The sequence below is a fragment of the Acanthochromis polyacanthus genome, chromosome 10 (assembly GCF_021347895.1).
Source record: "Acanthochromis polyacanthus isolate Apoly-LR-REF ecotype Palm Island chromosome 10, KAUST_Apoly_ChrSc, whole genome shotgun sequence".
Lineage (NCBI taxonomy): Eukaryota > Metazoa > Chordata > Actinopteri > Pomacentridae > Acanthochromis > Acanthochromis polyacanthus.
The window spans coordinates 19,196,474-19,268,562 of NC_067122.1; the positions used below are offsets into that span (position 1 = coordinate 19,196,474).

The following is a 72,089-nucleotide window of genomic DNA, read 5'->3' on the forward strand; positions in this document are numbered from 1 at the left end:
CTATTCCTTTACAGTGTGCTCCTAGGCTCATATTTACTCATCTAATTGCCTACAAATTTGACCTGGCTCCTGTGTTTCAGGTCCACATTCACAGTGTTTAACACCGGCACTGTCAAAGAGAATGCCATGAGAATTTTCATGAGACTGCGATTCACCATGTCAACCAAGAAAAGGTCTACAGTTGTGTGTGTATAAAATATTTTGTAAGACTGTAACTGAACTGTCTTGTCTTGTGAAATGAAACATCCAGCATACGATTTCCAACCTTTTGTTCATTGTAAAAATGATTAAATGACAGATTGTAGACCTATATCGCTGCATAAAGGCATTCAAATGTACTTTGAAGTGGCAGTCTTTTCATCTGTGCACCTGTAAATGAATAATGATGCTGAAACTGATGCTGCAGCTGCTGATGTAAAGGGCCAATTGTTTATCATTTCATACATCCGTAGAGGCATTTTTACGAGTGCCATAGGGCTGCAATGTCTTATCGTGCATCCTCACTTTTAATTAACCTCTCACCTCCAATTTATAACACCAATATCCACAGAATGAAAACTTGAGGCTGAAGTATGACGTGTCATGCGCGATAAACCAAACTGTTGTCTGTTTCAGTGCCACTGGTGATGCACAAATCCTTTCCAATCTTGTTGTTGGAAAATATCTCTCACATACCAAGACAGATAGAATGAGCCTATCTCTATAATCCTGTGCCTGTGTGTGCGTGTGGTTGTGTCCGTGTGTGTGATGTGTGTGCTCTCAGGTTGGTGCCTGTCTGCGACCAAGAGAAACATTGCATTTGAAGTATTGGACATTATATCTCAAAATTACCCAAGTCAGGGGAACTGGAGTCAAAAATCAAATTGACCATTCATTCAGTATATCCTAAACGCTTTATCTGAAATGTAAAATTCCACTGAGACAAGTTAAACATGCTGATGATTTTTGTCTGTGGTACATAATCAAAATAAATTCTGGATTTCAAAAGCCCTGAAGTAAGACATTAGGCTACAAGAGACAGAGGGCCACATTTGCTGAGTGCTGGGTTCATAATTGATGACCAAATAAATGTTATTTGGAAGACATTCTGCTTAGAATTGGGCAATTATTTAGCACATTCATTAGAATGGGCAATGTACCTTCTTGATTTAATGATTTAGCCACTGCAATTGCTTTGTATATTTCAGCTGAATACATGCATAGGGATCAAGATAAAGAACTATATGAGGTATCACAATGGCTCCTACTAGTACATTAAGTTTCCTTCTGTTTTAGTTCTGGTGACATTGCACCACCTGCCATATATATTTTAACCACATGGTGGAGCCCAAAGCCTGTTTATTTGTATGCACAGTATAGATTTAGTGAAAATGGCAAAGGGCCCAAGCCATACTTGTAAAAAATGTGAGATTTTAACAATACCAAAAGCACCTGCACTAAACCGAGAGTGAAATCAAGTCGCAAGATTGGTCTGGTTTCTTCAGAAAGGAAGGTTAAAAATGACCCACATTTCATTAGGAAGCTTATCACTGAAGGATCTCTCAGCTGCATAAAATATGTGCGATAAAATGAATTGCCTGTGCGTTATCATGGAGTGTACAACTTAACACTGAGTAGAGATTTTGTGGTCAATCATGCACCTAAATTTTGAGAGAATAATAATCATGGAGATAAAAAAAAATCTGATTCTCCAAGAGAAGACTCTATAAAGTGAAAGGAGAAACAGAGGCAAGGCTAGCAGAGGAGATGAGACTACACAAGTCTTTAATAAGCCCACAGGCAATACACTCTCTCTCATGGAGATTTTATGATATGCTACATGAAAATCATGAAACAATAATGGCAAAAAAATCTTCAGATTGCCTCTAGAAACATTTTTTATTTATTAAAATTATTTGTTACTGAACTGTAAAGCTATTAGGCTATTTCCAGTGACTGGCTACTGGTTGATTAATAGTGCCAGTGGTTATTGTTAAGCTCAATCATGTGTGCTGGGAGTTGTTCACTTTATATCTCCATAGTACATTTAGTACCTACCAGCACTGGTGCTGTCATTCCTTCCAGCTGAGACATTCAAATCAACAGGCCTGTGCTGCCTGCTGGTGGTGGGTTAATCCACTACACTGCTCTGTTGACATCTGAATTGACCTTCTGTGTGGATTTTAGACTCCTTTCTTATTCTTTTCTTTGTGGATTTTAGATTAACACAGTTATGGCACCACGCATTGTGGTATAATCCCTTGTGTTTCTTTTTCTAGGTAAACACAAGTCTTGGCTGGTGCTGCCATGCAAACACAGCAATCTTTCTTAGTCAAAACTTACAGTGCAAACCCAGTCACTGTCTGGGGACGCTGGTGGTGCTGGTGGTGCACCCTGAGGTGAGGCATGTTGGTGCAGTTAAATTGGAGCTGTCACTTAAATCCTCTCAGGTGCAGCAGCAGCAGCAGTGGGGCACAGGCTCCTCCCCGACCAGCTTTGACCAGACTGTCAGGAGAACAGGAAGACTCCGCCAGCGCTAGAGACGTATTCGCTTCCTCCGCTGTCACCCAGGGGTTAAAAAGTTAACGAAACTTCCAGCAAACATGGAAACAAACTTGGGACACAAAGTTATCCCGAGTTACTCGTAACACCAGCTCGTCGCCCGTGTTTTGGTCGCCGAGACAACTCGTGGAAGAGGAAATATATTTTTTTCCGCGTAGACTTTACCTAAGCTAACCTAGCTGAAGCTAACGTTAGCTCAGTTAGTGCCGCATAATTTCGGGAGTTAAAATTCACATTGCTAAAAGCAAAACATTGTGTTGTGCTACACGTGGGAAGTTAAAGAGTAGCGTTTTTATTTAATCGAAGCAACAGGCTGTTTTCGTACTTTTCGCCCAGAGGACGCTAGGCTGCGCTTTGAATTTCCCTCCCTCAGTGGTACAGACAAGTGGCTTAGCGAGAGGGTCGCTTGGTGTACCTGGCTTCCTACCAACTCAGTAGCAGCACGGTGCTAATTGTGGCTAGTTAGCCGGGCCACTAGTATAGGCCCCAGGGAATTAGCATTTAGCTTTTTGGCAAGTTAAAGAAACATTAACTTTGTACTGGAAGCGGGGAGATTATCGCTACACGTGTTTTATTTTGACACTCAATTCAAGGAGACGGATTAACTTTCAAATATGGATCAACACACGGGGAATTCTGCCTCAGCAGCTGCTCCGAAGAAGGACAAGAAATCAAAGAAGAACTACGAGGATGGAGATACGAAAAAGAAATTTGTGAGTATCCCACGACTTCAACTGGCTGCGCCTTTATCAGCCAACAGTCTCTGGAGTTAGGCCCAAAAGTATTGCACCAAACTTCACTGATGGTTACATTTTTCTTCCTCTCAAGTTTCAGTTGAAGCGACAGGGCAGCAAACTGTCACCATACCTGTAATTACGTTCACCCCTAAAGCTGTTCACCAGCTGTCAATAGCGCAGGAATTGTTGCCCCGTAGGACTCACAATGCATGTCAAAGTAGCAGTAAGTCAGTCCAGGTCGAAGACATAAACTCTGCAATAAATTCCAGCAGCTGAACTCACAACCCATACATTTATACAAGCACATATTCCAGTTTAGACTAAAGGTATTTTGATCACTACATAAGACAAAAACGTTTAATCAGAACTGTGTTAAATGAATGAACCAACTTTCTACAGTGAGGTGTGGCAGGAATGTTCTCAAGGTGACCTAATCAAAAGTGGCTTAATCACTGGGGTTCTACCTCTCTCTGTGTCAACATGTGTGATTCAGTGTGTGCTGTCTAGATAGCAGAAGAGTCACCAGTAGTGATGTCTGTCATCAGCCAGAGCAAACTGTTGTGTAACTTAATTCCTTAGTCATGTCTGGTAACAGGTGGAAACTGATATTGTGCGCAGTGACAAATGGTAACCATAGAGGATGCACACACAAATAAACAATTCTGACACACACACATGTACTCTCACCATTATTTTCACAGTTTTCAGAACCTGTATTGATCATAATTTAGAAATTCCCCTAGTTAAAGGTGTTTTATATCCTGCTGACAGGAATGAGCATAAACAGATTGTTATGACACTCGGTTAAATACAGAACAGTTTGTTCAAGCCTTTTGTTGTAAGCTTTCTGCTTTCACATAAATAGTGCTATTTGGGCATGTATGCCAAGCAGCTGGGTATGTAGTTGGACTTTGTTAAAGGCGTAGTTTTGATCACAAAGACTGCCACAGTACTACAGTTTAAGCAGCTGTGCAAATTTGCTTGCACAGCTTTGATAAGCTGTCCGTACTGTACTGAACATACAGTTTGTGCTTTTGCAGCCTTTTTAGCCGGATTTAAAGACAAGACTGACAGACTGATGAATATAAAGAAACTTTTGTGGTAATCAGTGACATGGTATTAGAGTAGGGTTCATTTGTACTTAAAAATAGGTAGGGTTATAAGGAAACATGAGTCAGTGAAAGAAACCAGTTTTGCAATGTTTAAGAGATAACAGTGCATACATGACTGCTGTTGCATGCATGACGTCTGAAAGTCAGTGCACACCTGTGTCTTTGCAGCAAGATGGCCTGCTTTAAAAAGAGGAATGTCCTTAACTTCAGGACACCACTAACTCTGAAATATGAACCCATTGTGGCAGGACATTTATTATACCGTGGTCAGCATTCATGTAGAGGTAAAGAGTTGTAGAGTTATGCTTGTTGTACTTTACCTCCAGTGTGGTATAAGCTCTCAGCTATCTTGTCTGTGGCAGTGACTTATCCATGACTTCATCGTGCTTTTCTTTCACCTCCTCTGAGGCATTCCAGTGATAATGACATAATGGGGCACAAAAGACACTGTGTGCCTCTGGGTTTTCTCATCACAAATCATCTTTTTGTGCAAATGTGTCTTGTTTCGTTTGGGACTTGGTGAAATAGTTTTAGTTGTCATTTCTGTTAGTAGGCACGGTCATATTTTTAGAGAAAACAGATCGGATGGATGATTTTTTTCATTCAATATTTTGTTTGAATGACTTCAGCTACTTTACCTGTAAAATGATATGACCAGCATTTGTAGAATGTAGAATTAATGACTGGCTCTTAATTTTTCTACTTTCTTCTGTTTTTATTTTTGTATTCTGCCCTATGACAGTTGAGTGCATCAGATGTTTCCTGCCCTCAAAATCAACTCTGTAATGATTACAGTAGCTCTACCCCACAAAAAAATACTGTAGTAGTGTAATGCTCCCCTGCTGTGTGTGGGACTGTGTGTGAGTCAGTCTCAGTTCACTCACTGGCTGGCTTTTGGCAGATGTAACCTGCAATTATGTTTAGCAGGAATGATTAACATTATTAACTGTGCTCACATCAGTAGCAGAACAAACCGTGAGGATTTAGTTTGAAACCAAAGGCGGGTTATTTTAGCTGTGTTCCCCAAGAGCTATCTCTGTTCTTCAGACTCAGAAAGATTGAAAGGATCAGCATCCAAGAATGCTGTTGACATAAACGTGCCAGCTCAAACCAGCAGGCAGGCAGGCTGGTGTGGATTAGCCAGGGATCACTGCCTTGGATAGCTGTTTGGGATACAAGGTGAATTTGAGATCACATTCTGGCTCTGGGTCACCTTGTCGAATTTAGCAGGTTGCCTGCTTTTTTAAGTATAATATTTGCTGAATTCTCCCAAATAGAAACAGATTTTTTGGAACCTGATAAGGAATGTTAGGTGTCACAGAGACTAATAGCTGCTATTTGGAGTGAGTCAGACAACTTCCGTGTTGTTCTGAGGCTTCTGAGAGATTGTTGCATTTTCTTAGATTTTTTTGGTTACTTCATGTTGTCATTTCTGTCAGTTTGCTACAATGAATTGAACTCTCACCTGTAATTTTAGAACTGTAAGCGGTTTGAAGCTGTCAGAGACATACATAAATACACCTGAATCATAAAGAATATTACCTACTCTAATAATTCTGGAAATCATCATACAATATTGTAATTTATTTTCTTTCCTCTGTGTCCTCACACACGGAAATGCATATTACAGTTTGTCTGGAACGGGAAGAAAACCAACCTGCTGTAGCTGTTGCCAAATGAAGCGGAGCATATTTTTCTCTCTTGTTGAATATTCACAGAGTTGGAAAGTATGCTGACTTACTCATGCATGCAGTCTTAGCCCTCCAGTTGTATGACTTCTGCCATGTTAATAAAAGATAATGGAAGTGATTTATTTGACTGTTTTATATCAACAATCATGTTATTATGAATGTAGACTTAGGATAAGAAGATACATGCGATAAAAAATGTATGCTTTAAGAATCATTTGGAATTGCATTGTGCAACCAGAAACAAATCAAGTTGTGATTTATACATGTGTACCCACATATAGTGCATTATATGATCTGTGGCTATGTTTATTATTTGCTCCCTCCTTAACTAAGTTCATTAACTTGTGTTGCACGTTCTGAGGACAACCACAATACAGTCAAGCACTTTAAGTCACAACAAGAGCAACTAAAAATGCAAATTAAAATAATGGGATAATTGTTGTTCTCTGTGTCTGTCTGACTTGAATGTGGTTTTGTAACTGAGTACCCAGATTATCACCGCTGGGCATGAGTTTAAGGGCTAAACTCAGGTTGATATGTTGGTTTTTGTCATTACAGGTTTGATTATTGGTAAAGATAAGTGCATCTTCCTTCAAGCATAAAGTCTTGTGCATGCATGTGCCTTTGTGCAGTAGTGCACCTACATTACATCCTGGGGGAACTACCTCAGCAAATGCTTCATTTATGAGAACTCCACAAATTAAAGCGGTTAGGTCATGACTCTTTAGTCACACTTGTGTCTGACTCAAGTGGTCTAAATCTAGTAGAGCAGTTAAAAATTTGCTTTGGTGCAAAATTTCTCTCTTTTGGCTCTTTCTTTTTACACACATCTGGTTTATTCCCCCAACACACACACCTAGTCACACACAGACACATGGTTTCCTGTTCTGTACATCTCAGGGAAAGAATAGCATACTGTGAGCTAAAGAATAGGATGACTGAGTGCCAGCGTGAAACTGGAGTGGTTAATGGACTGCTAGTGGCAGGGGCCTCTTGGCTCAGAGTGAACGACAGTGTTTTAGAGAGCAAGGCTGAGCAAAGAAAGCAAGTGAGCCATCAGTAAGCAGGAACTGGGGGAGGCAAAGAGGGAGAGAAAAAGAGAGACAAATTGAGAGGGAGTGAGAAGAGTGTGACAAAAAAGCAAAAGAAAGAGTGGGAAAGAAGCTAGAAAAGAGAGTTGCCAATAAGAAGATTACTGAAGACAGAAAATGTGCATTAATGGGAGTCAAGTCAGTGATAATAACAAGTTACAGGTGGTGTGAAGCTAAAATTACTGACTTGATTCTAAAACGTTGTGGTTACAGGGTAAATGCGTGCTGAATCATGCAGCAGAGAATTTCTGCAACATTTCTCTCTATATTTGAAACATTCAGGCATGTTGTACCTGTAGTCACACTCTGAGTCTGGGATTTAATTGCAAGTCGTGTACATTAGCAGTCAATAATAGAACTCTTGGTATGACATAACTGATCTGATGTGGGCATGAATGAATGCTGTAACATAGAGATCAATACTGCTATGCAAATTCAAAGGGAATGTACTCATAAAATTAATTGAATGAAAAGTATGATTACCATTCAGAGACTTCTTGAGAGGGCTGTATATTTGCACTGATCTCCCAGTTGAGTTTTGATGGACAAAATCAGTTTGATTAAATTCTTGATGTGTTAGTTCAATAAAAAAAATACAGATGCTGAATAAAGTTCTTCTCATCATTGCTGGCAGAAACGCCAATTTCTTTCACGTTCAACAAATGAGCAGCACTGTTATGAAGCTGTAGGTAGCACACAATGTGGTGTATACAAAAAACACATTTCTGGGTGTTTTGGGCAAATGTAAACCCTACATCAACTACATAACGACTAAAAGAACTGTCCCATTTGCTACAGCATCATTATTAGACATGTAAAAAGGAGAATTACTGTCACAGGACAGGAGAATTGCAGAGCATCTATTCACGCATGCTCTGATAGTACCAGATAATTCCAATAAGTACAGACATGTACTTTTATTATCACTTTGACCACAGACATGCAGAAACTGTAAGTCTGCCCACTGATCTTTCTGCAGTCGATTTTTACCGCCCGGCAGAACTCCGTTTTCCGGAAGGTATTGTTTTCAGCTGCATGGTCTTGCTTGCTTGTCTGTAACAATTTGGTTTCCGCGCGATAACTCGATAAAATATTGACGTAGCCTCACCATATTTGGTACACAGGTGTACCATAATAAGACACAGGTCAAGTTCGCATTTGGTGACCTTGACCTCATTTTCAAGGTCACAAACGAGACAGCTCTGATATCGATATATAGCTGGCAAGCTGGTGTAGCTGTTTGGCAGTGGTACTCAGGAAGAATTACAAAAGTAGAAAAGTAGAATCCCATAAAATTTCTTGCTTACAACTAGGGCTGGACCCGAATATCCGAATGTTTGTTCGCTACGGCACTATCCGGATATTAATTTTGGTATCCGAATATTCGGAGGCCAGAAACCACTAATCGGCTTAGAACAAATGTTCACTGCTTACACATAATATTTAGCACAGATGTAACACGTTCACTGATAAGAGGTGCAGATGCAACAGCCAATTTCAAGAGGATTAGTGCTGGATCATTGAAATGACAGTTGGGGTTAAATATTGTTTTTAACCAGCACTACTTCTTGGATGCTTAAGAATTGATTTCTGTCAATACTTTTACATTCATCCCCAAGTCAGACAAAAAAGCAAGTCCAGACTCCAGTAATCTTATGCGATTAAGACGCTTGTTGGAATAATCTTTCATGGGTGGGCATGATGATTACTGTGTTCTTACTGTACTCCACGTATCAGAAAGGAGCAGCTGTTTTCTGTGAAGCTTGTTCTGACTGGATGGAAGAGCTGAGTTGTGTAATAAAGGTGCTGGTGACCAATTTGTTGAGGCAGGCACGCGGTGGAATGCGGAGCCGCTACGCCACTGAATACCACACTTAGAATGGAATCTCACCTTCACCTGGGTGGTTGTTAGAATCTGGTGTTTTTGTTTTTTTTTTTGTCTGTTTTGTTTTTTGTTTGTTTTCTTTCAGACTTCAGCAGTAATCTGAACAAGCCTGTGTCTTCTGACTACTGTACATCAAAAGACACTTTGTGGGTACAGCGTGAAACAGGAAGTTCAGTTCTGCACAAGACTTCTGCTTGATATGCTCCACACAATTACTGTCAGAGTAGTATATTAATTTCTACTTGCTCCTGGAGCAGAAACTTGAGAGAGTAAATTCTACCTGGAATGTTTGGCAAGGCTCCAGTTATATAATGCTAGTAGGGTTCTCCTATAAAACTAAGTAGACAGTGTGTGATGTTTATTAATCTGGTGTGATGTATTAACTCAAGCTATGCATTTTGAACATTCAGGGCATCCAAAACCTTTGACTCTTCTGTTCTGTGCCATTATGTGGAGTTAGCATAATGTTCCTGGGCGGTTTTCTTGAGTGACATTTCCTCCAAATTTTTATTAAACTGGAATTGCACTGATTGCTTCAATCGTTCATTTAAATTAATTATGAAATGATTGTAATTGATATTTTATACTGCAGAGTAGACTCCAGAGTAGTCTTTAGGTTTAACTTTTACAATGGAACATTATTTATTTTTCTTCTTGACACTATGTGACAATTTGAATGTCTTAACTGTCCAGTAAGAATATTCGCCAATGCCACTGGTATTTCAACGCCAAGGAACACGGCAGAGTTATGTGATGATTGGCGTACATTTTTCTGTCTGTTAACAACATTACTCAAAAATGGGCAAACAGGTTTGGATGAAATTTTCAGGAAAGGTCAGAAATGACACAAGGACCAACTGATTAGATTAGTTTTGGCAGTGATGCGGCTCGTAGTCTGGATTCACGGATTTGTTAGTCTTCTGTATCATTGTGAGATGGCGGCATAGCTTCACTGTAACTACAACTACAAGTGATCACTACGTCAGCTGCCTGTAGTACGATCACAGGATTGTGATCACATGATTGTGATCCTACTACAAATCAACCGCTGCAGACTTATTGGGACATATCCGTAAGAAATGACACAGAACAATTGATTAAATTGTGGGGTGTTTCCGAGTCCCATCAGTTACATATTTAGGTGATTGGATTCTGTATCTGTAAATAACGTATACATGCCTGTGCTCAGCACAAGGTCATTTTGTTTTTGTACATCTATATTAAATGGTTACATTCTATGGTTCTATGCTAGGGTGCCACAGTTTTTTTCAAGATCTTTGGAAAGGATACGACTGAGCAGCGTTGGTGGAGTACTGCGCTCTCTGAGTGCTTTTCTTGTTTTGCAAGAAAGTTCTAGTGGGCATTTATACGCTAGTTTAAAAAAAAAATTATAGACAGTAAAAAAAAAATCACAAACAAATGAATAGATAATGACTAATTGTGAGTTGAAGGTCAGCCCTAGTAGAAACTGCACATACTGTAATAGAAGACTTGTTCTATATTGCCCACACTTTGTAAGTGCTGTGTCTCCCTTAAGCATTCCCTAGTGAGAAACTGTAAAAAATGTTGGTAGTCTGTTTTGTGCTCCCATGAACATGCATAGAGGATGATAGGTTTGGTATTTGCTGTCTAATAGTCCAAAATCCTATGACGGCATTCTACATGCTTGAAATATTTTTTCTTTTTCTTACTTATTTTTCCCTCTGACATGCTGTCATACTTTTACCTAACAAGACAACAGATTCAATACATTATTTTTAGGGTGTGCAAATGGAGATGCCAATGTCTACAGTGGCAAAAATGATGATTGACTGTTTAAGAGATGGTGAAAGCAGAGTTGGGCCTCTCACCAGCTAACTTATATTCTCACAAAAACCAACCTGTCATTGTCATAACACTCCCTTGTTATATGGTGCAACTGACAATTTTACCTGGTGTGCTGTATGTGCACAAAATCATGTCTTCCGGTCTGTTTGCTTAGAATGGGGCTTAGCTGTTTGCATCTGTTTTGTAGTGTGATGCAAAGAGCCTGATGGGGAAACGCAGCATTTAGTTTCTCTCCGTGTCATTCTTTGTCATACTTATTTCCCCTTATGTGCAGATGCTGCTTGAGGGCGTTTGAATACGTACCACAGCCAGTTTCCTCTGTCACCACCCAAAGGCACTTACAACTTGCAAAGTCTGTTCACTTAAAATTTACAAAAAGGCTTGTCTGCTAAAGCTCTCAAAATATAAAGCAGCTTATAAATGTTGCATCCAAAGTACTCTGACTGAGTGTTCATTTACTCTTCACACACTAATTTTGTGAACTGTTAAATCTTACTTCTCTTATTTTCTGTAACTGTGAAAACATGCAGGCATGCTTACTCGTACACACGGATACATGAGTGCTTCCACCCTGTAGTATTATTTCTCAAACTCTGAGGGCTGTGACAGGAAGTTGTGCAAAAATAACGAACAGGATGCTTCCTTATTCGTCCCTATTATTGGTTGCTCTTATCGCTGTCAATCCCCCCTTTCCATCAATTGTGCTAGAATGTACCGGTGGGCTCGTAATTATGTTGACACTCTCCCTCAGGAATCTGAAGGCCAAGATCCTTTAAGGACCTTGATGATGTTAAAACATAGAGCAGGGTTTTTGTCAGTGGGGCCAGTTGGACAGGTCTGAAACATCATAGAGCCAGATTGACAGTGCAGTGGAACTGCGTTTTAATAAATCGAGACATTGTGCCTGACATTCAGTTTTGAATTTAATTATTTTTTAATGACTGCCACAGATATGATTTTTCCTGGCTAAGAATGGACCTTTAAGAGTGACTATGCATTACAATAAGTGTGATCAGTTCATATGCAATAAAAGCCAAAATCAATTCCATCTACCTCCACTGCAATGGAGCATAGGCAAAAGCTCATATTCTCAAAATCTCAGCAGATAAAATGGAAACCATGGTGGTCTCTGTTGGACCTGTGTGATTCCTCTGTCCCTGCAGTGACCTCAACCTTAAGCCTACAATAGGGATTCCCAGTTCATTGTTTTTTTTTGTTTTTTTTTTCAACGAAATAAATCTATACAGACCACTAGCTGTGCAACATTTTTGAATTCTCAGTTCCTAGACGTGAAGCATGCAGTAGGATTTGCATCGTGCTTTCTAACTGCAGCGTCTCCAATTAGCTCTGTTCTCTTGAGGTTGTGACAAAACTGTCAGAGCAGCATAAGAAGGAGTTTTGAACTATGACTTTTAATATTATCAATTCATCATGTCTTTCTAAGCTTTGTAAAATGTCATGTATTTTCTCCCATTGTGCTACTGATGTTTTGCTGATATTTTTCTTAAATAAGCTTTATAAAATGTGTTATTTTCACATTGTCAACTACCTTTAATTTTCTCACGTTTCTGTCTATAGTTTTGTCATTAGTGAGTCAGTCAGTAATTTGTGTGTGTGTGTTTGCGTGTGAAATTTCGTATTTGTGATGTATAATAAGACTGATCTGCCTAAGACATGTTGCTTCTTAAGTTGCTACTATTCTTCTGTAGAAGCTGGTGACAGTTTGGAAATCTGGAGATTGCAACAATCAGATATTGTTCCATTTAGTTTGAAGTTGCGTTGTGTAGTGAAGTTGTAAATGACTCTGTGCTTTCATTTTAGCTGGAATGTAGATGATCGTGATTGGCTCTCATCTGGCTGTTGCTCACATTATGTCACAGGATATTTGCTTAAAGTCTTTTGAACTCGGTGACGGGCACAGCGTTGCAAATCCAGGACTTGTACACAATGAATAGCAGCCCTTGGTGTCCTAGCTGTTTAAATTTATACATGTGAATACTCTGAAAAGTGGTTAGGAGACAACCAGTGTGTTTGGTTTCATCTTTACTACAATGTGTATTTTGGTCTTTTAGTTATAAAGATAAGTTTGTGCAGGGTGGTACGGTTTTCCTTTAAATCTTTCTCAATAAACTTCTTATCTGTAAAAGAAGGCAGTGTGAAGGGAGCCTCCTTGTGTATAATATGCCCTTTTCTGTCTATCTTTTCAACAGCCAGCAGTGAGTTGGATAGACAGGCCAGTAGAATGATCCTCAGTGATATGAATACTGTCTCACCTATGTTGTGTATGAGGGGCTTAGTCAGGATTACAGTGTCATTCCTCCTCTGTGACACTTCCCAGTCTTTCCTTTAGAGATTACAGCTAATCTCAGACTGCTCTGTGTATCACCATGATTGTAAACAGCATAGGCCTACGTGCTGTTGTCACAAATGTGTGTGAGGGACACCACTTTTATGCCTGTTAGTAGGAATTAAGTAAAACTTTGGCATTTATGTATGACTGTAGAAACTTTCACTGCTGGACACACCTGCACACCCTGAGATGTTGTGTTGAGGAGTGTGGGAAACTAGATTAATGCTATGGTCTTGTTACTTCACATTGTAATCTCTATATTTGATGGAGTTGCAGGATTAGGGAAATATCATACTTGACAAGTATCGATGAGGGAATATGCGTCACTTGCACTGACTATATGTCATATCGAAGTTCAGATGTTTTCCCAAACAAATGTTATGCTAAGTTGAGTGCATATTTGCTGATCATACACCAAAATTTAAAGAAATAAACTTCTAATGACTAAGCAGAATGTTCAGGGTTCCCATGCGTCCTGGAATTCCTGAAAACCCTGGAAAATGACTGACCAATTTTCCAGTCATGGAAAACGTATGGAAAATGAGGGAAAAAAAGGTCAAATGTCCTGGAAACTGTTAACTTGTCCTGGAAAAAGTATTTATCCTCTCCCTGTCAATGCAAACGGGTTACAAGTTATGCGCATGCATGTCTGTTGTCACCGTATTTTCTGGGCAACACTGAGGCATATAATATATATAAAATAGCGCTTCTCTGCTTCGAGCCGGCACAGCGCCCCATGTGATGCTACCAGCCAATCAAATTTGCATTCACCTGAGTTGGCTGTAACTTGCGAGATGAAACAACTCTGATATCGGCATAGCGGAGGCTTAACAGGTATGGACCACGTTTCACTCAGTAGTTCACAGTTGTTTTATTGTCTGATAAAAATAAGGGAATGAAAGCAACATTAGGAATTCTGTTGTGTGGATGGTGAGGGTGGTGTGGGTGTTGCGACACCCGCACTTTTACTGAAACATCATTTCATCCCCCCTCACTGCCGAGGTGTGTGGTGGCGTCCGCATAAACTTACATCTTCCCACAACAGTTGAGGGTGCACCTGAGCGTTTCATGTCTGAAATCAAACTTTCAGTCGATGACAGCGGTCAACACTGTAGAATACAGTCTATGGTCAACACAGATAAAGTCTCTGTCGTGAAAAGTCCGCCTGCGTATGATGGCGACGTCACAATGACATCGCTCACTTCACCTCCTACATCTTCCTACCTGATAACGTGTGTCTGTACCGACTGGAAAAGTCCTGGAAAATCATTTCGGGGAAAGAGTGGGAACCGTTTTATTAGTGTTTTCCATTATGAGTCTTCTCATGTTCTGTTTGAACAGATGCCTTGACATATCCAAGAGAACAGCCAGTGTCCTCGTGAAGATAGAAATTGTATTTGAAAGAAAAACTCAGAGAGGGCAATAATGCTATGAAAACTGCATATTGCATTGTCATGTAAGCCATTATAATTTAGTGGAGGTACAAGTACTTTATCACCTCCCTTCCTTAGGCAGTGATGTATTTCTGTGTGTGGGTGACAAGTGCCGGTTCCTGTGATAAGATGAAGGTGAAATTCTGAGATTTTTTGAACAGTATGTGAATTTAATTTTGTTTATGATAAATGTTACTGTGATATGTGTTTTGATGGATGCTCCACTCTGCTGGTAAGCATATGAAATGTGTAGGCGGAAGTTTTTAAATGCACTTTGTGGCAGTCTCATCAATTCTAAGACTCAGATCCTTAAGGTGCATCCATTATTCAAATAACTCTGAAAGCATAACACCCTGCCAACAGAAGTTATTTTTTGTCTGAATTGAAATGACCATAAGAAACACAGCACAAATTAAAATGAAACTGAAAGAGTAGCCTCAACCCACTCACTAGTCTTAAAATTCTTGATATTCATTTTGTATTTTCTGTGAACTTTGCAAGTGGATGTGTGAAGCTGTTTTGTTCAACTTTATTGCTTCAACTATACCTAAACATTCATAGCAAAGTAATTTTTACCATCATAGTTTATTTTGAAATTTAAAAATAACCAACATAATGTGGTTTGTGAAGTGTCAAATGTGAAGTTATTCATTACATGATTTCTAATTGGCACTGACTTGAAGCTACTGTTTGGTCACTTCTGAATAGTGAGGATAAAGCAGCCTCTTTGATGCCTCTTTGTTGTTAGTGATGGTGGTGTACTCGCTGTTGATGCCGCAAACAGGATCAAGATGAAGGTGGTTGTTGGGGGGCTGACCACTGTATTTTACTCTTTGTTTTGTTCCTGTTTTCTTATAAACATAGACTACTACTCCGACATATTTGAATTGTTTACTATTGGTGTTTGTCACTCAGATCTTCCTCCTTCTCCTATTTTTTTAAACATACTACCTTGTATAGTTGTGTTGCAAACTGTTAAGTAACAAATAAATAAGACAACTAGAAAGAGAAGTACAATGACTTGCTCTTCTCTCACCTCTGCACTGCTAGCTGATCTTGGGGTCAGGGGATGTAAATGTCAGATGGTTGGTTTTGTAAAGTTACAAATAAAGGCTGAAACAGACAGTCCCTATCTGATATTTTGCATGTGTTGGTTTTTCTGGTCAAAGAAGTCAAGGGTATGAGATTGTGTTTAAAAAAAAAAAAAAAAAAGTTAAATGGAGATGTCAAGAATGACAAGGAGCACTGCAGCAACATTTTAATGATTTGCATGCATTACTACTAGTAGTTTGAAGCAAGAGATTGTACTCTTTAGAACTCTGTAAATACTTGCAGCAGTTTAAATTCAACTTACTTTTCAGCTTCCTTTTGTAGGATTGTGTTCTCCATTTTAGTAGAATATTTTCTTCTGACAGCTCTAGGTGGTATCTCTCAAAGCAATGGCCACTAAAGCACTGGATAGCTGGGTATTTTCCAAATGTACGTCTGGTTAATTCTCCCACTGCCCTTAAAGATCCGCTAACAGCTGATTTCCTAAACTTTTCAATGGTACAGGCTGGAGTGCCACTCACGCAGCGGGTGGGATTTTCTTAAACAGTGCTAAAGGTTGTTCATGGTTTTGAATAATGCTCACATTCATATAACATACAAACCAGTTAGTGGATTGGGGGGTGGGATTTGTGTCTCCATTCACCACAGTAGGCCAGGGACAAGGAGCAGTCATGCAGCAAACATGCCCCACTTCAACTGATGATCATGATGTCTCCCACACATAGGCAATCGGTGCACTCAAATGCACCTCGCATGTGTGGGTCAGTGAGCCATACAGCAGCAGTAAAAAGTGCTGTTTAGGGAAGATTATTAAGGTATTGAATAATGTGCAGCTCAGCAGGGAGCACTGGACACTTTGAGTTCACAGTAGGGCTGCCACGATTAGTCGACTAGTCACGATTATGTCGACTATTAAAATCGTCGACAACTAATTTAATAGTCGACGCTTCGTCTTTTTTTAAATCACTGTTTTTCTCTCAAAACTGCTGCGGCATCTTCCACTGCCGCGTCTGCCTTTCTGTCCTTGACACACATGCGCACTAGGGGTAATCGGGATCAGCCGCGATGTCACCGGAAATTTATACCTGACTGGCTATGGTATCATGGCAACCCGGCGGCAACGGAACTCTAAAGTGTGGGAGCATTTTAAGCAAACACAAGACAAAAGTGTGCAATGCAATATCTGCAAGACAGAGCTTTCCTTTCACGGCAGCACAAGTGCGATGCACGAGCACCTGAAAAGGAAGCACGTTTTGGCTTGTGACAACGATGAAGAGGGACCGTCGTCTCGGTAAGTTAACTGGCTAGTTAGCTGCTAATATTAGCGTAAACACAGAGCTAGCTTACTACTTACTGATAAAGCTGTAAACGTTAACAGTAGCGATGACGATTTGTTTCATTAGCCGCCCTTAGCACACATATTTCATGTGCTTTCTCTAACGTTATGACAGTGATGTGTTTGAATAGGAAATGTAGTAACGCTAATGTTTTCTAACGTTATGTTTCAGTGCTAAAAAAGTACGTTCTTCTTCAATGGACGGATTTGTTACAAAGCTAGCTACATGCACACCTCAGCAAGCAAATGTTCTGACTGAGTCCATACTGAACATGTTGGTGACGGACATGAGACCCCTGTCGATGGTGGAGGATGAAGGGTTTAAGGAGATGATTAAACAATTCAACCCGGATTATCACAACAACTACCTACCAGGCAGATCCCACTTCACCGCATTGATGGAGAAGAAATATCATGCAACCTTTGAGAAGGTCAGTCTCTCTTTCTCTCTCAGTTTCAATTTGATTGATTGGCATGAATGTATTAAAACAATATTGCAATAATAGCACAGTAAAATAAAGAAATGATTTAATAAACAAGCACCATTCAAATACATAAGAATTAAAAGCTCTTAGATCACTCACTCACTCACAATAGCAATTTAAGAATTCATAATGGTTAAAGCATGCAATGTAATTTTTTGTTTTTGTTTTCTTTGACTTATATGTTTAATATTTATTATTTAACCTACTTAACTGTATATGATAACTGAATTATTGAACTGGCAAATAAATTTAAAGCTTAATGCATAAGCTGACAAATATTGTTAATAATGAAAACAAATACTGTGTATAATTTTCTTCATAATGCTTACTATTCTTTCAAATCATGTCTTTAAGGTAAAGGAGACCCTCAGGGGCGTCAACAGTTTCCTCACGCTGACTGCTGATGTGTGGACCAGTCGTGCAACAGAGGCTTACCTTGGAGTGTCTTGCCATTTCCTGAGTGAAGACTGGAAAATGAAGATGTTCAACCTTTCCACCATGCCTCTTGAGGAGAGGCATACTGGTGCAAATATATTGACATGAATGGAACAGGTTTTAGCAAAGTTTGACATCTTGCCCACCAAAATAAAAGCAGTAGTTCATGATAGTGGTTCCAATATGGTGGCAGCAATGCGACTGCTTGAAGAAAAACATGGATGGGCCTCCATCCGCTGTGCTGGACACACACTCCAGCTCGTAGTCAACACTGCTCTCAAAGAAACCACCATTAGCAGAGCACTCGGTGCTGCCAGGCAGCTTGTGGAGCACTTTAAGAGAAGCGAGCTGGCTAGTACAAAGTTAAAGATGAAGCAGGAGCAAATGAATGTTAAGCAAAATGCACTGATCCAGGATGTCAGTACAAGATGGAACAGTACATTCCACATGATTGAAAGACTCCTTGAACAGCGCTGGCCTCTCACTGCCACTCTGTCAGATCCCGAAGTAACTCCAAGGGGGAAACACTACTTCGACCTGAAGCCAGAGCAGTGGGAGCTGCTTGAAGAATTGAAGCAGGGGTTGGCACCTTTTGAGACTGCTACTGTTTACCTTAGTGCACAGCAGTACACAACCATTTCAGGTCTTCCACAGGTGGTCAAAGGGCTGACACGGGCTGTACACCAAAGCCAATTTGAGACAAACTCAGGAAAATCCTTCATTTCCAGTGCAGAAAAGGGGATAACACAGAGGTGGGGGAGTATTTGCACTATCTCAGGAGACAAAGAAAATCCAGTTCTTCTTGCAGCTGCCCTGGACCCGAGATACAGAAAGCTGAAGTTTTTGACTCCTGAAGATGGCATCAGACTGCAGGGGAGTATTGAAGTGCTTGCTGTCAAAGAAGCAAAAACGACTGGGACACAGGATGCAAAAGGGCCAATGCAGAGGGCCCATGGTTCAGGTAGAAAGAGTGCTCTGGAAACCCTTCTTCAGTCTGACACAGACAGTTTGAGTGAAAATGAGGATGGAGAATCTGAGGAGGACAGAAAGATCCAAGTTGTGATAAATGAAGTTCGGCTGTACTTCGGAGAGGCTTCACTTCCTAAAAACGAGGATCCACTGGAATGGTGGAGTGCAAATGAGGGGCGTTTCCCCACAATGTCAAAGCTTGCCAAATCATTTCTGTGCATCCCTGCAACCTCCACCCCATCGGAGCGGATTTTCTCTGCAGCAGGGAACATCTGCTCTCAAAAGAGAGCAAGCCTTTCTTCAGGACATGTAGAAATGCTAACTTTCCTGGCTATGAACAAGACCCTTGTGCAGTTTGGCATTATATAGAGTAACAGTATAGTAAAGTTGAATACTGTTGTGAGCACTGAGCACAAAACGCACTTTTGTTACATTTGAGTCAGTGAGACCAAAACTTTAATAATTCCTTAGTTACAAGTGCCTACCTCATTGTTGCTATGTTTGATGCCAAAGACAAATTAAGGAAAGAAAAGGCCTAAAAAATAAATATAAAGTTTTTTTTTTGTGTTGTTTAGGCAAGTGCCTTTTCCTTATTTTACTCAGGTGTTTGCACTTTATGCTACACAGTTAAACAACTGTTTGTTGCTACAAGCATATTTTATTAAAGGTTTATTGAACTGTTATCTTAATTGTCTTTATTTTTAGTTGGTATGTATCTTAAACACTTCAAGCTGAAAGCTAATTATGGTTATATAAGAGCAGCTTCATGCTGGTGCGATAAGTTGTATGTTTTACTTTGAATTTACGTATCATCCGATTAGTCGACTAATCGATAAGATAATCGGTGACTAGTCGACTATCAAAATAATCGTTTGTGGCAGCCCTAGTTCACAGGCATGGTAAATAATACTGCTGTCTTCCACTCTTTTTGTTTCTTTGTGTTTCTTCCTGTTAAAGGTTGTTTGGAACTTGTAAATGACCTGTGATGTATCAATAAGCAGGTGTCAATGCTCAAATAAACAACTGTGACCAAAAAAATGGTCACCTTATTTCTTCAGGATATTTCAGTTTGAACACACTAAAAGCTATCAAAACGTTTGAGCTTAAGAACAAGTGAACTCTATAATGTCATAAGGAAGGTTTTTTTATTTTAAAACAGCTTTGTAAATGTGTAATATGTCAGGGTTGTTGGTAATTTCCTGCTTTGGCTGGATATGTAGAGAACTTTCATTGTTTCTGGGTGTGCCTGCCAAAGTACTGCTCTCCCCTGTACACCCAGTATGTAGCCATGGCAACACTGTAAGCAACATTACACAATATTAGCTCAGCATGGTTAGCAAGATGACGCACTGAACATACAGCACAGTACCGCCACAATCTTTTTCTTCACATTTATGTTTATTGGTTAGAGGTTGTTAAATATGAAATCCAGGTATTGCACTTACTTTTCTTCAGACTTACACATTTGGAATGATGTGCATTCTCAAGTACTTTCATTAGTTGTGATGGGTATTATTAAGACTTTATTGTTACCAGGTTTGATATTTGTAAGACTTATCGGTATTGATACTGTACAGTCCACTTGTTGATATTTTCCTTTAATTTTATGGGATTAAAATCTATAACTAAGTTCCAGAGTGTTTAGTGTGCTCTTAGTTATTTTGTTGTTGTTGTTGTTCGTCCATCGAAACGATGAGGACCATGACTTCCCACTATGATGTCGATTGGTTCCGGTGTGTCCGGAGATGGCTGGTGAGTCCAATCCGGGCCCGGAAGTCGCGACCACAATGATGGCACTTGAAGTCACTCTCTGTTGTGGTTAAGGTACTTGCTAACCTTGCTTTCCTGACGGCTCGCTTCTCCTGAGCAGCTAATGTTCTTGCTTGTTCTGAGTTTTTGGCACCGAGATTGATCATGTAGCGCCAGTTTGATCGATCACTGGCTTGAGATTCCCAACTTTCCCAATTGATGTTCATAGCCTTAAGAGAGGATTTGAGGACATCCTTGTATCTCTTTTTCTGACCTCCCACAGTTCTCAATGGATAATGGGATGTCATGACATGCGCGAGACTTGGATTATAGTGTAGAGAACTTGCGCAGCATCGTCCACACTCTCTTGTCCAGGATCACCAAATTCCAGTGGCAAGACATAGTCAAGACGGCTGGGGATGAGCCTGGATGCAGGAATCTGCCGGCAACTTGACAGAGTTTGTACAAGACTCCGCCTACGGGTATCCGCTCCGAATTTTCTGTCAGGGTTAATTTCCCTTAGCCTTAGCCGAACCAACGGCAAAACCACAAGGCAGTGGAGGAAGGTTGTAACCCCAACCAGGGAGGCAAAGGGTGTGCTAACACTTGCCTAAGGTGTACACCCAGGCTAGTGGAGGGAAGGAGGTGCCTTACTTCTCCATTCTAGACCGGCTCCAAGCAAAGTCTAGCCACTGCCCATTTTTGTAAAAAACTGCCAAATGACGCAACTCCCTGTTAAAGGTCACTGGTAGGAAGTGAGAATCAAAAATTAACTTATGGCTATTGAAGTATTCTGTGCGTGAGAGCTACTGGATTCCATGCAATGGTAGAGGCTCATGCAGGCGCTTGTGGTAAAAGTAGCAACTTAAAATACTACATGACCTCATGCAGCTTTAATGTTACAAAACAGGAAACAGAGCCAATATAAGAAAGCATTTCATAGCAGACAGTTTCTGAGTGCTGACAGCAGGAAGACAGTGGGACCACCACAGCCAGCTGTGCTAAAGTTGGTGCTTTAAATTTAGATGGTAGTGTTACTTTCTAAAGTTAATGACTGTGAAGAGTGTTATATTTACCTGAATTGACGGGTTAAATTGATAAGCAAAGTGAACTTGCTTGCCGATGAGAGGCCTGGCCAGCAACTCCATTTAGCCAAAAAATGCACAGTGCTTCAAATATGTGGCATGTTATCCCTTTAGTTTGCCGGATTTTCCACCATGGAACACAGCTGCTCTTGCACTTTTTATAGTTCTGTTGCAGTAAGCCCCCGTAGTCGGGAATGACGATACTAATGAGTGCATCATTGTTAGTAGAAGATGAGATGCAGGGGAAAAGTGAATTTAACAGTGGGCAAATGAAAGTACTGAACGTTAAATAAAGAAACAAATGACTAAGATGCCAGTAGCTGTACTGAATGCTCCTGAGCGTGTCAGTGCTATGGTTCTAATCAGTTTGGTATCACTAATCACCAATTACAGACTGGTCCTCTGTAGTCATCCATATTCATTTCCATCTCCACTCATTTCCTCCCACAGCCACAGTCCATATACTCGGTACCTCACCTGTCCTCTTCACACATTCATGTATCCACCATGTCTCTTGGGTTCTCCACATGACTTAGTCTCCAAGGCAAGAAAATTATCAACAGGCTGCCCTTAATGCCCTAGAGTGGCCTGACCAGTACTACACCTTCATCAATGAAAACTTATCCGAATAAAAAACAACCAGTCACTGTCAATTATAATGTATTTGCTATCTTTGTCCATGTTTACATGCACACACCTACACACAGATGTAGAATTGATACCTCACAGTTATGACCGTTGCATGTCTGAGAAAAAGGCAACAGCAGAAAATCACATATCTAATCTGGGAACTTTTCAGATGAAGCAGCCTACTCCATAGTGCTTGTTGTCACAACTCCTTTGGCTATAATGTTTCAGTTTTGTTAGCACATTTATGAGGAAAAGGACTGCAGTGTTTTAAGCTATTTCATATTTGTTTTTGTGAAGTAATACGATAATTAGAATTATTAGAATTATATTATATTATTAGAATTATAATTATTATTTTTATTTTAACAAATGTTTACTGTGTGTCTGAACCTCTGAATATGACATAGAAAAGTATTTTTCCCCCAGAAATGCACAGTGTGACACATTTAAAATTTCTGCAGAATATCCATGTTGCTTTAAAAAACGCATTTGCTGATTATTTTCTATACACCTGCAGAAATGAATTAATCATTAATAAGTCAAGTCTTCGTACCCATTTACAACCATTCCTCATTACAAATAATGAAGAGGGTATCTTTTTCCTCTCCATTTCTGTAAACACCTGTAAGATGATTGGACTAAACCAGGGGTCGGCAACCTTTAACACTCAAAGAGCCATTTCGACCCGTTTCCCTCAGAAAAGAAAACACCGGGAGCCGCAAAATCCTTTTGGCATTTAAAATGAAGACAACACTGCATATATCGCTTTTTTTTTTTTAACCTCTATGCCCTTGTTAATCAGTCGTGATTAATTAATTACAAAGCCTCTAATTAGATTCATGTTTTTTAATTGTGTCCTACCACTAATATTTATCTTACTTGGTTAATGTCATTTTTGCTCCTGGACCTCATTTGTTACGTAATGTTAGCTGGAAATCCATATTTTGCGAATGCCTATTTAACTTGTAAAATCTATTTATCTATTTATCTTAAGCTAATAACTTTTCTCCGGTAAGTCGCTGCCCTATTTTCTAAGACGACACTCCTCTGACTCTCTGACCTGCTGCCTGGATGTGACATCGAGCCGTGTTCTTGCGAGCAACGTGTATTACCCTATCATGAGTACTTTTGACTCAAAGACAAGACGTGTCTTTCTTGGAGTGGAGCTTTAATATACAGGCTTGCCATTCTTGAGTACAAAATGATGTGAAACTACAGACGGTGCTTCTCCAGGAGTAAAACAAAAAAAAGGCATGAAACGTGTGGGAATCGGAAGCTCCATGTTGTCTCTCTGCAGGGGGAAAACCCCAGCAGCACATCTGGTGGAGTGACACGTCAAAATCAGAGCGGTAATTTCACAATAAAACTCTCTATATTAAAATGCTTTGAAACGCGCCTGAAAGGCAGAACAATTTATTTTCCAAAGTTACAGGGAGCCAAAACAGAGGGCTGAAAGAGCTGCATGCGGCTCTGGAGCCGCGGGTTGCCGACCCCTGGACTAAACTTTTATTATAAACTAAAGACAAAAGGTCTAAAGTTTGTTAGGGCCACTGCATGAATGTAATTTAAACCTGTATATATTGGTGGGGACATCTTTATTGTTGTTCCTTTTTTAACTCTGTCACATTGCAATTGAGTATTTTTTAAAAAAAAAAACAGACATTTCATGACTACAACATATAACAGGTCCCTGACCAGTCCTTAGATCTATGATGTTCTTTTTTTTTGTTTTGTTTTTTGTGTTGGACAGGTGTGACACTACATAATTAGACAAAGCACATTATGCAAGACTGAGACGGAATCAAATCCATCAAAATATGGTACACTAAGAGACTTTCACCAATTCTTGGCAGGTGACCACTGATCAGTAAATGATGCTGACAGAACATAAACATATGTTAATCCAACTCAAGTTTGACTTCAAGATCTGAGCAGATTTGAGCACAGGTAATTGCTAAGTGCATCTCCTAGTGCTTCATTCCAGGATTGTTTACAGTCCAGTGACTGTAATCCTAAAAGAAAAACCAGAAAATGTATATCTATATTTATTATTAAATCTCTATGCTCTGTAGAAAACTGCTGCCTGCTGGATACTTGTTGAACAAAAACTAAATTGCCTTCTTGGTAACATGTAAATAGTAAATGGTGTGCAATTATATAGCGCCTTTCTACCTTAGTGGTACTTAAAGCAATTTACAAGGTTCCTCATTCACACATTCACCCACCAGTGACCACCTGAACCACAGCCGTACTCAACAATAATCTAACAATGACACTTTTGGGCTTTTGTTATGGAGTGTATGTTGGTGGAAAAAATTGCCATTGCATCCATTTAAAATCCAATAATCAACACATTAAATGTTTAAAGAGTGATTTTTTTTATTTTTTATTTTTGCTAATTTCCTGGCATTTCAGCTGTTTGTATGCTTGGTGCCCTAGAAATAGGGCTGGGCGATATGACCAAAATTTTATATCCCGATATAGCTTATTTTATATCCCGATACGATATACATCACGATATAGCATATTTTTTGGTAAATTCAATGAATGAATGGGACCGGGCAGCGGTATACCTTACAAAGTACGGCAGTCTGATCCTTGTCGGTCTTTTTAAATCCAAACCACCGCCATATGACGGAAGTTCCCCCTCTTTTAGGTACAAGCTCGTCGGTTTGAGCTGGTTGTTCGTCATCTTGTTGTTTAGATTGTTCTTCTGAGTCGAGTCCAGCGTCTTCCTCCATAACTGTTTATGTTTTAGCAGCGTGCCAGTGTTGCCAACTCCTCAGTAAGGAAAGTCGCTATTGGCTGTCCTAAAAGTCACTAGAAGTCGCTAAATGATGTCATCTCCTAATTTGCATATTTCCCAGTTTGCATGTAATTGTAATCAACGTTGTAGGAGAGAGGAATAACGTTGTGGAAGAGAACAAAAAGTGAGTATAAAACACCCAAAATATGTTTTTGAACTAGAGGCTAAATGCTGCGGTTTATTTTAGTATGACAGTGAAGAAAACATTTTCATTTATATTTCACTCCGTAAGTCTGGATGGGATCTGTAGTGACTTTGTGCATGTGCGATTCATCTGTCGTCTGGCCACGGAGTGATGTGGGTCTCCCCTAATCAGACACTGGGACTGCTGCGGAGTTACTGGACTGACAGCCTGTGCTTTGGGAGGGGGAGGAGCTCGCAGCAGCATCTGCTGCTTGTTGAGGACAGTAACTGCAGAATGATCTGAGTTTTCCTATCAGAGTCTCCAAAACTGCACAAAACGTCGCTAGATTTGTCGCTAGTCGCTTTTGACAAAAAAAAGTCGGTAAGACGCTTTGGAAAGTCGCTAGATTTAGCGAGAAAGTCGCTAAGTTGGAAACACTGCCGCGTACTTGGGCTTGCCGTAAGGCATGTCGGTGACGTAAAATACTGCCGTAAAGCGTGTTTTGCGAGACTGCCATATAAACGATAGGATCTTCACATAAAACGATAGACATTTTCTATCATCCAGACGATCTCTATCGTCATAAAAGCCAGCCCTACCTAGAAATAGTTGAAAGTGCTGAACTATGAGAAATAATCTATAAATTTATGAACTGGACAGTCCTCTATGATTTAAACAAAATAGCTGTATACTCTCACACCTTTCTGTGTTTGTTGTCGGTTCATTGGCAAAATGCTGGAGTCAGGGTTTTGGCACATGGTGAACTAAGAAATATAATTACCCTCATTGTTTTTATTGAATCAATGGAATTGTGAGATTGCCAGACTCCCGACCCAACCCAATAATCGACCTTTTTTTATAGCAGATATTTTTGCACAGGCCTAATTTATGACCTTAATGATGGCTGAGTTCCACTAAGTGTAGATAATTCATGTCAGTCAGTTTTCCTGCTATGGTAAATTTTTGACTGTGAAAACTGTTCTATAAGATTATTTGCCTAATTGCTAAATATAGCCATTAGAAATAATACAAGATATGTTGCATCCTTTTCACATTTGTAACAACAGTTATGCATTTTTTTCATGTTATACAGCCCAACTATTATAGTAGCGTGTCCCAGTTTGGAGTGATCATCTAACAGAACTGTAGGTTCTGCACTCATTTGCCTATAAGGTGGCCACTCTGCTTTCTCTTATTCTGCATTTGCTTAGCTTTCATTCTTGCTCCGATTAACATAATCTTTCTTACCACTCAAGACCTGCTATTTAATATATGTATGCAGGGATAGGTGCAAGTGTGTATGGTTCTAGAAACATCAGGAGCAATGGGTGACTACTGATTGTATTGCTGTTATAAGCTAAATGCTGATTTGTTTCTCTCCAGTTGCCTGCTCTCACAGATGGAGCCCTTTCTCTGTTCTTATTTTTTCTGCTGCCCTAGGCATGTATAATATGCTCTCTGTTGGACCATTATATTTACTGTGTGTGTGTCAGTGCATGTGTGGGTGTCTTGTAAGGGTTTTTCTTTGGGGCACTGCAGGGGGTTTAAAAAAGAAAGAAAGAAAAGCAGCAATCAGTGCAACACTCTTGACTTCTTGCTTTTGTAAATAAACCCCACACTTGCAGCTGTTCCAGTTTTTGATTGCACCTGTAATCAGAAATGTAGTGACTCGTATACATTCAATTTCTAGAATCCCCTTTTTCATTTTGCCCCTTATATTTTTCTGTTGTTTGTGATCATACATATCGTTACTCGACCACATTTCAGGAGACATTGTTCTGTGTTGTGATCCTTTAACTGGCTTCAATGCAGTCACATGGGGTAATTGTCTGGCAATTTCCAATTAACCAGAAGGAAAGTATTATTTGACAGAATATTATAGTGCAAATGAAGACACTGATTATGATGTGTATACTAAAAAGTGATTAAAAACGAAACACCTCACAGTGGTAGTGGGTGAAACTCCTCCAGTAGTAGGAAATCCAGGTACTTAAGCATTACTTTGGCAGAACTAGCGACATTGCAAGCTTGCTGCTAACCCCAGCTCTTCATTTTTTAATATGTTATCCTGATAGATGTTTTGTTAAATGCGTCTTTTAATTGGTCTCAGAAACTGTGTGCATAAATCCAGGTACATGTATGTGACTGAGCACTCCACAGATCTTAAAACATGGTTGCAATTATGGTCTCGTAAGCATGGTATTTTGACGTGTGCTAACCTGACCCTCCCTACATGCTGTTCAGCAATTGCTTGCTTCTCAGCTTGACTTTTGAGACTTTGGAGGCATGGACAGGGGCAGATGTCTCTGCTCATTAAATTGGTTATAGGACTAGTGTTGATTGGTTATTGCAGCTGCTGATTGATACCATTCAATTGTCATAGCTTTTCTTTTTTTTTTTCTTTTTCTTGCTTATCTGGTGGACCACTTTAGGCCCCCACAGCTTGTTAGAGTAGTGCTGTGTACATGCTTCAAGGTGTGGAGAAAAATTATAGCTTGTACAGTTTGTAGTTTTCCAGTTCTTTTAAATCACAGAGAGGTATCAGTGTCTAAGTAGAGTGTAATACACTGTACGATTTCATTTGTACAGTTTCATTTAGCAGATACTTTTACAACACAAGCAAGGATCTAGTCAGGAGAAAACAGCCGCAGCAATAATGCCATAAAACAATACATGCCGTTGCTTAAACCCTGAACATCATCATCATCGTCATTCATAAGCCAAAACATGCTGGATGATTTATGTAGGTCAAAGGGTCAAAGACAGGCAGGAGACTGTGGTTGTTGAAAATGACGAATGAAAGGAGCAGACATCAGCCACTGTCCCACCTTCAAAGTCTCAAATTGCAACTTGATGAGAGGGCAAGTGCTGTGGAGTTACGACTGTAGGGAACGTCAGGCTTGTTGCACCCCTGTGCTTGTGGAACCACAATTGTGCACAGGGAAAGTAAATGTTCCCTTGTGAGTGTGCTTTTCCGCTCACGGCTACTATTTTGTGCACTTGCAGAGTACAAATGCTCCCTTGAGAAAGTGGTTTTCCACTTGTTGACAGAGTTTTTTTTTTTTGTGCTCACATCATATATATGTGGCGGTTTTGAGACTAATTAAAACATCATAAATTGCTTGCTCATCACAAGAAAACGCAGAGCAAACGTATTGCTGGCAAAGCATGCAAAGGTTTTTGCACTGTTCACTGAACATTACTCACTGGATAGATTGTACAGATGCAGTCTTGAATACAGTCTTGATTGCCATTATGTGTCTTGAGTAAAGTAACCACATTATAACATGGCCACTATATAAAAGCTGCTTGTGAGGTGATGGTGCCTTAATGTTTACCCAAACTGCAGGAAGTGGGAGTCTGACACATGTACCACTTCATCTGATGAGCTCATTGTGGCTGATTAGATGAATCAGCTCATTTAACTGGCAGCCTATGCTTCAGGAACCCTCTGAATTATAATGAAGCAGTTTTGTTAGTTTGGTGTTTGATCTAAATTAAAGGAAAATCCATCAGAGCCCTTGTAAGCTCGACTTTCATCATGGATTTCTATATTATCTATGATCTAATTTTATCCATATATCAATGAATAAATCAATAATATTAACCACTATGAAACCCACAAGTATTACATTTACCAAAACAATAAATCAGTGATTCTGCAACTACCACAAAGTTTACTTTTTTTGATAAACAGTTTGAGCCATCAGAATAGTTAATTATATGTTGATTTTGGCTTTGTTAGTAGTTTTTATTTTAAAAACATGAATTTGCTGAAGCAGAATTCTTAGTAGCTTAGTATCTTTATTTACAGTATTTTGAATCAGTTGAGGTGACAGTAGGGCAGTGAAGATACCAGAATAAATTGATTAATAAACATTGCGACTTTCTTACTACCCCAATTTTACTCATTTGATATCATTAGTTACTTCATGCAGACAGTAGGTCTCCTCTTCACGTTGTAGACTGGACTTAACTTTCTTATAACTTCACAAAGTCCAGGCTTACTCTACCTGTCTAACAACTAGTCACTGAGTTGGTGTGTAATCAGTCTTTGTCTTATGCACACTCACACACACACCCATACACACTAGTAATTGTTCATTGTTATTGATGTACATTTAACAGTTAATTCTAATATTGATTTTAAGTGATATCACTTATAGCTCGCAAACATTATTGCAGATATTGGTATTATACTACTAACAGTAACACAGAAGTGCTCTCATGGGAATAAATCTGTATTATTGTGTATGGACTTTAAGTGGATTATTCTGTGATCACATCATGTCTTTATAAAACTTTTGTTGAGTTTAGTGTAGGGCTAAACACTGGGGTTTGGCTCCAACAACAATAACTGCTTTCAAAAGTCAGATTCTAAAGGAATCTTTCATTTCAATTTTGCTTATTGATTCCAAAACAAATTTCAATCCAAAAGAAACCATTTTTGTTGTGCTTACAATTACTTTACACTTATTTGTGGTATGGTCAGAAGTGTTTCACACAGCTCTGCTGCACAATAGGATATGAAAGTAACATGGCATAAACAAGGGTTTCTTTTTCTTTTCTGTGACGATGAACATAACATACAGACTCATTAACTGTTTCTCTTGGCACATTACGTCTAAGTAACATTACTGGCCTTTATAGCAACACTTTTAAGTGACTGTGGCTGACTCACTCTCAAGGAGAGACTCACAACAAATCCACTAGTCTACAACACCACTTTCCAGGCTGTGACTGTGCTGAGCAGTTAAAAAGCTTATTTACCTTATTTCATAAAGTTTGTTTACTTTTATAGACGGAGATGAGCAGTATTGGAAGAAGTGTTCAGATCCTTTATTTAAACAAACTAATTCCACTCTGTGAAAGACCTGCGTTTAAATTGTTGCTTAGCTATATAGCAGACCACTCATTGTGCTGAACAGATTTGACACGATGCACAATTTATCTACGAGGTATTCTTACCATTGTGACCCTTAGTTGTGTAATATTCATTTAGATAACTGATTAGCACTTGGATCATACAATTTATTCAGTCCTTGATGCTAAAAGTGGTTCTGAAAGTGTTTCTGAACTCGTTCGTTGTGGCTCCATTTTACTCCTCAATGACGTTCCTGGCTCAAACACTGTAGTGGAGATTGTCTGCGAGTGCATATGTTTTTAACTGTACTTGTGGTTTGTAAAGCGGAACAGTTTGTTAAATTCAAGAGTGTTTTCTCTCTTCCTCCCTCTTCTATCTCTGCAGCATTCTTCCTGACTAGTAGTCAGTGTCCCATGCAATTACCCAGAATCCACCGTGCCTGGTGTCAGCTGTATATTTCCGTTATGTGGGCTGAATGGCACCACCACATTTGTCTGTGCTTTTTGACTGCTCTTCCCATGAGCAGAGTGCAGCAATGCAGGAACAAGTCTTTATCTCCATTCCTTTTTTTTTTTTTTAACTTGCTTTGAAATAAAAAATATATATAAAAAGATAGGTAGCAGAAAGCATCTGATACAACTTTTGTTCAGTGCAACATTTGGTTTGGATGCATGCTTTCCCCACATTCGGGCTTTACCTCAATCATAAGGCTGCTCAAAGGTCTAGTGTGTCTTATGTCTAAAAGTTAAGTTAGATAAAGGGAGGCTTGGCTGTTCTGTACCTACATATGCGCTAGTAACAGGTTAAGGTAAACATCTGTCAGTAGCACTGTATTTACTGGGTGCATTTCATAAATGAGAAGATGTAAAGATGATCCTGGTCTGTGTTTCATCCTGGGGCTCTTGACCCTCAGACCTCTGCAGCTCTTACCAAAACCCAAGGTTCACTAGTATTTGATGCCAGAACAAGGGGACAGATATTTTGTCCAGACTGATCCTTTTTAAGTCTTATATGTATTTACATAACACTCTGAGGTTTATTGTGAGTTTTGCAGAACATCTTGCCTTTAAATTTTAATAGTGGGCAACATTAAGAACTAAGTGTACTATTGTCCTACTTTAATTTTGATCAGAAACAGTCATTTTTAATTTCCCTACTTGTTGATGGGCTCATTTTCTTCTATGAGTCTAATGTTTTTGTGATTGTTCTGTTTGATGCCTTGTGTTTTCCAAGTTTTGCCCAGAGGTACACTTGATTGATTTGAGTGTCTCACAGAAACATTTTTGGATGTAGCCTGACATCTAGTGGTCAAAACATGATAGTACTTGGTTTCCTTTATCATGTATTGGTGATCTTTTGACTTTACTTTCTTCTGTGCACAATTTCACTGATATTTCTCTTCCCCACTTTTGTTAATTGGTGACTGTTGGCTGCTAATTGCCTTCAATTACTCCTACTTACTTAAACTTGGAATGCCTTTAATTTAAATCTGTTAGTTCTCTGGAGATGGATGTTAAGAACTAGACTGAATTATCATGGTCATTTATTTGGTCCTTCTCTCTGCCCTGTTGGGAATCACTCATGAACTCTGAAGATAATTTCCTGGATCCATTTCCTGTCATGAATGATTTCTGTCTAATGGATTCTTTATTTTTCTCTCCCTCCTCCTCCTTGTCATTTCTTTTCCCTGCCATCTGGTCGATTTTTCCTGCCCTTTCTTGATATTTTCCTTAATTTCATCCGTTCATCTTTTACAGAAACTCAAACGGCTGTTTCCTGATGAGGTAGGTTTGTTACGGCTTGCCACCATCCACTGTGTACTTGACTCGCCCTTCTGTCATTGTGGTTTGAGATGAAGCAACTCACCGTCTTGCATTTAATGTCGTGTCACCATCTGTCACAATCGTAATCTACCATAACACATGTATTGTTCTGTATCTGTGTTTTGTCCTGTTCTGTATTGAAGCTGGATGTGCATGTTTTTGAAATACACACTGACAGCATGAACTGCTTGGTACATAGCATAGTGATGCCCCCAGTTGCCTACAACAGGAAAATGCTTGATTATTATTTTTGAATCATTGTGGTATAGAGGATCATTATGTGCCAAGATTACGTGTACCCTGAAGTTGATGCTCTTCAGTGCTTGTTATGTGATAATTATATAAACACTCACAATACTACTGGCAGTTTACCACACAAAGTCATTAAAACCAGAGGAGAAGGAAATCCCCTGTTGTTTGTTAAAATTGAGTCTTGATTTCTGCTTCTGGCAGTGTTTCCTGCTTGTTGACTTAGTGTTGCAATATTTGTCGCCAAACACCTTTTGACATCTCACATTATTGAAAGATCTAGCTCTTTTCAGACATGGGATATTGAACATTGCTGGTTTCATCAAGCTATCAAAGTGACGGTTTTGTAACATTTATATGCATGTGACAGTTGATGTTCCTTGAGGTTTAATCTGGACACCACAGCACAATTACAGCCAGAGCTGTGTGCTGATGTAGCATTTGGCAGCTTGTAAGGACTGGAGCACAGTGTCAGAGAAGGAGAGAGCTCAGTTAAAAAAAGTTAGATACAAGGAAAGCCACTGTTTTCTGTTCACTCACAAGTTTCATCACTGATAGATTTTAAAACTTATTTTGCTGTTGTAGTTTCAGGAATACTAGTCATCATTTGTAACAGTCTCCTAATACATTTTGAATTTCAGCATTTATTTGTTATTTGATAACGAAATCAGCTGCTTGTTTAATAATATCTGAAAAAATGTCAGCTTCGAATAACAGGACTGTAAATTGGAACATTCCTGTTTGCTCAAATGCAACACTTTTTGTAAAGCATTTGCATGGAAATAACATGAAAATGCAAAAAAAAAAAGCAAAAGAAAAGTAAATGCGAGTTTCTTTAGACTGAAAAGAAAAACTGAAAAGAAAATTATGAATGCTTTAAATTGTCTCTTTCGTGATATTTCATAGTTTATCAAACTGGTTTTAAGAATAATAGTTGAAATTAAGCATTCATTACACTGATGTTACCAGTCTGTACACGACATTTACTTTCTCATCTCTGTTTCTGCAGATTTCAATTTGTGATGCTGCAGTCAGTTAATCCAACCTAGTAGGACTGCCATTGAGGCTTCTATTTTACAATAACCAGGACTGAAACCAAGGCACTAAATTGCCATCAGATTTTCTGCTAAGAGGTGCATGTCTGAAAAGAGCTAATGTAATAACCAGAAAATAAAACGAGATACCTCTTTGGGTATTTCACATTAAACATGACTCTTAACTTTAAAGTTGGTATTAAAAGATCGTGGAGGTTACACTTTGTAGTTTCTCAATGTTACTGCTTTCCTCTAACCTTTGTCATGTTGTTTGCTTGTCCAGTTGGAACGTTTCACCAGCATTAGGATGAAAAAGGACAAGGAAAAGCCTGGCCAAATGCCAGGTCAGCGACATTCTTCGGCTGCCAGCTATGAGTTCAATTCTCAGAGTGCCATGCTGCACGATCATTCTGACGAATATGTGTTGGACCTCTTCGAACAGATGCTGGTGAGAAAGATCATAAAAGTGTGTGTATGCGTTATGTGGAGATTCAGCTTTTGGGGATTCACATAATATTATCTTGGCTGAACAGCCTGGGAAACCTGTATTTGGTGTATTCCTGTCAGAAGTACTGAATCGCTCACCGATTAAAGACCCTTCATGTGGAATTATTTTAATACCTTCAATTTAATTTTGAAAGCATGTCACAATTTCTGTAGAAAAAACATAATTATGATAGTTTAAGCTATGTGTTTGCTCTAGAGACACCAAAAACAGAAGACTCTTACAGCACAAAGGACAAATCTATTGAGATGAGCAAATTACAGTGTTTGAAATTCTAAATTGAATGTGTTTCTTAGTCATGTGTTAGTAAATTGTTTTGTTCAGTATCTTAGCATAGCACAACCACTGCTGCTACGACTTTCAAATAGAGCATCTTTGAGCATTGTTTAGTATCTCACAAGAAGTTTTGTTTATCTTGCTTTAAATTACTAGCTGACACACATCAATGTAATTCTTTACATTTATTAACTTTTTAGGTGTGTTTTCTGCTTGAGTGCACAGATTATTTGTCATGCTGTCTCCTAGTTTCAAAATGTTTTAAGTCCTTCTGTCTCATCTTTCCGTTTCTTCTTTCCTTCCTCCTGTCTTTGTCCAGGTGGATATGAACCTGAATGAGGAAAAGCAGCAACCTCTGAGAGAGAAAGACATAATGATCAAACGAGAAATGGTCTCCCAGTACCTCCACACGTCCAAAGCTGTCAGTACCTAACAAGGAAACAAGTGTTTTTAATGCACAATAAAAAAATGATCAGATCATACAGTAATACTATTAACTTACAGTCAAGTCTTTTCTGTTTATAAGGACAACCTTTGCTTATTTCAGTCTAGATTGGACGGCCATGTTTACACACAAATAATGTAGACTTACATAGTAAATGTCACATAAATGTATTCTCTGTTCAAATGACGAATCAGAAGACATTTTTCACCCTCTTTGGTAGTGTTTGCTGTTCCTTTTAGTTGAATAATATTTCAAAAGCAGCAGGTGAGATTTTAATATGCTGAGAATCAAGCAGCTCTAACAGCCTACATAATCAAACTAGTCAAACAGATGGTTGCTGATAGAGTTCATTTAACTTTAAACTAACCTCATTAAACGAAGAATTCTACAGACAGTACCCATGTAAGTAACTTCAATTTATTCTTAACAGTTGCCCATTTGCCTGCTTCGTCTGTTTGTTTTTGTTTGTTAGGGCCAAGACCAAAAGGAGAGCTCCAAGTCAGCCATGATGTACATCCAGGAGTTGAAGGCAGACTACCGAGACGCACCGCTGCTGAGCTGTCTTGAATCTCTACGAGTCTCGCTTAATAACAATCCTGTCAGGTAACTCTCAGACTGCCAGTACTTGGACAGTTTCACGTTTTTGTTCGTAGGGCTGTGTGCTTAAGTACATTATATTTGAAATAAAATCATGAACACTACTAGTGCCAAGTCTCAGTGTTAAATTGTCTAGGTTTACATCAATCTTGGGAGAACTGTGTGGAAGATGCAGACCTTTTAATCTTTCCTGACCAAAAAGGGGTTCAAACTTATAAAATCAAACAAATTCATTGTCTTGAAGCGTTTTCTGAATTCTTTGGAATAAACAATTCCCTGAAGTCATTGATACACCCAGTCACATTGACGTCAGGTGATTGTCTTGTCCAGTCGAGGGTATTCATCCGGAAAACTTTTTGGTTCCGTTGGTGGTAGATGATGTGCATTTTACAGTGGTGCAGTTTTTACAAACAAACATCCTTTACATCTGAAAAATGCCATTTTTAGGCCAGGAGGCCACAATACCTCATTTGAAAATGGTATGTTTTGACACCTGTTACATTTATCAAAAATTCCAGCTCCTTATTTGATTCATCACTCAACCTTATTTGGTGTTATAGTTGTCCAACTGAATGGGTTAACAGAGCGCTCTTGTGTGTGAACCTTCAACGCAAGAATTATTTAGTACTCAAGTGCCCAACTACTGTTCAGTCTCTGGATACTCTGTATTAAAGGGCCATATCTCACACATACATTTTTCAGTGTTGACATGATGCAGGTAGATGCAGTAATTTCAAACAATAATTAAATTCTATGGAAATTGTCAATATTTTTGACCAAGCAAGCGCTTGGTCCTATTTAATCTAGATAATATAATTAAACAAACAAACATTGTGGTGTACTGATTTTTTTTTATATAAATGTGTGTATATAATGTGTATAATATAGTTTTGCAATTTTAATTCTTTAAAAAATGAAGAAAGAATTAATGTGACCTGAACAGCAAAATTGAAGATGGAGTTGTATAGCCTCAGGAGCATTTGACAGGTTTTGTGCCGACTGAAGACAGCTTTTCAGGAGAGGAATCTCATACAAATTATGAAGCATGGTGGTGGAAATTTTATGGTTTGGGGTTGCTTTAGTGCTCCAGGGACTAGGCAGCTTGAAGCCTTTACACAGCTATGAACTCTACATCATAACAAAGAGTGCTTGAAGATAATATGGAAAATCTGTCCGAAGGTTGACGCGGAAGGGGACCTTTTAGCATGATAATGCTCCTGAGCACGCTAGCAAATCCATTGAGGAGTGGCTCAAAAGAAGAAATAAAGGGTTATAGAATTGTTTAGTAAAAAAAAAAAAAAAAAAACACAGCCCAGGTTTGAATCCAGTTGAAGTATAGGGATTTTAAAATGGGCAGTACATGTGAGAAAATCTTCAGATATCTTGCAAATGGAGGAACTGTGTATGGAAGAGTGGACAACGGTTTCAGAAAGTCGATGTCAGAGACTGACAAACAATTATGCAAAATGCCTTTGGCAATATTAGCTCCTGGGGCCAAGGGTATATTTACTTTTCACACAGAAAATATTACATCTGTTGATTTTTTTTTTTTTTTTGAATAAACTATGGAAAAGATAATTTCCCTTTGGTACTGTTCAAGTATGCCATTTTATCTGAAGGGACAGTATGACAGAGTAAAATCTTTGCTTGTCTAAATTTGTTACATAAGCTTGTCATTTCAGTATTTTCTTATTATTTAACATGATTAAGTTCAACACTACACAATATATACTCTTAAAGCATGGATTCTATGCTACAAGTAACTAATTTTAGAGCAGAAATTATCATGTTGTATTGTGAATGATAGATATCTGCTAGGAATTGGAAATGCCAAAATGACACAGTTTGCCACAAAGTTTGAGAATATTAAAAACTCGGTGTACTAATTCTGGGACCTTGTCACTTACAGTTGGGTGCAGAATTTTGGAAATGAGGGCCTGGCTCTGCTTCTGAATCTGCTTCGAAGACTTCAAGAGGAGAAAGATGAATACCCGTAAGTTAAGAAGAGCAGCAGTTGTGCATTCTGGTGAAATGTTTGTTATATCTTTCTCTGTGTTTGTCTTCTCTGTCATCCACAAACTAGAATGATGGGAGTGAAATGTCAACACGAGATCATTCGCTGTCTTAAAGCCTTCATGAACAACAAGGTGAGGCACTTAGGTTGTAGTTTTTTGCCTGAAGTTGTGAGTAATAGAACCATCGAATCACTATTTGCTTTTTTCTGACATTATTGTAGTGTCGCAGTTCTTCCACTAGAGGGCATTATGAATTAAATGTTACAAACTTCATTCAATGCAGTGAATGCTGTTACTGGTACCCTTTGAAAATGCTTTGAATATTCAGTGTGCCGTGTGTCTGTTCTTAGGTAGTCATTTTAATAATTGAATATCAGTAATTGAATATCAGTGACATAGTACCTACCAGAGACAAATCCTATAATACCTTTAAATCCTGTATCTTCAAGTAATACATGTATCTGATAAACTAAAATAGTGTCTTGAAAGTAAATGATGGAATGATATAAAGAAAGCAAATTTTTGAAATGGAACAAGAAAACTAAATCAGGTATATAAATGTAGCACAAATATTTAAAATTCAGTTTCAAGTTGATAAAAATGTCGGTCTTTATTGAAAAATAAACAAAAATACAAGTGATTCTTCATTCCAACTTAAGCAGGGCCTCAGACTGCGACCAAAATGTACATGTATGCGACCATTTTTTGCGAATGTACAAGTTAAAATTTGAAGTGGTCGCATTTGTACGCATGAATGGTTGCCTTAATAAGCACAGGTCGCTGCAGCATTAGCCATATCTGTAGAATGTATAACTTTTATTTCTTCTGTGGCTTTATCAGTCTTTTCCTGCCTGATGCGTAAAACAAACTGTTGTGCATTCCTCAAACAAAAATAAGGCATGAAGAGGCAAAGAGGGGAGCCAGAGAGGGAGAAATCTGAGTCAGACACACCTGATGATCAGAGTGCAGATGCAGGCAGAAAGATACTGAACCAGTGAGCTAGTCAATTACAATGGCTGCAAAATTAAACTAGACGAGCCCTCAGTAGATGGCAGAACCACACCCATACATGATACTCTATCAATTTTGATCATCCTACGTATATCCCTTCCTATACAAATGATGCAAAATGCAAGAAATGTGCTAAGTGACCCCTGTGACCTTGACCTTGATCTGCTGACCTCTAACTCCACAGCTGAGCAGGGGACCTTAGACCGATCTTCAGTGCCAAGTTTGATTATCCTGACTTCAGCACTTGCAGAGATATCTGAACGGACATACACACATACATACTTACCCAGCCAGCCAGATACCAAAGCGAATGCAGTAACCCTGCTGACGTGTACGTCAGGCGTGGTTAATAATCATTAATCACAATTGTGATTTAAGCTCCTAACCACTATCCAAAAACATCGACTGTGGTCATTACATTTACAAATGTGCTCCGCTCATAGAAAACTGCCCATGAAATCACTCGGTGTAATCTTGAACAAATCTGATATTAAAACACTTTCTCACATTTTTCAAACAATTTTTTTCCCCACACAACTGTCAGAGCACACTGCACCAACCTTCCCAGCATCTACCATAGCCTGCAGGGTGAAACATCTGGGGAGCATCAGTAAATATAGTGTCTGTTGATAAGCAGATGTTCAGCTACTAAGTTGTTTAGCTGTTTCCTGGAATTCTATGGGAATTTTCCTGGGTTTTTATGGAAATTTCCTTGGAATTTTCCAGAAATTTCGGATGGAAATTAAGCAAGGTTTTTAAAGTACTAGCTTTTATCATATTGATAAAATCCCACTTTATCAAAACATATTATATATCATGTCAAACATTGCTGCGGTCTGATTAGATTTTGTCTGAATCAAGAAAGATTCATTCTTTTCATATAAACACTGCAGTGATGAAAAATAAAGGCACTGCTGTACTTTTAACTGCTGAAAAGGAACCCAAAACAACTTTAACTCATTATGCTTTTTCTCTTCCTCCTCCTTTGTTTTCACTTTAGTATGGTCTAAAATCTATGCTGGAGTCAGTTGAAGGAATTCCTCTGCTGGTCAGAGCCATCAACCCCAGGGTGCCTCATATGATGGCTGATGCTGTCAGACTGCTCTCTGCCATCTCCATTTTGGACCATCCTGAAAATCTGTAAGCTTGAGTGAAATGCTGACACTGTTATTATGTTGAACACACAGGAAATGTGGATTAGAACCACCAACTCCTGACCACAGTACAAATTTGGAGTACAAGTCTTATATTCAGTGTTATACTGACAGATGTGAACTACTCTATTGGCAATGAGTAAGAACTTAATATTGACATCAGTACTTGAAAAATTCCATATTGTCTTTTATCTGTGTGTCGGGTTTCAGTAAAGGCAGCTGAAAAAAGCAACAGCATGTACTGTCACTTTGCATATTTTTCATGCTTAATATTGTTTTTATGTACTGTTATTGATTAACTACATAGAACAAAATGTTACATTATGTGCATAATTGTCTGTTTATTGCAGTCATGAGCGTGTTTTGGAAGCAATTACAGAGGAGGCTGAAAAACGGGACATTGAGCGGTTTCAGCCTCTCCTCACTGGAATGAACATTCACAACATTGCTCTTAAGGTACTCGATCAAATGCACATACATCCTTTGACAATAGTAAATCATAATGTGTGTTTTCTAATGAGAAATGGCACTAACCCAGTTACATTTGAAAACAATTTGATGAGCTTCTGTTTTTTCATTTTGTATTACAGTTTTCATCCATCCAGTTACTCTAACTTGTGAAGTTCACTTTATGATTTGTTTTTGGCAGGGTGGCTGCATGCAGCTAATCAACGCCTTGATCAGCCGGGGAGAAGAATTAGACTTCAGAATCCATATTCGCTCTGAACTGCTAAGACTGGGACTTAGAGACCTGCTGAGGGTACAGAAAACGCTCTCTTTTGATCAACAACACATTTGCACAGCCTTGCTCTTGTTGTCTCTCTGTCTTGATGTCTCTATCTTGCTGATGGGCTGACACACACTTATGCTGTAAAAACTTTTTCCTCAAGTGTCCAAACTCAAAATGTTTGACAGTCACACTGCTCCTGTGATTCTCCCCTGTGCCTTTTCATCTCTATGCCTGCATCCCATCAATTTCTCTGCAGGAGGTGCGGACGATAGAAAATGAAGAGCTGAGGGTGCAGCTCGTGGTGTTTGATGAGCAGGCTGAAGATGACTCTGAGGACCTCAAAGCACGTCTTGATGACATCCGCATTGAAATGGAATATCCTTCCAATAGGCAAAATTGTTCCTTGTAGAAACTGTCAAGGTCTACTTTTTGTCCTTCAAAATAAAAAAGGATCAGCATTACAAATGCTATCTATCTGGTTGCAATCTAAATTTGCATTCTTGTAATTTTCACATTACCATTTACTTTGCTAGTTTGCTTGGTTTTTTTTTGAAAAATGAAGAAATTGTATCCTCCATACTGATAGTGTATAGAATCATCTGTAGTTACAGCCTGCATTATAAAAATTAGTCCAAAAGTTTGCTGATCTCTTTCCTTCAACAATCAGCCTGACCCTTCTCTTCCAAGACAGTCATGAAGTTTATAATTTCATATGCAATACACATACTCTCACAAGGACATTGCAACCCTGCATGGACTTCTTTTAGTTACAAAGTCTGTCTTTACCAACTGGCATTTTATAGATTTTTCCCACTCATCTGTGGCATTGTAAAACACAGCAAAACATCCAACCATTTGAGGTCTTACTGAATTTTGCGAAAAATAGAAACTATTAAGTGTTAATTTCTGTTATCGTGTATGAACTTGATGCTTCATGTTGCTGCTCACACATTATTATTACTATTATTATTATTGTTAAAAAAAGGGGGAACACGACAAAGCCTGAATGATCCTGAATAGTAGCTGTCTTAATATGACAACGATTTGAGTCCTGTTTCCAGCTCTTTGTGGCATCCAGGATGGGCAGATTCAATAGAAAGTCAACCTTACTTTAAATTTTGTTTTTGAAACTGCTTAAAAAGACCTTCATCGACTGCTGTAATTCCCTTTGCTGCTTTGACATGCAGCTATAGTTTTCAACACCAGGTGTCTCCCAGACGTAACCAATTCAGTGCACGCACAGTCTGCCTTCCTCACTGCAACACTTTCTGCTGCCTGGACATATAATGAATACAGTAATAATGTATAGCAGTAGGTGAAATGGTACAAGAGTTTACAGAGTTCGCCATTGTCAGTTGTTACAGATGCTGTGTGGAACATCAAGCCATCATGTTCAGTGAGCCTTAACTTGTTTTCCTTCAGTGATGTGAGGGAAGTGTTTGAGATATTAGTCAACACTGTGAAGGACTCCAAGGCCGAAAACCACTTCCTATCCCTGATGCAACACCTGCTGCTGATCCGCAATGATTATTTGGCCAGGTAGCGCGCACACACACACACACACACACACACACACACACACACACACACACACACACACACACACACACACACACACACACACACACACACACACACACACGTCATGATAATCTCCCACACGTGCTCCTGTTTGTATTCACATATTAGAACTGATATTATCTGTACTTACTTGCTGTTCATTTACTGATACATATAGTATAATTTATGAGTATTAAAACATAGAATAAGGTGAATCATTAATTTTTTTTAATTGACCTTGTCTAAATGAAAGCCTTTTTGATCATCATATTGCTTCTGCAATGTTAGTGGACTTCTTATACAAATGTAGGAAGACATATGTATAACACATCATATAGGTAATAAATCTCATTATTGTAATGTAGACGGGAAAAGCTGCAGAACCTCTGTGGTAAAAATGTCAATGTAAGAAACCTAACGGAGAACCTAAACAACAGTTTCTTCCTTTTCTGTAATTCTCTCCCTTCATCCACATCTCCCTCCTTTCAGCCCTTTTTCCATTTGCTGTTTGTTTTGTGGAGCACCATTCCAAAGCTGTGAAATTAATACATGCAAAGAAGTCCAATTCCATTTTAATAGAAATGAGCACCATCAATTCTTATCACAACAAATATGCAAATGTCTCTCCCTGTGACTTCCACAGCCTTTGGAGTTTTAGCTAAAGAAATGGAGGAGAAAGAAAGAATGACTGAATGCCAAGACTGGAATAGACTATTTTTAAGGACAAGTCAAGAGCTGTATGGCAGCGAGTATGTACATTCAATAACACAGAAAGAAATTAGGATTTTTTTTCCATTACAGGCAAAACACGCAAAATGTGCTGAGATGAACCCATTTGTGTTGAGCTGTTATTGGTCTCGTATTTACTAGACACTATCAGACAGGCAGGAAATTGTGGTTTATTTTTAACACAGTTTGGGGAATAAATTGTGAAGATGGAAAAGGAAAGCTCGCCCAAACAAATGGTCCCAACTGAAGTCTTTTTAGCTCCCTCTTCGTCTTTTTCTATCTTCCTCCTCTCCTATTCAGCTTTTTCCATCCAGGTGATCCAGTGGAACACAATAGATGTGGTCTCTAATGGACTCCACAGAGAGACAGAATGTGAGGGTGGGAGGGAGAGCTGTAGAGTGGCAGAAAAGACAGCTTGATAAACACAGAGATGAAAAGAGAAGGGAGGTTAAGGGTGAGACAGTAATGACGAAAAAAACGCGACTTCAGGTAAATTGCTACATTGAGTAGCCGCTCTCTTCCCCTTTTGTCGTTTGTGGTTGTTTTCAGTCTCAAGTAGAGACAGAGGCATGGGAATTTATTAGATTACATGTATATGGTCATACTTGGGAGACATGCTGCATGCTATGACATACTTGGCGTGTACACAGCATAATATGGACTTAATTAATGGAGTTCAGAAATGCCATGAAGGCTATATGCTTATTTTATGATTTGTCAGTTTGTATATAGCCTTAGGGCTACCAACCATCTTTTTTAATTAATACCTAATGTTTCAATGGTTTAATAATCATGATGAAAGCCACATTTGCCAAATATAAATCCATTTCAGTTTGATTCAGTTTCCCAGAATGCCACTAGATGTCTCTCTCGCTCCATGGATAAATCTAAGTTTTTTGGGGAAAAAAACAAACCTTCAAGTATAGTGAAGGAGTGGAATAAGTGTTAGACAAAGGCAGAGTGACTAAGAGAGAGGCCGGGGAGAGAGGGAGAAAGAATAAATAAAGTATTGAGTTTTTGACTCTGGCAACATCTAATGGGGTCATGGAATAAGACACCTCCAAAATTGAGTGTCTGTGTGAAGCTGGCTTGATCAGACATGAGGCGCTGGACATAAACCAGCACACTCTCACAAAAACAGTTGCACACAATCAATCTTTGTGACAAGAAATTCAAACTGTCAGGCTCACACAGACAGCCAATCTCAGTTGTAAAGACAAAGTGACAAAGCATGTGTGTTCACACGTTTGTCTGAACAGATGAACTGAGTTGCTCTGTGTCAGTCTGATTCTCTACTCCCATAATGTGCCAGATTTGTTATACACCGTTATTATACACCACATCCATTTGCTTTAATGGTCAAGCCATGTTTTTTGTGCACATGTGAAGTATGCTATTGAGAGTGGCATATTTCATTTTTTTCAGGAGCACATATGTATTCTCCATTGGTCTTTTTCCTCCTTTTCTTATCTTCGCCATTTTTCTCCATTTCTTTCCCTTTTGTCTCCTAATCCATCTGTCTATAAACCCATCTCTCACTCTTTTCCACAGGCCTCAGTACTACAAGTTGATGGATGAGTGTATCGCTCAGATCGTACTTCACAGGAATGGGGCGGATCCTGATTTCAAGTGCCGTAACCTCAGCCTCAACATCGAAGGCTTGATAGGTGAGTTGTTGGAAGACAGCATATAATACATAATCAAGCATTTTCTCTCCTTGTGCATAATACGGCCTTGCCCATCACCCAACACAAGTCAAAATACCTGCACTCTAATAGACAGCAACGGACGCCAAGTGCACATTTACTGAATAACCATGTAAGTGCAGTAATGTGTAGATGAAAATTTTCATTCATTTTTGTCCTTTGGCTTGTCCCACTCCAATCACTGACACAACGGCTGTGGTCAGTGGCAATTTGCTTGTCCTATGTGTTTTAATGTTCACTTGGATATAACGTGTTACATTGTATATCCGTGTAATTGACAGAGTCCTGAGGACACCACAGGGTGGAGCCAGAGCGGGAGTGTTTATTGATTAGGGCTGAATTGTGCTACAGGTTTTAGGATGCTTGTATAAAATGAACCTTATCAAGAGGGCAGGTGCTTTTTCAAACTCAACAATTCCAGAGTCTGATTTTGGTTAGATGGTACCATTCAGGTACTGGTGGTGAAAGTATTTACCTAGTAGTGCCCAGATTCGTGTGTGCAAACGTCTCCTATGTTCATGTGCTTGTGAGCAAGATACACAGTCCTTTCCAGATACAGGTGTTACACAGACTTTTCTGTGAGTTTTAAGAAAGTATTAGGGCAGATTTATGGTCTATCACAACTCGTCTGTAGAATGTGGTGTTTGACCACATTGAAAAATCAAGTGTTTATACCGGATCCAAATTGCACTTACTTGTAATCAGTAGAAGTGCCACAAATAATGTGTCAAACGAAAAAAGAAACAGAGAATTTGTGAAGTATGAATGTTCGATCATCTCTTTCGGATATTTACAGAAATGTTTGGACATAAACCTTAATCTGACAATGAAAAGATGTCATGGGGAGGTGTTCAAAGCAGATTTGATAAGGGCCACTGAGCCTTGTGATTCAATTCCTGTCACTGCCTGTTGAATACAAACATGAAATGTAAAATTTTCCCCATAGTACAATCACTTTGGTAAAAAGCAGTGTACACTGGCATATATGTCTGTGAATTTGTGCATTTGAGGACAGTGCTAAATGATCACTGACTATAGTGAGTTTAAACCACAGCAGAATGGAGGTGCAGGCCATGTCTCATGAGTTCAATGCTCTTTATGGCAGGTCTCCGTTGCTCACCGCAGGAGGCTCTAATTGCACTGCTTCTAAATGCGTCCTGACACACACACAGGCTGGCTGCCCTCCTTTAAGGCTGCCAGAGTTATTATTGGTGGAAAGCAGCCCAATTCTGCCCTGCATGCATTATTTAGTGTTTTTCTTTGAACTCTGAAATTCAGCACAGTTTTTTTCCCTACATTCTGTTTCCCTTAGCGCTCTGTATTCGAAGTTTGTCCCATTTAGCCTCGCCACCGTGATAGAAGTAAACCCCCCTTCCCACCCTCAACCCGATCCATTACCGGTCCAATAACCATGTAAACTCATACACAAATGCACAGTCTGAAATTATACGTGGAATGGTATATTTTTGTGAGATTCTTTCATCTGGGAACACATTCAGTTTCACATTTTTTCTTTTTTGCTTGCTAGCTTATCTAGATATGCAGAATCTTGCATTGCTTCAGCTTCTTTTTGCACCAGCCATATTTTTATTGTAACTAGAGATTCACACTTTATCTGTTTTCAGTTTGTGTGGTTCACCTTTCTATGAGTTCATATAATTTTTTTATTTTCTATTTTAGCTTTTTACAGCCTTCTATCTTTGCTTTCCATCTGCTTGATCCCCCCTCCTGGGCATCATGATTAGCTGTCTTTGATCCAGTGACATTGTGGCATTCATCTTCATGTTAATTGGCTCTTTTACTGCACATGCTTGCTAAGCCCTTCAGCACTGAACCACCTGTAGACCCTGCAATTATTCTGTAAAAGTCCCCTGTTGGTCAGTCTGTGTCCTTCTCACCCTGTCCTTTGCGATAATGTTTTTCTCATAGACCATTTTACACTTTTATTTTCTGCTGTTTTTCCAAAAAAAAAGAGATGACCATAACAGTTAGTTAGAAAGTGATGTGAAATTTATCATACATAGAGGGAAATTAGCGTGATTCCACCCGTCACCGGAGCACACAGTTAAAGGTGAATATGTTAGAGGCTTACAAGGTAATGATGTGTATAAGCAGAATGCATCACATAGCATCTTATTGTAATGAGAGACCTCTACAATCGTCTCATAGATCTTGACTTTGAGTTTTGTGATAAGAGGAAAAATAGGGAGACAGATGGGACTCTTGCTCTCTGTGTATGTGTCTGTTTGTGAATTTATGTGAGGACACAGTATGTGCCAGACTGAAGGGTACAATGTCTTCACCGCCAGACGTGTGCTTGTGTGTTGTCGAAATCCTTATCTTCTACCTCTTTTCCTCCTATCTTTTCCTTTCTTCTGTCCCCTCTTTTTGTCTGTAGACAATATGGTGGACCAGACCAAGGTGGAAACCAGCGAGGCCAAAGCCACTGAGCTAGAAAAGAAGGTGAAATACACACATTCATTCTCACACACACACACACACACACACACACACACACACACACACACACACACAATGATAGCATGCCTTGCGCACACACATATTAATGCGTCAACCAAGAATCACGCAAGCTTTTACAGTCAGATAACACAAAAGAAAATCATACATTGTAAAAACTAACATTTTCTCTCACACACACAGACACATTTGGTTTCAAATTAAACTACACGACCACTGTCTGGCTGACATGGGATGACAAATCAGTAAAAGGGAAGAACAGGGGGTGACTAAGAAAATGAGCATACACACATTTGACAGCCACACTACAGACAAATACTATTACAGGCGAGCAGAAAACACACACACACACTCACACAAGGGGGTAAATGCCTTGATTGCTGCTACCCTGATGTTTCTGTCCCAGTGACAGGATAATTGCAAAGTGGGAGCTGTAACTAGCCTTCATTCATGCACACATAAAGAGACACATTCTCACATGGGATCATATCCATTGAATGCCCGCACATCCACATAAGCACCCATTACATGAACACTCTTGGATTCATTTTCAGTGACCACACACATCATAGTGCTAGTTGTGCATGATGGGGTAATTGCAGGCAGTCTCTTTGGCAGGAATTAGGGATAAGGCTGTCAGGACGCTGACAGCGAGAGTAACGGATCTGCTGTCTGCAAATTAAACAGTTATGTGTGCCCGAGTGTTCATGTATTCATCTGTTTAAATACTCTCATCCTGTTTGTCAAGTGTCCTAGACGAGAAATCATTGAAAACTTTTGTAAATGAGAAAATTAAAATTTAGTCAAAAATGTTTCTCTTTTATAAAGGTGAAGGCTTTAAAGTAGAAGTGAGAAATGAGCTCATACAAATGCACTGAGGCATTCTAACTCAATAATTGACACTAATTTGCAGTGTAAATTATACACTGAAACTGAAAGCACTAGACTGCATGAAATGACTTCAGCGGGTCTTTGAGATATGGAGACTGCTGCCTCTTCAAGAAGGATCCCTAAAAAGTCGTGCATGCAAGTACACTTACCTCCCATATTTTAGTGGAGAGCCCTGGTGTTTACCTCTCCTCAGTCAGCCTTTATCATAAATTGTTTTTATAATGATTTCACATGTGAAGATTTCACCCTTCAGCCAGATCTCAACCTTAATCCTGCGGTAATGCCATTTCATTTTTACACAGCCTTTATTTTGTATCAAGAGAAATTGTCTGCCACAAAATCCTGGGCAGTGCAGCCTTCTTACTCAGTTTTGTCGTCTTACATTATGTGTTATGTTAATGCTAATTCATTAAACTAAGCTTATTTATTATTGAAATATCTTTCTTTAATTGTATTTTCATGTTTCCCAAATCAGCAAGTTGTAGTTAGATATGTGTTATCCAAACATATCAGCATTGTCACAACAATGGTACAATGTCTGTGCACTAAAGGAACTTATGGACCTTTTTCTGAGCATCTTAGTGAAATCTGAGAAAACATTAATTCCTGCCTTTAGGATAATGTCCCTTGAAACTTTTATACCACTAAAGCCACCAAAAAGACTGTGCAGTGCTTATAAGGATCCTCAGGACTGACTGTGTCTCTTACTTTCACCCTTTATTTATGTACTAGCTTGATGCAGAGTTGACGGCACGCCACGAGTTGCAGGTGGAACTGAAGAAACTGGAGGGAGACTATGAACAGAAGCTGCAGGACTTGAGCCAAGAGAAGGAACAGCTGGCCACATCTAAGCAGGAACGAGAAAAGGAGAACCAGGGTCTACAACAACAGCTAAGCACTTTGCAAAAGGAGGTACACACAATCACACACTTCTGTCTGTGTGGCAGCCAACGTCTTTTTAATTCAAATAGCTCAATTAGAAGCCATAGGCGTCTGTGTGCATGTGTGTGTGTATGTGTCTCTGTGTGTGTTTTATTGTGGAGTATTTAGTCAAAAAACTTGAATATGACAACCTGTTATAACTTTTGGATATCTCTAAGTGAATTATAATAGTAAAAACTAGTGAAAGTGAGTTCAACACATTACAACACTACTAGAAATCTTTGTTGATTTGCTCAAGCAGACATCATGAAGTATTTCCATGGTCATTTCATGCCATTGCCAATATAAAAAACCTAAACTGTAGAACAGAAAAGATGAAATGCATACATATATAGTAAACACTAACTACTACTAAAGCTATGAGAAATAAAATATTTCAAGGCCTGTGGAACTACAGTATTGTAAATCCAAGCAACAAAAGTTGCCCAACACCTATGCACACCCACACAAATGCACAACTATGCTGGTGTTAAATGATTCAGCCAACTGTGAGCATTGCAGAAAAGGAGGGGAACAAAACTAAAAGTATATTGTGAGAAGAAGCCAAATCCGATTAAAAAATCTCAATAAAAACACAGAAAGCGGGGGAATATGAGGGAGTACAAAGACTGACTAAAGAGAGAAGGAAGAAGAAAGGGAAAGGATTGAGATTGGACAAATAGAATTTTTAAAGCCAAGATAGACATGCAGGGCGTGTGTGTGTGTGTGTGTGTGTGTGTGTGTGTGTGTGTGTGTGTGTGTGTGTGTGTGTGTGTGTGTGTGTGTGTGTGTGTGTGTGTGTGTGTGTGTGTGTGTGTGTGTGTGTGTGTGTGTGTGTGTGTGTGTGTGTGTGTACTCCTATGTTAGGGAGGCAAAGATGAGGATTGTTTAGCTGTCAGTGTCCTGCTGCCACACCAGCTGGACACTGCCTCACAGTGACACCCAAACTCTCAAACAGGCCAAGTGACCCAGAACAGTCTGCCTCTGCATGTGTGCTCATAACCACATGAAGATGTTTGTGTGTGTGTCTGTCATTTAGAGAGCTACACAACTTCCAAAATGAGCTCCATCCAATGTGGCTGATGCCAGCAGAGTCATCATCTCACTACGCAAAAGCTCAAACACACACGCGCACACACAGTTGTCCAAAGCATCAACAGCATCACGAGCCAGGCATCAAACAAGCTTCTCATACTAAGATGGCTCACTTTCTCTATGTTTGAGGCACTGCCCATCGAAGATTTCTTCACATGTAGAGATCTCTCACTGTCCCTCTGTGTGATGCTGTGCCCAACTTTTCATCTGCTGCCTCACTAAGAAAGCCTGCCTTGGAGGCTCTTTGTGTCTGTTACTGTCTTCTTTTCAAAGTCTGAGGAAACGACACCAGCAATTTGTCACGCTGCATCCAGACAGTCGTTCACACACCTACATGCACTCTGCTTACACTTAATACACCTAAGAACACAAAGAAAAGATAAACTTTTCAATACATGTACACAGTAAATTGCATATCGTATAGTTAAATTGGTACCCAAATCTGTTCTTAGTAATGCTCTGAGTTTGATGACTTGGACAATTTTCTCAAGAACTGCCGCCTCACTAATGTGAATACTGTAATCAGTATTTCACTGTTGAGACAAAAAAAGGAATTCATCCTCACTTCTAATTTAGGTTAAGTTAGCCCTGCTCTTTAAAACTTTTTCTTTGAATTCCTCTGTGGACTTAATTCCCCCTCGCTATGTTTTTCACTGTGTGCCTCGTCTTCCATTCTCTCTGCATCTCTCCCAAAGCTCAATCCTGCCCAGGCTCTAATCATTCTTTCCCTGCCTTTTGTTCTTCCTTTCTTCTGTTGCCATATATATTTATTAGGAAGGAAAATTGCCAAGTCTATACAAATGAATATCAGCTCCAGAAAATGCACTTTACCAGTATCATAAATTACTGTGTGTGGTTTAAAAATGTTCTAGATGTTAGTCAATAATTATGATGGCTTACCCTGTATACCTATTTCCCTTCAGATTGAAAAGCTGTCCAAGGATCTGGAAGAGGCCAAAACTAAGGTTGTCACGGTTACTGTTCCTGTGCCAACACCAGGTCTGCCCCCTCCACCTCCTCCCCCTCCCCTCCCTGGCCAGAATACAGGTATTGCCCCTCCACCGCCACCCTTACCAGGCCACGCCACCGCGGCTGTTCCCCAACCCCCACTCCCTCCTCCTTTACCAGGGCACTGTGCTATTCCTCCCCCTCCTATCCCACCCCCTTTACCTGGCATGCCAGGACCTCCACCACCCCCGCCCCTCCCTGGAATGCCAGGACCGCCACCACCACCACCTTTACCTGGAATGCCAGGACCACCACCACCACCGCCGCCGCCTGGAGGTCCTGGGTGTCCTCCTCCACCGCCACCAGGCCCAGGCATGCCTCCACCTCCCCCATTTGGCATGGGGGGCTGGGGTGCCCCTGCACCACCTTCGCTACCTTTTGGGCTTCAGCCGAAAAAGGAGTACAAGCCTGAGGTCCAGCTGAAGAGAGCCAACTGGAGTAAGGTCAGTCCTGAGAGATATGGTACATTAGTTTTTAATGTTCAAAGATGATTGTCAGTAAGTTATTTAATAATCAAGGTCCTTATGTGACTTGCTCACATTTATCTTGAATGCTTATTAACCCTTATGCAAAGTAATTTGTGGATACTTTATGCCACAAATGTTTTGCTGACCTGAGCCCAAAAACTGAAGAATTGAAGGAACTGTTTGCGTGATGCCAAAAATCATGGCAGTTTTGAAATTTTCTCATATAACATACTGTATTTTAATTCTCATTACCACACACTGTGTAAAAAAAAAAAAAAAAAAAGCAGAGATTCTATTGTATGTAATTCAGTTTTTATGTTGTTTTACTATGCTCAGGGTGTGCTTTTGTGCATGCAACAGTATGAGAGAAATCTGACATGGAGCTTTAACAGTGAGATTCTGACCTAAAGTGACTTGCATGCATACGTGTATCTCATGACTATGTGCTTCATATTCTTCTCCTCCCTCTCATCTATGATGGTTAAAACATCAAAACGGCCCTCTGTCTTTCTGTAGCCTAAAGCTACTGTTTAATGGCTTCAGCAGACTTCATCAACATCAGCTTCTCTCTCTCTCTCACACTGTTGGGCTGGTGAGAGTGTTTGACGAGGATGTCACAGAAATTGCTTTTTAATAAGCCTTCTTCTTTTAACTGCACCACTGAAAGATAATTAAATTGCTGCTAGAAAGGACGGTATTCTTTTGTAATTTAAATTAACTTTTTTCTGGCTTGGTCTCATCCTCCTTTTTGCATGCTCTCTTGCTTGCTTTCTTACTCCTTCAGCTCATCCCCATATCACATTTCCTTTCCTTACTCCGTCTTTTCTGTCCTACACCCATCCCTGAGGCTTTGTCCATAATGAATGGCCTGATATCTGTAAATTTACTACCACTGCTTTCTCACTCGCTCTTTTTCCCTTTTTTCTCTTTCTCTTTTCCCTTGATAACAACATTCAGAAAGGGAAGAAAAAAAACATGCAAAGTTAATTGCGAGAGCACCCGAGTAAGGGTGAAGGAAAAAAGGAATGGGGGTGGAAAAAAGTAGAACCCCCTATATTTCTTTGCGTTTCTGTGTGAGAAGCTGTGAAGCTCAAGACTCTTTGTAGTAGAGACAGTGTGTGACGATTAGAGAAAATGACTACTTGCTTCCTGCTCTCACTTCCCTCTTTGTGCCTTCCTTCCTTCCTTCCTTCCTTCATCCTCTTCCTCTGCTATCATGCCCCTGCATTTTCCTTTTGTTATGTTCACTTCTGTGTTTACTCATCTCATTGTTTGCCAGGTGCCATGGTTTTGAAAAATGTTGTCAATTTGCTGATAGGATTATCTAATTGATAAGATTCTTCTTCATTTATACCCCCTTGTCTTCCACTCTTCACACATACTGACGTTTCTTTATCGTAGATTGGACCAGAGGACCTCTCTGAGGGAAGTTTTTGGACCAAGGCAAAAGAGGGCCAATTTGAAAACAATGAACTGTTTGCCAAACTTACCTTAGCCTTCTCCTCGCAGACTAAGAGTAAGTGTGTAGTCTGTATATTTTACTACTTGCAGTTATCATGTTGAGTTTCACAATAATGAAGAATGTATTTCTGTGCTTTCCTCTCCCACATCCCCCCTCTCTTTCCTGGACTTAATGTCTACACTTCAATCCCCCTCTGCTTCCAGCCACTAAAGGTAAGAGCATTGCACATAGACTTACATTTAGGTCTTTTTCACATATCTTGTCTAGCCTTTCTCACCTTTCTCTTCCTCTCCTTGGAGGAAACACTGCACATTTACATTATTCAGAAACACTGTGCCAAAACAGCATCTCACACGAGTTCATAAATAAACCACCCACACCTGTGTTTGTGTTCATCTTCACAATGTGCCCATGACTTGTTGTGCAGAGACTAAACACTCGCTACCGGGTGAGATGAATTGGGACTCAGGGACAGAGGGGGAGACGGACAAAGGGAGAAGGATAGAGGGAGGGATAAGGAGAAGGTCACTGATGTCCTTTGACTAGCCACCTGCTGTCCTGGCACAAAGCGCTGACACTCGGGCGTACGCTCACGCACACACACCTGTCCACTCCTATCACCTTGTCCCAGTGTCACTGAGCCTTCTGCTCCAACTCCTCCATATTCAAATCATAACCAGGACATCAGAAACTCGCATACAGTGTGTGTGGATGTGTATATAATTCTATATGACCTTCAGCTTCAGTCTGAGTACACATCATATACACACACAGACTCTTGCTCATGTCACTTACATAAACAGGAGTGTAAATGCACACATGGCTGATGCTAGCTGTTGATGTCAGTTAAATGTCAGAGTTGGCAGCTGTCCCATCTGCATTCACCTGTATGGCAAGTCCTAACGTCCGCTTGTCACGCCACAATTTGACCCTCCCTCTCCGTTTGGCCCGTCCACCCATGCCTCCCCTGTTTTATTGGCTAAGACAGCCGCCTGTTCTGGATGATGTCTAATAACCTTTTGTGAGTGCTCTGTATAAAGACGCCGTGGCCTTTTCATAGCCCCACACCTGTCTGTATGTCTGCCTGTGTGGAGGAGAGGAAGGTTGGGGTCGGGTGGAGAGAGGTGTGGGAGGGAGGGGTGTTGATTTCCTGGCCATGTTTTGAATTTGTTTAAATTTGGTAGTTAGGAATAAAACAGTCTTTGGGATTATACTGGGATTTTATTGAGCTGTTGTCTAAGCATCTTATGTTTTCGTGAGCACATGTGGTTTAATCTGCACTGTGTCTGTTTGGTATAGATACATTTGTGTGTCTGGCACACTACATCCACACATGCCCAATAAACCACCAGCTCTGGTCATGCAAATTGAACCCTTCACCCCTTGTCCTTCCTTCTCTTGCTTGAACACACTGCTCAAGGCCTATTACATTTCTCCTGACCTCTCTTTCCTTTTCCTTACCCCTCTCCTCTGGGAGCCCATCTTCATTCTTGTTTGCCTGTTCTTCCTCCTCCTGTGCCGCCCATTCCTCGTTACCCACTAAAAGTAGACCAATACCACACCAAGCCACCGTTGAACCACCCTGAACCATCCTCCTCCTCTTCATTAGCTGCCCAGCAGCTGGATTTACAAACACACACACACACCCACACAGAAAACAGACGTGCAGAGGGTGAGTGTGCTCTGGGCAGGGTCAGAGGTGTTGACCTCTGCTGCTTGGTCGAAGAGCAGAGAGCTGATGGTGGGAGACACGCCCTTTGGCTGCATACAGGCCCACACACATCTATGTTGAAATTTTCTCTTTATCTATGTAGTTGCTTCCATTTTCAGTCTGTATATCTGTAGGTATATCCTGTATGTCTCTATTTGTTATCACTTGACACAAAAAGGGTAAAGTTCAATATATTGGCTTTGGCCACATATCTTTCTTTACTCCTGTCTCTTCAACCGTTAAATATCCTAGAATTTAACAAAACATATATGCTCCAAAATCTGGTACAAATTCCACACCATTCACTGAAGATAATGATCGCCTTTACTGTCTTTATTAGATGAAGCATTTTCTGACTGTTTTAAGAAATGGCTTAGTCTTTGTTTGATAATTGAATAATGATTTGATTTTGTAATGTGCTTCTTTAGCTGCTTTTTTGGTTTCATGTCTTCAATTTGGTTCTGAGAGGCAAGAATATAATTTGCACAAGCTACAGCTGTAAAATTAAAAAAAAGGCTCCACATGATTTGATTTGTTCCCGTATAGACTTTTTTTCCTTAAAACTTTCACATTTCTAATCTCAAACTACTTGCCTTGCAAATAACATACCAGCCGAGGCCACTTTGAGTAGTACTGTGCTGCAGACCGTCTTAGGATGGTCAACATGGGAAATGAGAAACATGCATTTTGTAGTCAGTAAATTCAGCTCCAGGTTTTTTGGTAAGGCAGCACCTCTGTGAGCTGTTGGGGCATATTGTTTCAGACCTGCTTGCAAGCTACCTGCTGGCTGTGTCTCTGTGGTCCAGTGTGCTCATTTGATTGATGATAAACTATATTGTTGGTAGAGGTAAATTTTTGGTGAAAAATGTCTGTTTTGCTGAAGCATAGCTTTTTATACGATACATTTGAGTTGTCACATTCTTTGTAAGAATTCATGCTACAATTTATTATATTACTGGGTTTTGATTGTGGTTGAACCAAGGTTGACATTATAGTTAACTTTATCATTGTACTTCTGTTTGGCTTTATATAGAGTAAGTTTTTATTTAAAGCTTCATTAAAATATTCACAAAGCAGTATCAGTGTGTCACTATCCAAATTCCACTGCAATGTTAGTAGTTAAGAAATTTTATTTACTATTTTACCGCCATGCATGTTTAAGAAGACAATTTTTTGCTATGTGTTTTGTAAGTATAAGGCCTTGTACAGAGACGATATTACAAATAAAACTATTTGTAACTGGACACAACCTAATTTTTGCGATGATACCATGCGTGGCTATAAATCGGTTAGTTTAGCATAAAAGATTTTGGGCAGCAAACTTATTCCCACATTCTCCCCTAAGCTACTGCTTCTTTATTTCTCATTTTTGTGCTCTTTTGTTTTCTACTTTCTTTTCATGATAATGAATAATATCTGTTGATCAGGATTCAGAGGTCGATTTTTCTGCACATTGTTGACTGGAACAGTGTTAGAATTTGTACACTGTTCATTTATTTTCATATATATATATATATATATATATATATATATATAGTCCCTTTTTCACTTTTGCAGACTTTAGCAAAGCAGGTGCCTTTTGAAGTCAGCACCTCAGATAGCCCAATTAGCAAAAGAATGAGAGACAGAGAAAGGAGGTGGGTGAAATAAAAGAACAGTGAGGAGAGGGAAAGGCTGGGCTAGGGGGAGCGGTGGTGATTAATTTGATTCGGGAAAGAAAAGGGCCAGGAGCATATACAGTTATTAATCCTCATAATGGGAGGATCATTTTCGTATCCCAATTCTCCAGCCTTTAAACCATTCCTTCTTCTGTGTTTCAGTTTTTTTTGCCATGTTTCTGTGCTCTGTTGTAGTATGCCGCCCTCATTTCTCTTTTTTGGTGGTGATCCTCCTACCCCAAGGAGGCCCTTTGTGATGCCATCCACTGTGTATTACTGCAAAACACACCTACACATGTTACAGCACCTTCCTGCATTCACTTCCTATAAATTACAAACACATTTTTTGTGGATGAATGCATGTTTGTCAGTGCAAGAGTGTCTGTAAGCTGGTGTATGTGCTGGAAAGAGTGGGTGGGTGAGCTTTGCCACATTTACAGACCAATTATTATAAGCCTTTTGATCTCCCTGTGTTCTGCCGAAATCAATTTCCTTCTCTGTAGGTATGTGTATGTGTGCGTGCATCTGTGCGAATCCATGTACATATCTGCTGAGTTTTCTCTTGGGTCTACTGCATTCACTTTTCACCTTAATGAGCCACCAATCAGCAAGAAAGTGTGCGTACGTGTATGCATGCTTGCTTGCCTGGGGCCTCAGTAGTGTTGTAGACCAATCAGTTAAAGGGATGACAGATGTAATATATTAGCAATAGAAGACCGAGAGGCATGGAAAATTATGGTGCAGTGTTGATTAGATCATTAGGTCTTCTGCTAAAGAGAGATCACAACATTTGGTGCTTGTTTGTGTTAGTGCACTGGCTCAAGGTCATTGTAAGCCAAAGAATTTCTATGCTAATGAAATAGCTTACGCCGACTCCTGCATTTCTAGCACAGTCGTTTACAACAGTCTTGTTACTGGACACGCCCACGAAAATCATCCATGACATTGCATGAATCTTGCTCCCACAGATTTCCTCTTTGGTCAGTCAAAGATGTGACATAGTTTGTGGGTATATCATCTGAAAAAGTAACGCAGTTTCAGGTCACGTGTCATTCTTTTGTTAAAAATGACTGCAGATAAGAAAGTGGAAGGCTGTACTTTTTATGACCAATAGACAAATAGCTCCTGTCTTACCTCCTGTTGTTGTCTTCTCCTGCTTCTTGGTTTGATAATACAACCACAAACCATAGGAGATGTTTGTTTTTCCATTTTTGGCTTTTCTCTAAGTTAAAGCCAAGAGATGTGTGAGTTGCATATTCTGTGTGTGTGTGTGTGTGTGTGTGTGTGTGTGTGTGTGTGTGTGTGTGTGTGTGTGTGTGTGTGTGTGTGTGTGTGTGTGTGTGTGTGTGTGTGTGTGTGTGTGTGTGTGTGTGTGTGTGTGTGTGTGTGTGTGTGTGTGTGTTCATTTGTGTGTTTGATTGTGTGTAATTAGGGAGATTTTTAGATAACAGTTTATGGGATGTGTAGACTCAGAGCTGCAGTCTCCTGAGACTGTTTAAAATATGTACTAATAAACCACTTAGATGACTAAATGAGGAATGTGCACACTGTATTAAGCCGTAAAAGTGTTTCTGCAAGCCTCTGTACGCCTGTGCAATTGTGCTAAATTAGTATTGGCTTTAAAAAGCTTGTGTGTAATGTGTTGTAGCATCGCTGTAAGTATGTGTATATCTCCGTGTGTATGTTTGTACTTGTGTAGACTACAGTTGCAGGCCGTGTTAATAAATCGTGCAGTGTTCAAACTGGGACTGCAGAAAGAGAAGCAGGTTAATGCAAGGGTCACTAATGCTGTAAGAGGAGCTTGGAAAAATATCACATTTTGCTTTCCCTCTGTTCTCTCGTATTTGCTCCATTTCTGATGTAGCTATTTCTCTGCTTATATCTGTATTCCCTATTTTCTCTTCACCTTATTGCCACCAGTGGTTACCTGATTTTACAGCTATGGTCTCTTTACAGGGTTGTGTGAGTGACACACATATGTGAACAGATCCAACCATCTGTGTTTCCCTACTTCTCCAGAGTTCAGTTCGAGTAGAAATCAAGCTAAACATGTTAGTCTAGATGTGCATCTCCCCAGCGGTGGTCCCCATGTTGATTATTTACATCTGACCCTTTTGATAGGTGAGGGTTGGAACTTAGTAGGGAACAATCAGTCATTTTGTGGTAGGGAACCATGTCCTGAAAGTCAGTAGTACTGACTCTCATCTCAGTTGCTTCATACTCTCCTGTAGACTGGCCAGTGCTGAAAGTCAGAGTGAGATGAAGAGAACAGAGCCACATCACCAGCAGAGAGCAGAGAAACAGGCCTAAGGGGCGCCAGACCAGACATTGACCTCCCTCTGCTGTGAAAGTCTGTCTATAAAAATCACAGAGAGAATGCCTAAATGTATATATATCCTGTATGTAGACTAAATAGATTAGGTCTCCAGTAATCAGTTATGCACTGCAAATGAAAGATTTGTCGTTTATAGGCTGTGCTTGGTGTTGTGTATTTGTGTGTACATTTAAATGTTTATGTCTACCAGTGCTTAAGTTTAAATCCGAACTATACCTCTTAAGCCCTCAACAGTAGCGGTGCATTAGGTTGGCTTTGCTCGCTCTCTAAGCTTCATATGTATTCTCAGTTCAGCAATAGAAAGCGTTCCCTCATTCACCATCTCTTTATGGTTACGGAACAGCGACAAAACGCTGCTTATTCATCAGGCCTTATCAGGTTCAAACACATCTGTGCATGCTCACATTGGTTCTTACTGCCAACTGCAAGTGCTCACTTAAATGCACAAACAGAAGCATACACTCATGCATACACATGTAAGCATGGTCACATACACACTCATGCTTTTGTCCCACTCATTCTCTTCATTCTATTCCTCCCTCCATCTCTCCCTCATTATATCTCTCTCTCCCCACTGTTTTGAATGCAAATGAGCCAAGTGTACTCATGCCGGAGCATTACCGCTGTGTGTGCCTAATCTCCTTGCTGCCTTTTCTCTTTCCCGGAGATTATCCTGTTTTTAGACGGAATAGGCCTTCTACGCTTCACTCGGCTCCTCTTCCAACCAGCCAGCCAGTCGGTCAGTTAGCCAGGCAGCCAGCCTGCCAGCGTCCCAATGTCTCATCCCACTACCATTACCATTTAAATGTTCCCACTGATATGACAGCTGAGCAGCGGCTGTAAGAACCCATCTATGTGTGTGCTTGTGTGCACACTTGTAATATGTTTGTGATCTCTGTGAGTGTGTGTGTGCTTAATTGAGGGATTGGCTGATAAGCTCAAAAGCTTGTTACAGATGCTAAGTATCCACAGTGTTTTCAATTCTGTCTCTTTTCACCTAGGCCAAGAGAAAAAAAAAAAACGTGCACAGAGATGGCAGGATGTGGGGATGAAGGCATATATGTATGCACTCCTACAGTCCATCCACCCACTCTTCTCTAGTGTTATGCTCCTCTTGGTCACAGCAGCATACTCTTATTTTTTCCTCCCCCTCTGTTTTTCCTATTTGTGTGTGTGTGTCTGTCTGTAGTGTCAAAGTGAAGATAGAGGTGCTTAATTTTGGTATTGATGGGTTGAAGAGGAAAGGAAGTCATGCTGAGGTTGTATCTACGATTAGAAAGCATGTTAATCATAAGAAAAGGGAGCGATAAAGTGAGGAGAAGAAAGAGTCGATATGCAGATTGTGGTTTCCTTCTCTGCTGAACGGCAGCGACTCCCTCTCTGTTTACTTTTTGTGCAATATTAGCTACCTATCCCTTAAGGCAGTGATGCACACACACACTTTCACAGACGCACACACAGGAGACTTAGCCCACTTTGATGTCACTGATAGCATACATAAAAAAATGGAGCGGTAAAGAGCAACAACTTCAAAGATGGAGTTGACAAGATAGGAGCATTAACCCCCATCTCCCTTCTACTTCTTGTCTTCCTCTTCTCCCTCCTGATTTCCTCATCTCTCTTCTCTTATCTCTGCTCGATAAAGGGGTTGTTATGAAAAAAGACAATGAATGAGGAACGGTAAGAGAAAAATGACGAATGAGTGGTCTGGGGTGAAAATACACAAAGCTTTAAAATGAGAAAAGGAAAGATAGATGACAGCAATGGAGGCATTTGAACATGTCCTTTAAAGCTTGAATCTCCTGTCTCTGTCGACTTGTTTAACAGTAGCTTTAAGCTGCTACTGATTCGATGTTAGCTAGCAAGTGAGTTACTAGGTTGTGTTTGGGCTATTAGACTATTGTGCTAATGGCTCTGACCATGTCCTCTGGGTCTCACACAACAACACATATTAAAACTATCAATTTTAACTTTGTGCACTTTCTTTAGGTGCACATTATCTTGTTCATTTACAAATGCGTGTGCGTCACTGTGTGCTTTGTGCCCGGCCAGGGGTGTACGTAAGCTCTTTTTTAAGCCTTTATTGCCACATCTGCTGGTGTAACATGGCCCTGAGTCTCTAACTGTTGAGGCTGTGTGTAATATGGATAACCCAGTGGCATTTACACCAGACACCGATGGTATTTACAAGGCTTGGTGAGTTAGGCCACGCTCCACTTTCTGACCTTAATCTGCTACCAGTAACCATGTGGCGGTGTGTGCTCACCGAAATTTTTGTATGTCATGGTTGTTTAGGTCAAAAACTTTGGCGTATATCTATAGTTTGTGAGTACAATTAAGGTCTGTGTATTTGCTACTTGTGCGTTTATAGTTGGTCAGATCCTGTGTCTTTGTGGTCATGGCTGCCTGTTTGTATCTGTGTGTATTTGCATGCTGAAGCTATGGCTCCATTACTCAGTATCTGCATGTGTCATGTTCTGTGAGACGCGAGTTCTGCTTCGCCCGGCAGGCACCTTAATTTTTCACCATGCTGTGTGCTACCCTACACTGTACTGCATGAAAGTGTATGCCTACACCCTCCTGCTCCCTCTCCCTCTTTATTCATCTACCTCCCCGTCTTCCTACTCCCCCACCACAACCAACACCCCACCCACTCACCCCTCGCCACACATGTGCACGTCTAATCAAAGCAAGAAGCTCTCTAGATTAGCGCTTGAGAAAACTCCCTAAAGACATTCCTTCATTTTGACCATTTTCAGGTACTCTCTTTCCTTCTCCTCTCCACCTCCTCCTTCCTAGCTTTGAATTTTTAACCTCCCAACTGAATAAGAGATGTGGCTGTCCTCGTGGGGAAAGGAGAGTTGGAGGGAGGGCAAAGATTGAAGGAAGGGAGAAAGCGGGGGAGGCAGAAGGGAAAAGGTTGTCCCTAAACATGCTTTCACATTTATCCCCTAAAAACTCTACTCTGTGTGCTCAATAATGCATGGCCATCTCTCACTCCCCATGCCCTTCCCCCCCCTCTTCTCATTCCCCTCTTGCTTCATCTCCTTCATCTTCCTCTCGTTGGTTCCCCAAGCGCTCATCACTCCACCCAGCAGATTAACTGCAGGGTGAAACTGAGACTGGCAAATCAGGGTGATAGTAGCAGGGCAATGGGGACTAACAGTAAAAGAGAGAGAGAGAGAGAAAGCAACTCAGTATTTTGCCATTGTGTGAATGGAGTTACGACTTAAAGTATTGATCTGAGTGAGTAGGCTTGGAAGTTACACAATTTCAGAAAGTCTGTAGAGCTTGACTGGGCCTCAAAATTGGAGTCTGACCCCAACTGAAACCTCCCAAATTCTTCCTGTGCTTGAAAAAACCTATAGATTGCCTGAAACCTTACTGAATTCTCTAATCTTTCTCAGCTTGTTTTCATTTACAGAGACAAAATCATCACTGCCTAACCCCAAATCTGCCTGTTTCTTTGGGCCATGAATCTGAAATATCAGTGTGGACACAGCCCAGCCCTAATGTGCAGTCATGGCAAAAAATAATCCAAAGGAGGTCTTGTAGCAGAGACATTCCAGTTGAGATTAAATTATACCTTCCATAACAAGCTACAGTACATGACACATACAGTACCTATAACTAATGCAAGCTGCATATTTTGCATGCGTGCTGCTTCTGTCTTTTGTTTTGAATGTATTGTACCTAAAAATGTTTTATCTGCTAGAACTATTACATTTTAGATGTGTAGTGAGCACAGCGAACCATTGAAGACTTGTTGTGCATGCACATGGCATCCGCAGCAACTCCTGTCTGTTTGGGTGAATGGAGTGGTACGCTTGAGACTTCTAAAGATCTCTCCAAGAAGGTTTTCTTTAAGTCTATTCTTGAAAGTTTATGAACAACCAAGAGAGTTTGCGCTTTCAAACCTTCATGTTGATTTTTGCTCTGAAGTTTTCCCTCCTCACTGTTCTCTTTGTTTTTAGCCCTAAAGAATGTAGTGGTTTTATACTGCAAGAGCAAAAGACCACAACAGAATTACAAATAATACTAATGATAATAAAAGCAAAAATAAGACCAACCAAATATTAGCTGATCTTAGAAATAATTCTAAAAGAAGTTAAAGTCATGTAGACTGTGTATGAGGATAGATGTCTGTTCAATCAAATTTCTTTGTATTATGTGGTATTATTGGAAGTTGAGTTTTAAGAGTGGTGAGTACTGTACAGCTTTCTGTTTAGAGCTCCAAACATGCTGCTTTCCCTTTATTCCAAAGTCTGAAAAATGTGGGTAGCACTTGATACAACACTAGAGCTTTTAAGAAAGAAAGTTAGTAAAAACATAGTTGTTTTTTGGCTCATGATGGTAGTTGGCTAACCCAAGAAAGATAAAAGCTTGCCGCCACTGAGGGAAAGTGCAAATTTTTGGGAGCTGGATTGATGATAACAAGTATGCTGCTTGATTGAAGCCAGTTGAAGGAAACAAACATGAAGGCTACTGCATTGTTTGCCAGAAAGAGAGAAAAAAAACATACAGTGGCAGAGGAGGGTAGAGGGTTCACATCTGTATTCTGAAACTCAGGTCTGCTGTGAGAAGTTGAGACCAGTATGTATCATTGTTGTAAGGTTCAATAATAAGGTCTTTCTAGTCTGTTAAATTACTGCAAGCTATAGTCAGTGATTATAGTTGGTCGTTTTTATGAACTTCAGTAAACATTTCCTCTTGATCGGGTAGCTACTTTTCATGTATAGCCCTGTTTCTGTAACTGGGAAACAAAAAAGTTGGCCAGGCTGATCCATTAGAGACTTTATCATATTGATTTGACATTTGCAACCTGCATGCACTATTTAGAAAAAGTAAGAGAGATTATTGTTAAAGATACAGATGGATGGAGACTAATCTTAGTTTAGTACATGAGAAGACGGATGGCTATATTGAGGGTTGAGTGAAAGAGAGAGATGCAGAATGAATGAGTCTTGCAGAAGGACGAATGGAGGCTGGAGTGATCTGTATACGACTAAGGAGAGCACTGAGGGAGGGAATGAAGGGATGACAAATGATCAAAAGGTGAAGAGACATGAAGCAACTACAGTGATTGAGGAGATGAATATTGAGGTGAGGTAAAGTGAGGAAACTGAGTTAAGTTAGCTGGGAGTACATGAGAGGGCGAAAACGTAAAATGAGAGGGCTGGGCAGAGTCCAGGTCTTCAGGTTGGTCATAATGACATAATGGCGGCTGACTGCTGGATTAGTTGATAGTTGCTCTGAGTTCTCTGCAGGACAGTTGGCACTGCTGCTCTTAACAAAAGGTAACTTGATCAACTTGTGTGTCCTACATACTATTTTCTCTGTCAGTATAGAGTAAGAGACAGACGGGATGGGCAGAGACCTTTCTCTGCCTTTAATTTTTCTTTTATACTCTGCGTCGTTCTTTGTCTTTGTTTTTTCAGTCTGTGCAGTGGGCATCTCATAGAAAGCATTTTAATGCTGCACTTCTCTAACAGTGTTTGGCTCTCCACTAAATCTCTCCACTTCCCATATGTTCTCCAAATAGGTTATTTAGGGCTCTGTACTTAACTGTACACAGTTAGCGGTCAGTCCGGACACGCCACGCACACACTATGCCACTGGGCCTCCTTAGAGATTGTCTGCTTAATACTGCATAGCACTTAGAGGCATCAACAAGCCCCATAGTCCTCCACTGAGGCGTGGAACGCATAAAAGCATGCTAATTCCCCCAACGCACTCCATCTATCCCTTTGTGACCCTCTCCATCCATCCATCACACTATTTCCACTTTCTACCCCTCCAAATCTTCTCTGTACCCAGCATGGTTTAATGAGCACAGATAACCGAACATTGTACACACAGAAGCACACTGTACAACAAGTTACACAGTATTTGTCCGTCTGTTAATAAGGCAGAGCCAAGCTGAAGACGTGTTGAGGTATGTTTTTAGTGCAGTTTGTCTGCCTGTCAGCAGGCTTATGGCCAAATTTTGGTGGTGAGCTGGACCAATGGCAAACGAAGAACTCAAGTTTTGTTGCAGACACGGATCAAATTCTTTAAAATTGTGATTTGAGGCATTGGCTTTGGTGGAGGGCTGTGCTCTCCATGTGCCCCTCCAGCTTATACTGTGATCTAAATGTAGCTATTTCTTTTTTTTTTTTTTAACTTCTATCCAAAATCACCTCAACCCCCCATACACTATTACATCTACAATGGGTGCTTACATTCACTCTTCTTTATCATTGCATATGAAAAAGACACTAACATCAAGTGGAAGTATCCTCAGAATAGCTGGTTTGCATAACAACAAACTGATGGTTGTAATGTGGGTCACTACTTTTTAAAATAACTTTAGTACACAGAGACAGAATGTCAGTTTATCTAGATATACTGTTGTAGATTATTTGCACTTTTTTTTCTCTTTTACCTTTACTGTTCTTGTAGTCACACTTTACTCTTTAAGTCAGTGTAGTGAAAAACGAAATGTATTTATCACACAACAGAAAACTGTTAACAACTGAGCTAAATTTGAAATAATAAAAAATGTTAAATTAAATTGGAAAATCACCCAATTATATAAAAAAAATAGCCAGTATTATCTGCTCTGAAATTCTGGGCATGTGTCCACTGAAGGCAGTGATTGACAGCTTTAACAAAAGCACAAATTAACCATACTTAATGAAATGCTAACTGCAGATGCTGAATATTTTTTTCACTAAAACTCACTCATTGGTGAGTATCTGATTCCAATGATGGTGCCAGATGTTGGCAGGATGCGAGGATAAAGGCTGGGGAGGGAGACTGTCAGTTCAGCCCCTTGCACTAGTAGCAGATTATCTGTGAATTCTGTCTTTCTCCAATGAAAGTCTATGAAACTACCTAGTGTAAAATAGCCACTGCAGGAGTGTTTGTTAGCGGTGATCCTTAGCTCTCCGTCATTGTAGCTCTTCACAAAATCAATCCACCACTTTTTCCATCTCATCTTTCTTTAGAAATTTAAATAAGGAGACTGGGCCATTCTGCAAACTCTGTCATCCAGGAAGGATTCAGTTCTTGACTAACGTGTAGTAACTTGCACTGTGGTGAAAGAACTGAACATCCTGAACACAAATATGACGAATAACAGTTTATAACAGTCTATCACCACGACTCACTACAGCTTAGTTCAGTCTTTTCATTATTTCAGCAATTATTTTCTGACCTATATGATGTGTTTAGAAAACCAATCCCTAAATAGCCGTTACATGGACTGTAACAAAAGTGTTGAAATTCAGAAGTAGGGGAAAGTGGGAAGTGTCAGGAGAGAGGGGGCTGACCAAAGGTTCCCATGACAGATTCAAGCTGCTACAATGCTGGGGTCTATATTGAATGTGTCTTGGCATGCTGTCACATCATTTCATATTGCTGTGTCGAGTTCACACATTCCAAAATCATGCTGCAATCAGTACTACTTCAGCTTGGGAACCCAGAAACTGCCTACATTCCCTATTTTCTAGGATGTATTTTTAAATCAAGCTCAAGTCTTCTTTAAAAAAAAAAAAGAATTAACAGAAATGGAAGCTATATTTTTGTGAAATACACTTCTCAGCTCATCTACAAAGTTCAGTAGAACATAAAATGAATTCATTAGTATTGCTGTCTTTAGAGAGCTCTGGGTTTTTGTTCAGACTTTAGTGTAATGCAGAGCACATCACATGGGACAGTTTGTGTGGCAGCTTTCAAACCAAGTGTGTGTGTGTCAGGGGTCCTGTGTCTGTTCTGTAGTAAGCACATATCCCCCCTGTGAGTGCTTGCTTAAAATGTGTAAAGTATTGCTAAGAGTTCTCGCCACTCACTACAGTAATTCATAAGCATTTCAAGACCTGTGGTCTAGGGACTCCTTGAGTATGTGTGTTTGCTTGTGTGTCTCCATAACACATTGTATATGTGTGAGAAACAGTGTAAGTGAATGGGTGAATTCAGATGTGTATGTGTGGGTTTGTGTCACTGGGGACAACAGATAGTGTCAGCTTCATTTCCCAACATCATGTAACCGAGGACAGGCCAGCCTTATGAGACCTCAAGCTGAAAAGCAGCAAAGTGACGTTGCACGGACATGCAGACACACACACACACACACACACACATGCTCACACAAAGTCATCAGGGCGAGGGGTGGAATCCTGGGCTTGTCACGCTCTGCGCCATAATCCAGTTTAGAAGGATTAATTAGGAATTAAGGAGTGTAATGTTATCAGTGCGTGATCCATGCACATCCGTGCACACTGGTACATATACACATATTTTACTCTGAGTGTGTATATAGGGCACGGATATTCAGAACTAAGAAAGAAAAGTAAAGTAATTTTTTTTTTACTTTATTACTTTCTCATTCAGTTTTTCTCTCTTCACTTTCTCTCTACCCTCTCTTCCTCCTTCTCTGACTGTCTTACTTATTATCCTTCTTGTTACTTATTACCCTCTCCTGCGCTTCATCCATCCTCACACTCCTATTCCCCTCAACTTCCCTCACTTTGTGTGTTCTAGGAACATCCATAAAATAACTTTTTCAGTCTTCTCCTCACCCTTGTTTTCAGCTACTCCTTTCTGTGTTCTGTGCCACCATTATCCTGTCTTTTAAGGTCTTGTGTAGGCTTTCATTCAGTGCTTTCATCCTTCCAGCCTAGCTTTGTCAAAGAGAGAAAGATGAGAGAGATTTCTATAGCTCTGCTACTCTTTCAAGAAGGCTTCAGCATTCAGGTGTGCCTCTCTGGATGTCCATTTTGTATCTGGCTTCCCATTTTTCATAGTTTTCCTTTATTTCTGTGGTGAAGAGTGTGACTAGGGAGCCGCGCTACTTACAATTGCTTGACTCAAGTCTCAGCCTCTTTGCTGTATGAAGTAGCTCTGCTTTCAGACAGGAGTTGAGTGGCTTACCTTTGTCTGTGACACGATGCTCTCTGCCTTCCCGCTTTTTTCCTCCTTCATCCATCTACTTGCTTATTTGTGAATGTGTGCACTTGTGTGTCCATACCCTGTTTGTGCTTAATTTTACACAATGATTTTAAAAATAGATTGACAGATGAAAAGGCGATAACAAAAGAGCAGGAAACAGGAAAAATGCAATGAGCGCTAAGGTTGTTTGTGTCTGCATGAGTGTTTCCTGGACTGCAATTTTCTGTGTGCGCCTGCCTGCCAGAATCAGTGAGGTGTGTGTTGATACTTCCTTAGGCAGACAGTAATGATATTGTTTTTATTAATGCCTGATTAAATTTTTAGTGTGTGGCTGCTGGAACACTCTTAGTGCTTTTATAACACTGTGCCTCTATCAGTCATCAACCGTCTTAACACAGAAATACAAAACGCTGCCTCGCCATCTCTGCCCTCTGTTTCTCCCATAACGAACGTGCATTTGAATCTGTACAAGAAATAGTAGACTGAGTATCTGTCATGCTGTAACCACTGTGATCACCATTATCCATTACGTTCATGTTTTCATGGCTGTGATTTATGCTCCCTTTCTCTGTCTACTTTCTTCAGCTGCTTTCTGCTCCCTCCATCCCTGTTTCTTTCTCGCTGTCTACCACCTTCCATCTCACTTGTTCCCCCTGGCGCTATTGGCAGCACTCTGTCTCTGTCAGGTGTGTGTGAGATAGCCTTCACGCCATTGACTTGGAGGAGATGAGCTTTTGGATGCCTCAGCCTCTGTTCAACTGGTTCCTTAACTCTTCCTTTCCCAACCAACAAGCAAACAGTCACTTGCTCTAGTTTATCCCTTATAGATTTCATTGAAGGTTATTGGGTGCAATTTCTTGCTTCCTGCTGAGCTTACTGCAGTGCATGTACAATGAATTTCCACCATCAATTTCTTGTTATTAGTATTATCATTTGATCAGTGTTTGTTTTCTCTAGATATGTATTTGTTTTTGCTCTTTCCAACAAGGTATATTGAATAAAAGTCAACTTGCATGGCAAAACAGAGGCTGTGAGAAAATCAGACCCTGGAGTGAAACCATAGAATACACATTATTGTACAGATAATTTGAGTTAAATTTAGTGAGACCAGTGTTTTAGTTTTTGTGCTGCACATGTGCTGAATAAAAATGGGTCATTGTGATTAGATTCATAGTGCACATGTGCAGAATATATAAACACCCATTTACTGTGCATATATCGAACATGTCCTCCAAGCAGACCAGAAAGCAGTACAACCATAACTTTGTCCGACACTGTCTGTGTGCGTAGTCAGGAAGAAGTATAATTCCAATAATTTCCAGGTTATGAACACATCACACTTTGCTCTTATGACAGTTCCACTGATGACAGCAGTTTAACTCTGTTAAAGAGGAAAAAAATCACGTATAGAACTGGATGTGGTGAAATATGTAGCTCTAGGAAGTTTCAGATCTTAGCAAATGGACTTGTATCATTTGCTGAATCAAAAGGTTTTTGAAACCAGCTCAACACCAAACTTGATATGCTGTCAACTTGTCAAATTCTTTTGCTGGAGTTGCATATTTACGCATGCACAGAGTAACATGGGAATATCATCTGGGTCATAATCCTGGCCACCTGATGTGCATGTGTCTTACATTTGCTCACTTTTTACACCAAGATGACATATTTGAAAAAGAAACATACTCATTTTAGTTTGTCACATCTGACTGACAATGTTCAGCCATTTATTTACTTTGTCCCCTCCATTCTCTGTGCTGACTAAATACCATATAGTTGTCATGCCAGAGTTTGTAAGGCAGAATCGCTGCCTACAGTTTAAAACGCTGAGCTGTGATACGACTTAGGGATCCACAATGAGCTGAAAGCCTCACATAACTGTAGAATTGGGTTAATTATAAGTTGGATAAGCAACACTGCAGATTCTTCTCCATTACAGGGATCATGTGATTCAATATTAATATCAAAATATAATCCACTGAATTTGTAACACTCAAAACCATGCATGCACACATATTAGGTATCAGTTGGCACAGCAGTTGTTTAAAGGTGATTATAGATTCATTAGAATGTTTTTTTTTTTTTTAACATTAGCTATTCATAAAGCCATAATGTTGTGATCTGAGGTTCGATGTTCAAAATGCTCAGCTTGTAACAGTAGCCATAGCTGTTTGGGTTAAATTTGTAATTGTGTGTCTGTGTGTGAGAGAGAGGGGGGGGGGGGAAAGCGAGTAACAAGGCCAGCTTTGCCTCCAGGCTGTTTGGCCCAAAACTCTCATCAGCCTGCTGGTGCTGAAACAGAGAACCTTCTGCCCCTTGCCACTGTATAACCACACACACACACACACACACACACACACACACACACAACTTACTCACTTACTCACAGGGCACGCATGCAACATAGAGCACTACAAATATATATGCATATATAAAGAAACCCACATGAATTTGTAATACACACAATCAAAGTCTGTGCCTAAATCATCTTCCCCATCTCTTGCTGTCATCCTTACTTGTTTTATCAGTGCATCCCATCTTCTTTTATCCACCTCCCTAATCTGTCTGTGCCTCTATCAGACACTTTCTATTCCCATATCTTGCCTCTGAGACGAGCTCTCGTTTCTTGCTCCTCCACTCCCTTCATCCATATCTTGTTTCCTCACACACCCATACATCCACCAGCTTTAGATTACTTTGAGAATGCTTCCTGTCCCCCTTCTTTTCCATTTTTCTCTCTGTCTCCATCCCTCTACACCCCACCCCCACCCCCACCCCCCATCATCTTTTTCCTCTCCTCTCTTCTCAGCGGTGGTTTTAATGCATTATGAAAATGGACTGGGGCTATGAAAGCGAAACAGGACAAGTTTGGCTGTTTAATGTGACTCCTTTCACTCCTCATCTGCCTCATTGGCAGCATGCATTTGTGTGTGCGTTCTTGCTGCTGTATAAAGTTGTGCTTTTTGTGTGCATTTTGGTATGCGTGTGGGCACACACATGCACATTCTTCGCCTGCTTTTTTGCTGTTAACCCTGAAAGCTCAATGTGACCAACATATCAGCTGGTTTTTAGAGATGTAGTGGCACGTTGCTGCTCTTTAACATGAACTTTCAGCACTCTTCCAACACTAATGCATACATGCACACACTGTGGGTGAGCATTAAACTGCATGAATAATGAAACAGACAGGCAGACTGTGTGGAACACATGTTCCTCTGAGTCCTGCATTAAAAGCGTGTTAGGGCTTGGATATAAGGATGAAGGAGGTTGGAAATGGGTGTTTATGAGACATGGGATAAGTTCTACCCTACAGGGTGGTATGACCTGGATGCAAGTCTCCCTATTTCAATCTCTCTTACTCTGTCTTTCTCACATTTTTGTCACTCCCTCCACTATTCCCACTTTGTTAATTTGTGTGAAGTTAAACCTCTTCATCTCTGGAGAGATGAGGATCATCCTGTGGAGAGATGGAGCTAGATGAGCCGATTAGATTGTTACAGATGAATTGATGGCAGATGCACAGTGGGAGGAACGCAACTGATAAAAGAGAGGAGTTGGTATGTGATGTTTGAGTATGAGATTAAGGTGGAGTATGTGTGGGTGTGTTGAGGTCACTGAGCCACCTCATACCTTAATGTCAACTTACAGCATTTAAATAGTTGGTGAAGCTGATTGTATTTGAACTAGGAGTTTAATGAACTTTTACTGTGCTGCTTGAGAGAAGAGTAGCATTGATTTAAAATAGCCTCAGTCTTTTCTTGTCATTTCTTTTTTCCCTTCCCAGCCTCCCCCTTTCTGCCTCTGCCACCTCCTCTCTTGCTTGCACTTTCTCTCTGATGTTGCAGAGCAAGAGTGTGTGTGTGTGGCTGGCGGTGGATATTCTGAGCGCGGACGGTGTATGTGTGTGCATCAGGGTTTAATTGCAGTGTGCATAGAAACGAGTGTAATTAGCCAGCGTTCGCTTCCCTGCCGCCCGGCTAACAACCAGCATCCCCTCTGTGCTTGCTCTTTCTCTCTCTGCCTTTCTTCTTTGTCTCCCTCCCTCTCTCTCTTGTCTCATGCCTGTTGCCACAACGACAAGCCCCACTCCGCCATTGTTCCCCGCTGTTCTCCAAGAACAAAGGAGGAGGCTATTAGCTCCCTCAGAGAGGAGTGGTGGAAATGGAGGATAAGGGATAGAGAAAAAGAGAGAGGATTGCTGTGAGGGTGGGATGATGAGAGTGTGGGAGAGAATTGGCGAACAAGTGAGGGAAGGGAGAGAGACAGTCATGGAAGAAGTGCACAAGGACACAAAGAGACCAAATAGGGGAACCGAGTTTGGGAGATTTATTCAAAAGGGAAGAAAGAACGGAAGGAAAAGCTGGAGAAAACATGTGAACAAGACTTACTGAGCATTAGAGGAGATACAGTTAAAAGGAGTGGAAAGGCTAGTGGGGCAGCTGAGATGGCTTTTTTTTTCCAGGAACAAGAATTAAAAAATAAATTATTTCATTTAATTCAGAGAAGCAAACTTTGCCTCCACACAGAGTTTCATCCCATTTACCTTTTCTCTGTAGAATCCTCTTTCTCCCCTTCCAATATTGCCCTTTCTCAGTCCATTACAACCAGAATAAGAGTATTTGTGTGTTTGTGTGTCCACATGCAAGTGTACCCATATATACTTTCTACATTTTATTTATACAATCATTGCTCAAGTGTCCTTACTCTCCTTGCTTGTGTGTATGTGTATGTGTGCCCTCTGTTTGAGGGTCATTAGTAGCGAGTGTAGGCGGGTAATGCGCTGTCTGCAATGCTGGCCATCTGAATGTTAACAGATTGTAACGCAGGACAGAAAGTGAATTTGGTTTCCCGAGGAAAATGGAGCAAATTACACTTTTATAGCTCTCTGCCACTATCCTGTGCTCCCGCCATTATTCATTGGGTGTAGCGAGAGAGAGATGAGGGGTGGGAGAGAATGGGGGAACAAGTGATTGGGAAGATGTCCTTACTGTGGAAGACAGCTGAGGTGTGATGGTGAAACTGTGGTTCATGGGGAAATGCAGGGACAGATTTTTAAGTAGTTGATAGCCTCTATCTCTTTTTGACCTTCTTACTGAGA

At 40.1% G+C, this 72,089-nt stretch overlaps 2 protein-coding genes across 2 annotated transcripts; both read left to right on the forward strand.

The window, feature by feature from the left end:
- The first annotated feature begins 2,492 nt into the window (after positions 1–2,492).
- Positions 2,493–52,457, forward strand: LOC110967615 (protein diaphanous homolog 1). Its single transcript, XM_051954707.1, has 17 exons — positions 2,493–3,254; positions 31,958–31,984; positions 33,590–33,754; positions 34,407–34,508; positions 35,005–35,135; positions 37,039–37,122; positions 37,213–37,276; positions 39,156–39,295; positions 39,660–39,765; positions 39,959–40,069; positions 40,296–40,429; positions 41,462–41,578; positions 43,880–43,995; positions 46,433–46,497; positions 48,136–48,315; positions 50,343–50,870; positions 52,296–52,457. Exons 1-17 carry the CDS (start codon positions 3,156–3,158, stop codon positions 52,455–52,457), a joined length of 2,331 nt encoding a protein of 776 aa, XP_051810667.1. The 5' UTR covers positions 2,493–3,155.
- On the forward strand, positions 16,585–19,830 carry LOC110961937 (E3 SUMO-protein ligase ZBED1-like). The gene is made up of 3 exons (XM_022209745.2): positions 16,585–17,008; positions 17,226–17,484; positions 17,893–19,830. Exon 3 carries the CDS (start codon positions 18,082–18,084, stop codon positions 19,309–19,311), a length of 1,230 nt encoding a protein of 409 aa, XP_022065437.2. The 5' UTR covers positions 16,585–17,008; positions 17,226–17,484; positions 17,893–18,081; the 3' UTR covers positions 19,312–19,830.
- Positions 52,458–72,089: the final 19,632 nt, after the last annotated feature.

Coding starts and splice junctions, on each gene's coding strand:
- LOC110961937 (XM_022209745.2), top strand. CDS start 18,082: ATGGAACAGGTTTTAGCAAAGTTTGACATCTTGCCCACCAAAATAAAA.
- LOC110967615 (XM_051954707.1), top strand. CDS start 3,156: ATGGATCAACACACGGGGAATTCTGCCTCAGCAGCTGCTCCGAAGAAG. Junction 33,755..34,406: donor ACCTCTTCGAACAGATGCTG/GTGAGAAAGATC, acceptor GTCTTTGTCCAG/GTGGATATGAACCTGAATGA. Junction 46,498..48,135: donor CCACTGAGCTAGAAAAGAAG/GTGAAATACACA, acceptor TTTATGTACTAG/CTTGATGCAGAGTTGACGGC.